Below are 72,089 nucleotides of genomic sequence, written 5' to 3' on the forward strand. Positions count from 1 at the left end.
TAAATAAAGGTAAACATTTCAGAAATGGGGGTATAGCTCAGTGGTAGAGCATTTGACTGCAGATCAAGAGGTCCTTAGTTCTAATCCGGGGGCCCCCTTGTTCAACTGTTGTACCTGTAGAAATGTTTCTTTAATTAAATAAATTGAAGAAAACATTTACAATTTTAGCATTTTATGTAATGAGCAACACATTTCTACATTTGAAATACTCCTGATCATCTCCTGAAACATAGGGTAAACACCATTAAGCTGTTTAGGATTTCTTCATATGATACAAGCTGTGTTTTACATTCACCCAAGTTCTACTGGTGATATGATCAGTTTGAAATAGTCCATTGGAAAATCTTATGAATGTTATAAAATGGTGGTGGAAACCAATAATATGCCCTTAATGAAATGTATTAATTTGTACAGCTGACCAGAAGTGCACTGATGTCATTAGTTCTACAAGTTCCATACAGTCACCCACTCTATCACCTTTTTAAAAAAGGTCAGTTTTCAACATTCAAGGGTTTATGTCAGTGGTAGAGCGTAGGAGTGTAGTTCAAGAAGTCCCTGTTTCATAACCATATACCCTCTTCAATAGATCCTGTTAAAATGTTTTTCAACCCAATGCACTGGAAGAAACAATAGGATATATCATCATTTCATATACAAAACAATGAACAATTGGGTTTAACTATGCTCTTAGCACAAAATCAACAAAATGCAGTAGAGAAACAGTTACGTTTTGCAGAATTTGTGCATTTGACAAAAGTTTTTTTTCCATGTTCCAAGATCTACATGTGATACGAAATGTATGAATTCTTGCAATGGAAACCTCACTGTATTTTACCAAGGCAGATAAAGGACATCCTTCGCACCCCATATACTTATAAGGAGGGTTTGGTGGCTGAAAATGCATTGCTTTGATGGTGATTGCATGTTGCTTGCACTTTGTACATATTACTGAATTAATAAAGATGAACATTTAAGAACTGGGGGTATAGCTCAGTGGTAGAGCATTTGACTGCAGATCAAGAGGTCCCTAGTTCAAATCTGGGTGCCCCCTTGTCCAACTGTTTTACCTGTAGAAATATTTTTAATTAAATAAATTGAAGAAAACATTTACAATCTTAGCATTTTATGTAATGAGCAACACATTTCTACATTTCAAATACTCCTGATCACCTCCTGAAACATAGGGTAAACACCATGAAACTTTTTAGGATTTCTTCATATGATACAAGCTGTGTTTTACATTCACCCAAGTTCTACTGGTGATATTATCAGTTTGAAATAGTCCATTGGAAGCTCATATGAATGTTATAAAACTGTGGTGGAAACCAATAACATGCCCTTAATGAACTGTATTAATTTGTACAGCTGACCAGAAGTGCACTGATGTCATTAGTTCTACAAGTTCCATACAGTCACCCACTCTATCACCTTTTTAAACAAGGGCAGTTTTCAGCATTTAAGGGTTTAACTCAGTGGTAGAGCGTAGGAATGCAGTTCAAGAAGTCCCTGTTTCATAACCATATACCCTCTTCAATAGATCCTGTTAAAATGTTTGTCAACCCAATGCATGGTAAGAAACAATAAGATATATCATCATTTCATATACAAAAGAATGAACAATTGGGTTTAACTATGCTCTTAGCACAAAATCAACAAACTGCAGTAGAGAAGCAGTTACATTTTGCAGAATTTGTGCATTTGACAAAAGATTTTTTTTCCATGTTCCAAGATCTACATGTGATACGAAATGTATGAATTCTTGCAATGGAAACCTCACTGTATTTTACCAAGGCAGATAAAGAACATCCTTCGCACCCCATATACCTATAAGGAGGGTTTGGTGGCTGAAAATGCTTTGCTTTGATGGTGATTGCATGTTGCTTCCACTTTGTACATATTACTGAATAAATAAAAGTGAACATTTCAGAAATGGGGGTACAGCTCATGGGTAGAGCATTTCACTGCAGATCAAAAGGTTCCTAGTTCATATCTGGGTGCCCCCTTGTCCAACTGTTTTACCTCTAGAAATATGTTTTTAATTAAATAAATTGAAGTAAACATTTACAATCTTAGCATTTTATGTAATGAGCAACACATTTCTACATTTGAAATACTCCTGATCATCACCTGGAACATAGGGTAAACACCATTACGCTGTTTAGGATTTCTTCATATGATACAAGCTGTGTTTTACATTCACCCAAGTTCTACTGGTGATGTGATCAGTTTGAAATAGTCCATTGGAAGCTCTTATGAATGTTATAAAACTGTGGTGGAAACCAATAATATGCCCTTAATGAAATGTATTAATTTGTACAGCTGACCAGAAGTGCACTGATGTCATTAGTTGTACAAGTTCCATAGAGTCACCCACTCTATCATCTTTTTTAAAAAGGGCAGTTTTCAACATTCACAGGTTTATGTCAGTGGTAGAGCGTAGGAGTGTAGTTCAAGAAGTCCCAGTTTGATACCATATACCCTCTTCAATAGATCCTGTTAAAATGTTTTTCAACCCAATGCACTGTAAGAAACAATAGGATATATCATCATTTCATATACAAAACAATGAACATTGGGTTTAACTATGCTCTTAGCCCAAAATCAACAAACTGCAGTAGAGAAGCAGTTACGTTTTGCAGAATTTGTGCATTTGACAAAAGTTTTTTTCCATGTTCCAAGATCTACAAGTGATACGAAATGTATGAATTCTTGCAATGGAAACCTCACTGTATTTTACCAAGGCAGATAAAGGACATCTTTTGCACCTCATATACTTATAAGGAGGGTTTGGTGGCTGCAAATGCATTGCTTTGATGGTGATTGCATGTTGCTTGCACTTTGTACATATTACTGAATTAATAAAGGGGAACTTTTCAGAACTGGAGGTATAGCTTAGTGGTAGAGCATTTTACTCCAGATCTAGAGGTCCCTAGTTCAAATCTGGGTGACCCCTTGTTCAACTGTTTTACCTGTAGAAATATGTTTTTAATTAAATAAATTGAAGAAAACATTTACAATCTCAGCATTGTATGTAATGAGCAACACATTTCTACATTTGAAATACTCCTGATCATCTCTGGAAACATAGGGTAAACACCATGAAACTGTTTAGGATTTCTTCATATGATATAAGCTGTGTTTTACATTCACCCAAGTTCTACTGGTGATATTATCAGTTTGAAATAGTCCATTGGAAGCTCATATGAATGTTATAAAACTGTGGTGGAAACCAATAAAATGCCCTTAATGAAATGTATTAATTTATACAGCTGACCAGAAGTGCTCTGATGTCATTAGTTCTACAAGTTCCATACAGTCACCCACCCTATCACTTTTTTTAAAAAAGGGCAGTTTTCAGCATTCAAGGGTTTATGTCAGTGGTAGAGGGTAGGGGTGCAGTTCAATAAGTCCCTGTTTCATAACCATATACCCTCTTCAATAGATCCTGTTAAAATGTTTTTCAACCCAGTGCACTGTAAGAAACTATAAGATATATCATCATTTCTTATACAAAACAATGAACAATTGGGTTTAACTATGCTCTTAGCACAAAATCAACAAACTTCAGTACAGAAGCAGCTACGTTTTGCCGAATTTGTGCATTTGACAAAAGCTTTTTTTTTCCATGTTCCAAGATCTACATGTGACACGAAATGTATGAATTCTTGCACTGGAAACCTCACTGTATTTTACGAAGGCAGATAAAGGACATCTTTTGTACCCCTTATACTTATAAGGAGGGTTTGGTGGCTGAAAATGCATTGCTTTGATGGTGATTGCATGTTGCTTCCACTTTGTACATATTACTGAATAAATAAAGGTGAACATTTCAGAAATGGGGGTATAGCTCAGGGGTAGAGCATTTCACTGCAGATTAAAAGGTCTCTAGTTCAAATCTGGGTGCCCCCTTGTCCAACTGTTTTACCTGTAGAAATATGTTTTTAATTAAATAAATTGAAGTAAACATTTACAATCTTAGCATTTTATGTAATGAGCAACACATTTCTACATTTGAAATACTCCTGATCATCTCCTGAAACATGGGGTAAACACCATGAAACTGTTTAGGATATCTTCGTATGATACAAGCTGTGTTTTACATTCACCCAAGTTCTACTGGTGATATTATCAGTTTGAAATAGTCCATTGGAAGCTCATATGAATGTTATAAAACTGTGGTGGAAACCAATAATATGCCCTTAATGAAATGTATTAATTTGTACAGTTGACCAGAAGTGCACTGATGTCATTAGTTCTACAAGTTCCATACAGTCACCCACTCTATCACCTTTTTAAAAAAGGGCAGTTTTCAGCATTCAAGGGTTTAACTCAGTGGTAGAGCGTAGGAATGCAGTTCAAGAAGTCCCCGTTTAATAACCATATACCCTCTTCAATAGATCCTGTTAAAATGTTTTTCAACCCAATGCACTGTAAGAAACAATAAGATATATCATCATTTCATATACAAAAGAATGAACAATTGGGTTTAACTATGCTCTTAGCACAAAATCAACAAACTGCAGTAGAGAAGCAGTTGCATTTTGCAGAATTTGTGCATTTGACAAAAGATTTTTTTTCCATGTTCCAAGATCTACATGTGATACGAACTGTATGAATTCTTGCAATGGAAACCTCACTGTATTTTACCAAGGCACATAAAGGACATCCTTCGCACCCCATATACTTCTAAGGAGGGTTTGGTGGCTGAAGATGCTTTGCTTTGATGGTGATTGCATGTTGCTTCCACTTTGTACGTATTACTGAATAAATAAAGGTGAACATTTCAGAAATGGGGTATAGCTCCGGGGTAGAGCATTTCACTGCAGATCAAAAGGTCCCTAGTTCAAATCTTGGTGCCCCCTTGTCCAACTGTTTTACCGGTAGAAATATGTTTTTAATTAAATACATTGAAGTAAACATTTACAATCTTAGCATTTTATGTAATGAGCAACACATTTCTACATTTGAAATACACCTGATCATCACCTGAAACATAGGGTAAACACCATTAAGCTGTTTAGGATTTCTTCATATGATACAAGCTGTGTTTTACATTCACCCAAGTTCTACTGGTGATACGATCAGTTTGAAATAGTCCATTGGAAGCTCATATGAATGTTATAAAACTGTGGTGGTTACCAATAATATGCCCTTAATGAAATGTATTAATTTGTACAGCTGACCAGAATTGCACTGATGTCATTAGTTCTACAAGTTCCATACAGTCAACCACTCTATCACCTTTTTAAAAAAGGGCAGTTTTCAGCATTCAAGGGTTTAACTCAGTGGTAGAGCGTAGGAATGCAGTTCAAGAAGTCCCTGTTTCATAACCATCTACCCTCTTCAATAGATCCTGTTAAAATGTTTTTCAACCCAATGCACTGTAAGAAACAATAGGATATATCATCATTTCATATAAAAACAATGAACAATTGGGTTTAACTATGCTCTTAGCACAAAATCAACAAACTGCAGTAGAGAAGCAGTTACGTTTTGCAGAATTTGTGCATTTGACAAACGTTTTTTTTCCATGTTCCAAGATCTACATGTGATACGAAATGTATGAATTCTTGAAATGGAGACCTCACTGTATTTTACCAAGGCAGATAAAGGACATCCTTCGCACCCCTTATACTTATAAGGAGGGTTTGGTGGCTGAAAATGCATTGCTTTGATAGTGATTGCATGTTGCTTCCACTTTGTACATATTACTGAATAAATAAAGGTGATCATTATCAAATTGGGGGTGTAGCTCAGTGGTAGAGCATTTGACTGCAGATAAAGGGGTCGCTAATTCAAATCTGGGTGCCCCCTGGTCCAACTGTTGTACCTGTAGAAATATTGTTTTAAATAAATTGAAGAAAACATTTACAATCTTAGCATTTTATGTAATGAGCAACACATTTCTACATTTGAAATACTCCTGATCATCTCCTGAAACATAGGGTAAACACCATTAAGCTGTTTCAGATTTCTTCATATGATACAAGCTGTGTATTACATTCACCCAAGTTCTACTGGTGATATTATCAGTTTGAAATAGTCCACTGGAAGCTCATATGAATGTTATAAAACTGTGGTGGAAACCAATAATATGCCCTTAATGAAATGTATTAATTTGTACAGCTGACCAGAAGTGCACTGATGTCATTAGTTCTACAAGTTCCATACAGTCACGCACTCTATCACTTTTTTTTAAAAAAGGGCAGTTTTCAACATTAAAGGGTGTATGTCAGTGGTAGAGCGTAGGAGTGTAGTTCAAGAAGTCCCTGTTTCATAACCATATACCCTCTTCAATAGATCCTGTTAAAATGTTTGTTAACCCAATGCACTGTAAGAAACAATAGGATATATCATCATTTCATATATAAAACAATGAACAATTGGGTTTAACTATGATCTTAGCACAAAATCAACAAACTGCAGTAGAGAAGCAGTTACATTTTGCAGAATTTGTGCATTTGACAAAAGTTTTTTTTTCCATGTTCCAAGATCTACATGTGATACGAAATGTATGAATTCTTGCAATGGAAACCTCACTGTATTTTACCAAGGCAGATAAAGGACATCCTTCGCACCCCATATACTTATATGGAGGGTTTGGTGGCTGAAAATGCATTGCTTTAATGGTGATTGCATGTTGCTTGCACTTTGTACATATTACTGAATTAATAAAGGTGAACATTTTAGAACTGCAGGTATAGCTCAGTGGTAGAGCATTTGACTGCAGATGAAGAGGTCCCTAATTCAAATCTGGGTGCCCCCTTGTCCAACTGTTTTATCTGTAGAAATATTTGCTTAATTAAATAAATTGAAGAAAACATTTACAATCTTAGAATTTTATGTAATGAGCAACACATTTCTCCATTTGAAATACTCCTGATCATCTCCGGAAACATAGGGTAAACACCATTAAGCTGTTTCGGATTTCTTCATATGATACAAGCTGTGTATTTCATTCACCCAAGTTCTACTGGTGATATTATCAGTTTGAAATAGTCCATTGGAAGCGCATATGAATGCTATAAAACTGTGGAGGAAACCAATAATATGCCCTTAATGAAATGTATTAATTTGTACAGCTGACCAGAAGTGCACTGATGTCATTAGTTCTACAAGTTCCATACAGTCACCCACTCTATCACTTTTTTAAAAAAGGGCGGTTTTCAGCATTCAAGGGTTTATGTCAGTGGTAGAGGGTAGGAGTGCAGTTCAAGAAGTCCCTGTTTCATAACCATATGCCCTCTTCAATAGATCCTGTTAAAATGTTTTTCAACCCAATGCACTGTAAGAAACAATAAAATATATCATCATTTCTTATACAAAACAATGAACAATTGGGTTTAACTATGCTCTTAGCACAAAATCAACAAACTTCAGTACAGAACCAGTTACGTTTTGCAGATTTTGTGCATTTGACAAAAAGTTTTTTTTCCATGTTCCAAGATCTACATGTGACAAGAAATGTATGAATTCTTGCACTGGAAACCTCACTGTATTTTACCAAGGCAGATAAAGGACATCTTTTGTACCCCTTATACTTATAAGGAGGGTTTGGTGGCTGCAAATGCATTGCTTTGACGGTGATTGCATGTTGCTTCCACTTTGTACATATTACTGAATAAATACAGGTGAACATTTCAGAATTGGGGTTATAGCTCAGGGGTAGAGCATTTGACTGCAGATCAAAAGGTCCCTAGTTCAAATCTGGGTGCCCCCTTGTCCAACTGTTTTACCTGTAGAAATATGTTTTTAATTAAATAAATTGAAGTAAACATTTACAATCTTAGCATTTTATGTAATAAGCAACACATTTCTATATTTGAAATACTCCTGATCATCACGTGAAACATAGGGTAAACACCATTAAGCTGTTTAGGATTTCTTCATATGATACAAGCTGTGTTTTACATTCACCCAAGTTCTACTGGTGATATGATCAGTTTGAAATAGTCCATTGGAAGCTCATATGAATGTTATAAAACTGTGGTGGAAACCAATAACATGCCTTTAATGAAATTTATTAATTTTTACAGCTGACCAGAAGTGCACTGATGTCATTCGTTCTACAAGTTCCATAGAGTCATCCACTCTATCACCTTTTTTAAAAAGGGCAGTTTTCAACATTCAAGGGTTTATGTCAGTGGTAGAGCGTAGGAGTGTAGTTCAAGAAGTCCCTGTTTCATAACCATATACCCTCTTCAATAGATCCTGTTAAATGTTTTTCAACCCAATGCACTGTAAGAAACAATAAGATATATCATCATTTCATATACAAAACAATGAACAATTGGGTTTAACTATGCTCTTAGCACGAAATCAACAAACTGCAGTAGAGAAGCAGTTACATTTTTCAGAATTTGTGCATTTGACAAAAGATTTTCTTTCCATGATCCAAGATCTACATGTGATACGAAATGTATGAATTCTTGCAATGGAAACCTTACTGTATTTTACCAAGGCAGATAAAGGACATCCTTCGCACCCCATACACTTATAAGGAGGGTTTGGTGGCTGAAAATGCATTGCTTTGATGGTGATTGCATGTTGCTTGCACTTTGTACATATTACTGAATTATTAAAGGTGAACTTTTCAGAACTGGGGGTGTAGATCATTGGTAGAGCATTTGACTGCAGATCAAGAGGTCCCTAGTTCAAATCTGGGTGCCCCCTTGTTCAACTGTTTCACCTGTAGAAATATTTTTTTAATTGAAGAAAACATTTACAATCTTAGCATTTTATGTAATGAGCAACACATTTCTACATTTGAAATACTCCTGATCATCACCTGAAACATAGGGTAAACACCATTAAGCTGTTTAGGATTTCTTCATATGATACAAGCTGTGTTTTACATTCACCCAAGTTCTACTGGTGATATGATCAGTTTGAAATAGTCCATTGAAAGCTCTTATGAATGTTATAAAACTGTGGTGGAAACCAATAATATGCCCTTAATGAAATGTATTAATTTATACAGCTGACCAGAAGTGCTCTGATGTCATTAGTTCTACAAGTTCCATACAGTCACCCACTCTATCACCTTTTTAAAAAAGGGCAGTTTTCAGCATTCAAGGGTTTAACTCAGTGGTAGATCTAGGAATGCAGTTCAAGAAGTCCCTGTTTCATAACCATATACCCTCTTCAATAGATCCTGTTCAAATGTTTTTCAACCCAATGCACTGTAAGAAACAATAAGATATATCATCATTTCATATACAAAAGAATGAACAATTGGGTTTAACTATGCTCTTAGCACAAAATCAACAAACTGCAGTAGAGAAGCAGTTACATTTTGCAGAATATGTGCATTTGACAAAAGATTTTTTTTCCATGTTCCAAGATCTACATTTTCCATGAAATGTATGAATTCTTGCAATGGAAACCTCACTGTATTTTACCAAGGCAGATAAAGGATATCCTTTGCACCCCATATACTTATAAGGAGGGTTTGGTGGCTGAAAATGCATTGCTTTGATGGTGATTGCATGTTGCTTCCACTTTGTACATATTACTGAATAAATAAAGGTGAACATTTCAGAAATGGGGGTATAGCTCAGGGGTAGAGCATTTCATTGCCGATCAAAAGGTCCCTAGTTCAAATGTGGGTGCCCCATTGTCTAACTATTTTACCTGTAGAAATATGTTTTTAATTAAATAAATTGAAGTAAACATTTACAATCTTAGCATTTTATGTAATGAGCAACACATTTCAACATTTGAAATACTCCTGATCATCACCTGAAACATAAGGTAAACACCATTAAGCTGTTTAGGATTTCTTCATATGATACAAGCTGTGTTTTACATTCACCCAAGTTCTACTGGTGATATGATCAGTTTGAAATAGTCCATTGGAAGCTCTTATGAATGTTATAAAACTGTGGTGGAAACCAATAATATGCCCTTAATGAAATGTATTAATTTATACAGCTGACCAGAAGTGCTCTGATGTCATTAGTTCTACAAGTTCCATACAGTCACCCACTCTATCACCTTTTTAAAAAAGGGCAGTTTTCAGCATTCAAGGGTTTAACTCAGTGGTAGATCTAGGAATGCAGTTCAAGAAGTCCCTGTTTCATAACCATATACCCTCTTCAATAGATCCTGTTCAAATGTTTTTCAACCCAATGCACTGTAAGAAACAATAAGATATATCATCATTTCATATACAAAAGAATGAACAATTGGGTTTAACTATGCTCTTAGCACAAAATCAACAAACTGCAGTAGAGAAGCAGTTACATTTTGCAGAATATGTGCATTTGACAAAAGATTTTTTTTCCATGTTCCAAGATCTACATGTTCTACGAAATGTATGAATTCTTGCAATGGAAACCTCACTGTATTTTACCAAGGCAGATAAAGGATATCCTTTGCACCCCATATACTTATAAGGAGGGTTTGGTGGCTGAAAATGCATTGCTTTGATGGTGATTGCATGTTGCTTCCACTTTGTACATATTACTGAATAAATAAAGGTGAACATTTCAGAAATGGGGGTATAGCTCAGGGGTAGAGCATTTCATTGCCGATCAAAAGGTCCCTAGTTCAAATGTGGGTGCCCCATTGTCTAACTATTTTACCTGTAGAAATATGTTTTTAATTAAATAAATTGAAGTAAACATTTACAATCTTAGCATTTTATGTAATGAGCAACACATTTCAACATTTGAAATACTCCTGATCATCACCTGAAACATAAGGTAAACACCATTAAGCTGTTTAGGATTTCTTCATATGATACAAGCTGTGTTTTACATTCACCCAAGTTCTACTGGTGATATGATCAGTTTGAAATAGTCCATTGGAAGCTCTTATGAATGTTATAAAACTGTGGTGGAAACCAATAATATGCCCTTAATGAAATGTATTAATTTATACAGCTGACCAGAAGTGCTCTGATGTCATTAGTTCTACAAGTTCCATACAGTCACCCACTCTATCACCTTTTTAAAAAAGGGCAGTTTTCAGCATTCAAGGGTTTAACTCAGTGGTAGAGCGTAGGAATGCAGTTCAAGAAGTCCCTGTTTCATAACCATATACCCTCTTCAATAGATCCTGTTAAAATGTTTTTCAACCCAATGCACTGTAAGAAACAATAAGATATATCATCATTTCATATACAAAAGAATGAACAATTGGGTTTAACTATGCTCTTAGCACAAAATCAACAAACTGCAGTAGAGAAGCAGTTACATTTTGCAGAATTTGTGCATTTGACAAAATATTTTTTTCCATGTTCCAAGATCTACATGTGATACGAAATGTATGAATTCTTGCAATGGAAACCTCACTGTATTTTACCAAGGCAGATAAAGGACATCCTTCGCACCCCATATACTTATAAGGAGGGTTTGGTGGCTGAAAATGCTTTGCTTTGATGGTGATTGCATGTTGCTTCCACTTTGTACATATTACTGAATAAATAAAGGTGAACATTTCAGAAATGGGGGTATAGCTCAGAGGTAGAGCATTTCACTGCAGATCAAAATGTCCCTAGTTCAAATCTGGGTGCCCCCTTGTCCAACTGTTTTACCTGTAGAAATGTGTTTTTAATTAAATAAATTGAAGTAAACATTTACAATCTTAGCATTTTATGTAATGAGCAGCACATTTCTACATTTGAAATACTCCTGATCATCACCTGAAACATAGGGTAAACACCATTAAGCTGTTTAGGATTTCTTCATATGATACAAGCTGTGTTTTACATTCACCCAAGTTCTACTGGTGATATGATCAGTTTGAAATAGTCCATTGGAAGCTCTTATGAATGTTATAAAACTGTGGTGGAAACCAATAATATGCCCTTAATGAAATCTATTAATTTGTACAGCTGACCAGAAGTGCACTGATGTCATTAGTTCTACAAGTTCCATAGAGTCACCCACTCTATCACCTTTTTAAAAAAAGGCAGTATTCAACATTCAAGGGTTTATGTCAGTGGTAGAGCGTAGGAGTGTAGTTCAAGACGTCCCTGTTCCATAACCATATACCCTCTTCAATAGATCCTGTTAAATATTTTTCAACCCAATGCACTGTAAGAAACAATAAGATATATTATCATTTCATATACAAAACAATGAACAATTGGGTTTAACTATGCTCTTAGCACAAAATCAAAAAAATGCAGTAGAGAAACAGTTACTTTTTGCAGAATTTGTGCATTTGACAAAGTTTTTTTTCCATGTTCCAAGATCTACATGTGATACGAAATGTATGAATTCTTGCAATGAAAACCTCACTGTATTTTACCAAGGCAGATAAAGGACATCTTTTGTACCCCTTATACTTATAAGGAGGGTTTGGTGGCTGAAAATGCATTGATTTGATGGTGATTGCATGTTGCTTCCACTTTGTACATATTACTGAATAAATAAAGGTAAACATTTCAGAAATGGGGGTATAGCTCAGTGGTAGAGCATTTGACTGCAGATCAAGAGGTCCTTAGTTCTAATCCGGGGGCCCCCTTGTTCAACTGTTGTACCTGTAGAAATGTTTCATTAAATAAATTGAAGAAAACATTTACAATTTTAGCATTTTATGTAATGAGCAACACATTTCTACATTTGAAATACACCTGATCATCTCCTGAAACATAGGGTAAACACCATTAAGCTGTTTAGGATTTCTTCATATGATACAAGCTGTGTTTTACATTCACCCAAGTTCTACTGGTGATATGATCAGTTTGAAATAGTCCATTGGAAAATCTTATGAATGTTATAAAATGGTGGTGGAAACCAATAATATGCCCTTAATGAAATGTATTAATTTGTACAGCTGACCAGAAGTGCACTGATGTCATTAGTTCTACAAGTTCCATACAGTCACCCACTCTATCACCTTTTTAAAAAAGGTCAGTTTTCAACATTCAAGGGTTTATGTCAGTGGTAGAGCGTAGGAGTGTAGTTCAAGAAGTCCCTGTTTCATAACCATATACCCTCTTCAATAGATCCTGTTAAAATGTTTTTCAACCCAATGCACTGGAAGAAACAATAGGATATATCATCATTTCATATACAAAACAATGAACAATTGGGTTTAACTATGCTCTTAGCACAAAATCAACAAAATGCAGTAGAGAAACAGTTACGTTTTGCAGAATTTGTGCATTTGACAAAAGTTTTTTTTCCATGTTCCAAGATCTACATGTGATACGAAATGTATGAATTCTTGCAATGGAAACCTCACTGTATTTTACCAAGGCAGATAAAGGACATCCTTCGCACCCCATATACTTATAAGGAGGGTTTGGTGGCTGAAAATGCATTGCTTTGATGGTGATTGCATGTTGCTTGCACTTTGTACATATTACTGAATTAATAAAGATGAACATTTAAGAACTGGGGGTATAGCTCAGTGGTAGAGCATTTGACTGCAGATCAAGAGGTCCCTAGTTCAAATCTGGGTGCCCCCTTGTCCAACTGTTTTACCTGTAGAAATATTTTTAATTAAATAAATTGAAGAAAACATTTACAATCTTAGCATTTTATGTAATGAGCAACACATTTCTACATTTCAAATACTCCTGATCACCTCCTGAAACATAGGGTAAACACCATGAAACTTTTTAGGATTTCTTCATATGATACAAGCTGTGTTTTACATTCACCCAAGTTCTACTGGTGATATTATCAGTTTGAAATAGTCCATTGGAAGCTCATATGAATGTTATAAAACTGTGGTGGAAACCAATAACATGCCCTTAATGAACTGTATTAATTTGTACAGCTGACCAGACGTGCACTGATGTCATTAGTTCTACAAGTTCCATACAGTCACCCACTCTATCACCTTTTTAAACAAGGGCAGTTTTCAGCATTTAAGGGTTTAACTCAGTGGTAGAGCGTAGGAATGCAGTTCAAGAAGTCCCTGTTTCATAACCATATACCCTCTTCAATAGATCCTGTTAAAATGTTTGTCAACCCAATGCATGGTAAGAAACAATAAGATATATCATCATTTCATATACAAAAGAATGAACAATTGGGTTTAACTATGCTCTTAGCACAAAATCAACAAACTGCAGTAGAGAAGCAGTTACATTTTGCAGAATTTGTGCATTTGACAAAAGATTTTTTTTCCATGTTCCAAGATCTCCATGTGATACGAAATGTATGAATTCTTGCAATGGAAACCTCACTGTATTTTACCAAGGCAGATAAAGAACATCCTTCGCACCCCATATACCTATAAGGAGGGTTTGGTGGCTGAAAATGCTTTGCTTTGATGGTGATTGCATGTTGCTTCCACTTTGTACATATTACTGAATAAATAAAAGTGAACATTTCAGAAATGGGGGTACAGCTCATGGGTAGAGCATTTCACTGCAGATCAAAAGGTTCCTAGTTCATATCTGGGTGCCCCCTTGTCCAACTGTTTTACCTCTAGAAATATGTTTTTAATTAAATAAATTGAAGTAAACATTTACAATCTTAGCATTTTATGTAATGAGCAACACATTTCTACATTTGAAATACTCCTGATCATCACCTGGAACATAGGGTAAACACCATTACGCTGTTTAGGATTTCTTCATATGATACAAGCTGTGTTTTACATTCACCCAAGTTCTACTGGTGATATGATCAGTTTGAAATAGTCCATTGGAAGCTCTTATGAATGTTATAAAACTGTGGTGGAAACCAATAATATGCCCTTAATGAAATGTATTAATTTGTACAGCTGACCAGAAGTGCACTGATGTCATTAGTTCTACAAGTTCCATACAGTCACCCACTCTATCACCTTTTTAAAAAAGGGCAGTTTTCAGCATTCAAGGGTTTATGTCAGTGGTAGAGGGTAGGAGTGCACTTCAAGAAGTCCCTGTTTCATAACCATATACCCTCTTCAATAGATCCTGTTAAAATGTTTTTCAACCCAATGCACTGTAAGAAACAATAAGATATCTCATCATTTCATATACAAAACAATGAACAATTGGGTTTAACTATGCTCTTAGCACAAAATCAACAAATTGCAGTAGAGAAGCAGTTACGTTTTGCAGAATTTGTGCATTTGACAAAAGTTTTTTTTTCCATGTTCCAAGATCTACATGTGATACGAAATGTATGAATTCTTGCACTGGAAAGCTCACTGTATTTTACAAAGGCAGATAAAGGACATCTTTTGTACCCCTTATGCTTATAAGGAGGGTTTGGTGGCTGAAAATGCATTGTTTTGATGGTGATTGCATGTTGCTTCCACTTTGTACATATTACTGAATAAATAAAGGTGAACGTTTCGGAACTGGGGGTATAGCTCAGTGGTAGAGCATTTGACTGCATATCAAGAGGTCCCTAGTTCAAATCTGGGTACCCCCTTGTCCAACTGTTTTACCTGTAGAAATATTTTTTTAATTAAATAAATTGAAGAAAACATTTACAATCTTAGCATTTTATGTAATGAGCAACACATTTCTACATTTGAAATACTCCTGATCATCTCCGGAAACATAGGGTAAACACCATTAAGCTGTTTCGGATTTCTTCATATGATACAAGCTGTGTATTTCATTCACCCAAGTTCTACTGGTGATATTATCAGTTTGAAATAGTCCATTGGAAGCGCATATGAATGCTATAAAACTGTGGAGGAAACCAATAATATGCCCTTTATTGAAATGTATTAATTTGTACAGCTGACCAGAAGTGCACTGATGTCATTAGTTCTACAAGTTCCATACGGTCACCCACTCTATCACCTTTTTAAAAAAGAGCAGTTTTCAGCATTCAAGGGTTTATGTCAGTGGTAGAGGTTAGGAGTGCACTTCAAAAAGTCCCTGTTTCATAACCATATACCCTCTTCAATAGATCCTGTTAAAATGTTTTTCAACCCAATGCACTGTAAGAAACAATAGGATATATCATCATTTCATATAAAACACAATGAATAATTGGGTTTAACTATGCTCTTAGCACAAAATCAACAAACTGCAGTAGAGAAGCAGTTATGTTTTGCAGAATTTGTGCATTTGACAAAAGATTTTTTTTCCATGTTCCAAGATCTACATGTGATACGAAATGTATGAATTCTTGCAATGGAAACCTCACTGTATTTTACCAAGGCAGATAAAGGACATCCTTCGCACCCCATATACTTATAAGGAGGGTTTGGTGGCTGAAAATGCATTGCTTTGATGGTGATTGCATGTTGCTTGCACTTTGTACATATTACTGAATGAATAAAGGTGAGCATTTTAGAACTGGGGGTATAGCTCAGTGGTAGAGCATTTGACTGCAGATCAAGAGGTCCCTAGTTCAAATCTGGGTGCCCCCTTGTCCAACTGTTTTACCTGTAGAAATATTTTTTTAATTAAGTAAATTGAAGAAAACATTTACAATCTTAGCATTGTATGTAATGAGCAACACATTTCTACATTTGAAATACTCCTGATCATCTCTGGAAACATAGGGTAAACACCATTAAGCTGTTTCAGATTTCTTCGTATGATACACGCTGTGTATTACATTCACCCAAGTTCTACTGGTGATATTATCAGTTTGAAATAGTCCATTGGAAGCACATATGAATGTTATAAAACTGTGGTGGAAACCAATAATATGCCTTTAATGAAATGTATTAATTTGTACAGCTGACCAGAAGTGAACTGATGTCATTAGTTCTACAAGTTCCATATAGTCACCCACTCTATCACCTTTTTAAAAAAGAGCAGTTTTCAGCATTCAAGGGTTTATGTCAGTGGTAGAGGGTAGGAGTGCACTTCAAGAAGTCCCTGTTTAATAACCATATACCCTCTTCAATAGATCCTGTTAAAATGTTTTTCAACCCAATGCACTGTAAGAAACAATAGGATATAATATCATTTCATATAAAAAACAATGAAAAATTGGGTTTAACTATGCTCTTAGCACAAAATCAACAAACTACAATAGAGAAGCAGTTACGTTTTGCAGAATTTGTGCATTTGACAAACGTTTTTTTCCCATGTTCCAATATCTACATGTGATACGAAATGTATGAATTCTTGCACTGGAAACCTCACTGTATTTTACCAAGGCAGATAAAGTACATATTTTGTACCCCTTATACTTATAAGGAGGGTTTGGTGGCTGCAAATGCATTGCTTTGATGGTGATTGCATGTTGCTTCCACTTTGTACATATTACTGAATAAATAAAGGTGCACATTTCGGAATTGGGGTTATAGCTCAGGGGTAGAGCATTTGACTGCAGATCAAGAGGTCCCTAGTTCAAATCTGGGTACCCCCTTGTCCAACTGTTTTACCTGTAGAAATATTTTCTTAATTAAATAAATTGAAGAAAACATTTACAATCTTAGCATTTTATGTAATGAGCAACACATTTCTACATTTGAAATACTCCTGATCATCTCCTGAAACATAGGGTAAACACCATGAAACTGTTTAGGATTTCTTCATATGATACAAGCTGTGTTTTACATTCACCCAAGTTCTACTTGTGATATTATCAGTTTGAAAAAGTCCATTGGAAGATCATTTGAATGTTATAAAACTGTGGTGGAAACCAATAATATGCCCTTAATGAAATGTATTAGTTTGTAGAGCTGACCAGAAGTGCACTGATGTCATTAGTTCTACAAGTTCCATACGGTCACCCACTCTATCACCTTTTTAAAAAAGAGCAGTTTTCAGCATTCAAGGGTTTATGTCAGTGGTAGAGGGTAGGAGTGCACTTCAAGAAGTCCCTGTTTCATAACCATATACCCTCTTCAATAGATCCTGTTAAAATGTTTTTCAACCCAATGCACTGTAAGAAACAATAGGATATATCATCATTTCATATAAAAAACAATGAATAATTGGGTTTAACTATGCTCTTAGCACAAAATCAACAAACTGCAGTAGAGAAGCAGTTACGTTTTGCAGAATTTGTGCATTTGACAAAAGTTTTTTTTCCATGTTCCAAGATCTACATGTGATACGAAATGTATGAATTCTTGCAATGGAAACCTCACTGTATTTTACCAAGGCAGATAAAGGACATCCTTCGCACCCCATATACTTATAAGGAGGGTTTGGTGGCTGAAAATGCATTGCTTTGATGGTGATTGCATGTTGCTTGCACTTTGTACATATTACTGAATGAATAAAGGTGAACATTTTAGAACTGGGGGTATAGCTCAGTGGTAGAGCATTTGACTGCAGATCAAGAGGTCCCTAGTTCAAATCTGGGTGCCCCGTTGTCCAACTGTTTTACCTGTAGAAATATTTTTTTAATTAAATAAATTGAAGAAAACATTTACAATCTTAGCATTTTATGTAATGAGCAACACATTTCTACATTTGAAATACTCCTGATCATCTCTGGAAACTTAGGGTAAACACCATTAAGCTGTTTCAGATTTCTTCGTATGATACAAGCTGTGTATTACATTCACCCAAGTTCTACTGGTGATATTATCAGTTTGAAATAGTCCATTGGAAGCACATATGAATGTTATAAAACTGTGGTGGAAACCAATAATATGCCCTTAATGAAATGTATTAATTTGTACAGCTGACCAGAAGTGCACTGATGTCATTAGTTCTACAAGTTCCATACAGTCACCCACTCTATCACCTTTTTAAAAAAGAGCAGTTTTCAGCATTCAAGGGTTTATGTCAGTGGTAGAGGGTAGGAGTGCAGTTCAAGAAGTCCCTGTTTCATAACCATATACCCACTTCAATAGATCCTGTTAAAATGTTTTTCAACCCAATGCACTGTAAGAAACAATAGGATATATAATCATTTCATATAAAAAACAATGAACAATTGGGTTTAACTATGCTCTTAGCACAAAATCAACAAACTGCAGTAGAGAAGCAGTTACGTTTTTCAGAATTTGTGCATTTGACAAAAGTTTTTTTTCCATGTTCCAAGATCTACATGTGATAAGAAATGTATGAAGTCTTGCTATGGAAACCTCACTGTATTTTACCAAGGCAGATAAAGGACATCCTTCGCACCCCATACACTTATAAGGAGGGTTTTGTGGCTGAAAATGCATTGCTTTGATGGTGATTGCATGTTGCTTGTACTTTGTACATATTACTGAATTAATAAAGGCAAACTTTTCAGAACTGGGGTATAGCTCAGTGGTAGAGCATTTGACTGCAGATCAAGATTTCCCTAGTTCAAAACTGGGTGCCCCCTTGTTCAACTGTTTTACCTGTAGAAATATTTTTCTAATTAAATAAATTGAAGAAAACATTTACAATCTTAGCATTTTATGTAATGAGCAACACATTTCTACATTAGAAATACTCCTGATTATCTCCTGAAACATAGGGTAAACACCATGAAACTGTTTAGGATTTCTTCATATGATACAAGCTGTGTTTTACATTCACCCAAGTTCTACTGGTGATATGATCAGTTTGAAATAGTCCATTGGAAGCTCATATGAATGTTATAAAACTGTGGTGGAAACCAATAATATGCCCTTAATGAAATGTATTAATTTGTACAGCTGACCAGAAGTGCACTGATGTCATTAGTTCTACAAGTTCCATACAGTCACCCACTCTATCACCTTTTTAAAAAAGGGCAGTTTTCAGCATTCAAGGGTTTATGTCAGTGGTAGAGCGTAGGAGCGCTTTTCAAGAAGTCCCTGGTTCATAACCATATACCCTCTTCAATAGATCCTGTTAAAATGTTTTTCAACCCAATGCACTGTAAGAAACAATAGGATATATCATCATTTCATATAAAAAACAATGAACAATTGGGTTTAACTATGCTCTTAGCACAAAATCAACAAAATGCAGTAGAGAAGCAGTTACGTTTTGCAGAATTTGTGCATTTGACAAACGTTTTTTTTTCCATGTTCCAAGATCTACATGTGATACAAAATGTATAAATTCTTGCAATGGAAACCTCACTGCATTTTACCAAGGCAGATAAAGGACATCTTTTGTACCCCTTATACTTATAAGGAGGGTTTGGTGGCTGAAAATGCATTGCTTTGATGGTGATTGCATGTTGCTTCCACTTTGTACATATTACTGAATAAATAAAAGAGAACATTTCAGAAATGGGGGTATAGCTCAGGGGTAAAGCATTTCACTGCAGATCTAAAGGTCCCTAGTTCAAATCTGGGTGCCCCCTTGTCCAACTGTTTTACCTGTAGAAAAATGTTTTTAATTGAAGAAAACATTTACAATCTTAGCATTTTATGTAATGAGCAACACATTTCTACATTAGAAATACTCCTGATCATCTCCTGAAACATAGGGTAAACACCATGAAACTGTTTAGGATTTCTTCATATGATACAAGCTGTGTTTGACATTCACCCAAGTTCTACTGGTGATATTACCAGTTTGAAATAGTCCATTAGAAGCTCATATGAATGTTATAAAACTGTGGTGGAAACCAATAATATGCCCTTAATGAAATGTATTAATTTGTACAGCTGACCAGAAGTGCACTGATGCCATTAGTTCTACAAGTTCCATAGAGTCACCCACTCTATCACCTTTTTAAAAAAGGGCAGTTTTCAACATTCAAGGGTTTATGTCAGTGGTAGAGCGTAGGAGTGTAGTTCAAGAAGTCCCTGTTTCATAACCATATACCCTCTTCAATAGATCCTGTTAAATGTTTTTCAACCCAATGCACTGTAAGAAACAATAAGATATATAATCATTTCATATACAAAACAATGAACAATTGGGTTTAACTATGCTCTTAGCACAAAATCAACAAACTGCAGTAGAGAAGCAGTTACATTTTTCAGAATTTGTGCATTTGACAAAAGATTTTTTTTCCATGTTCCAAGATCTACATGTGATACGAAATGTATGAATTCTTGCAATGGAAACCTTACTGTATTTTACCAAGGCAGATAAAGGACATCCTTCGCACCCCATATACTTATAAGGAGGGTTTGGTGGCTGAAAATGCATTGCTTTGATGGTGATTGCATGTTGCTTGCACTTTGTACATATTACTGAATTAATAAAGATGAACATTTAAGAACTGGGGGTATAGCTCAGTGGTAGAGCATTTGACTGCAGATCAAGAGGTCCCTAGTTCAAATCTGGGTGCCCCCTTGTCCAACTGTTTTACCTGTAGAAATATTTTTAATTAAATAAATTGAAGAAAACATTTACAATCTTAGCATTTTATGTAATGAGCAACACATTTCTACATTTCAAATACTCCTGATCACCTCCTGAAACATAGGGTAAACACCATGAAACTTTTTAGGATTTCTTCATATGATACAAGCTGTGTTTTACATTCACCCAAGTTCTACTGGTGATATTATCAGTTTGAAATAGTCCATTGGAAGCTCATATGAATGTTATAAAACTGTGGTGGAAACCAATAACATGCCCTTAATGAACTGTATTAATTTGTACAGCTGACCAGAAGTGCACTGATGTCATTAGTTCTACAAGTTCCATACAGTCACCCACTCTATCACCTTTTTAAACAAGGGCAGTTTTCAGCATTTAAGGGTTTAACTCAGTGGTAGAGCGTAGGAATGCAGTTCAAGAAGTCCCTGTTTCATAACCATATACCCTCTTCAATAGATCCTGTTAAAATGTTTGTCAACCCAATGCATGGTAAGAAACAATAAGATATATCATCATTTCATATACAAAAGAATGAACAATTGGGTTTAACTATGCTCTTAGCACAAAATCAACAAACTGCAGTAGAGAAGCAGTTACATTTTGCAGAATTTGTGCATTTGACAAAAGATTTTTTTTCCATGTTCCAAGATCTACATGTGATACGAAATGTATGAATTCTTGCAATGGAAACCTCACTGTATTTTACCAAGGCAGATAAAGAACATCCTTCGCACCCCATATACCTATAAGGAGGGTTTGGTGGCTGAAAATGCTTTGCTTTGATGGTGATTGCATGTTGCTTCCACTTTGTACATATTACTGAATAAATAAAAGTGAACATTTCAGAAATGGGGGTACAGCTCATGGGTAGAGCATTTCACTGCAGATCAAAAGGTTCCTAGTTCATGTCTGGGTGCCCCCTTGTCCAACTGTTTTACCTCTAGAAATATGTTTTTAATTAAATAAATTGAAGTAAACATTTACAATCTTAGCATTTTATGTAATGATCAACACATTTCTACATTTTAAATACTCCTGATCATCACCTGGAACATAGGGTAAACACCATTACGCTGTTTAGGATTTCTTCATATGATACAAGCTGTGTTTTACATTCACCCAAGTTCTACTGGTGATGTGATCAGTTTGAAATAGTCCATTGGAAGCTCTTATGAATGTTATAAAACTGTGGTGGAAACCAATAATATGCCCTTAATGAAATGTATTAATTTGTACAGCTGACCAGAAGTGCACTGATGTCATTAGTTGTACAAGTTCCATAGAGTCACCCACTCTATCATCTTTTTTAAAAAGGGCAGTTTTCAACATTCACAGGTTTATGTCAGTGGTAGAGCGTAGGAGTGTAGTTCAAGAAGTCCCAGTTTGATACCATATACCCTCTTCAATAGATCCTGTTAAAATGTTTTTCAACCCAATGCACTGTAAGAAACAATAGGATATATCATCATTTCATATACAAAACAATGAACATTGGGTTTAACTATGCTCTTAGCCCAAAATCAACAAACTGCAGTAGAGAAGCAGTTACGTTTTGCAGAATTTGTGCATTTGACAAAAGTTTTTTTCCATGTTCCAAGATCTACAAGTGATACGAAATGTATGAATTCTTGCAATGGAAACCTCACTGTATTTTACCAAGGCAGATAAAGGACATCTTTTGCACCTCATATACTTATAAGGAGGGTTTGGTGGCTGCAAATGCATTGCTTTGATGGTGATTGCATGTTGCTTGCACTTTGTACATATTACTGAATTAATAAAGGGGAACTTTTCAGAACTGGAGGTATAGCTTAGTGGTAGAGCATTTTACTCCAGATCTAGAGGTCCCTAGTTCAAATCTGGGTGACCCCTTGTTCAACTGTTTTACCTGTAGAAATATGTTTTTAAATAAATTGAAGAAAACATTTACAATCTCAGCATTGTATGTAATGAGCAACACATTTCTACATTTGAAATACTCCTGATCATCTCTGGAAACATAGGGTAAACACCATGAAACTGTTTAGGATTTCTTCATATGATATAAGCTGTGTTTTACATTCACCCAAGTTCTACTGGTGATATTATCAGTTTGAAATAGTCCATTGGAAGCTCATATGAATGTTATAAAACTGTGGTGGAAACCAATAATATGCCCTTAATGAAATGTATTAATTTATACAGCTGACCAGAAGTGCTCTGATGTCATTAGTTCTACAAGTTCCATACAGTCACCCACCCTATCACTTTTTTTTAAAAAAGGGCAGTTTTCAGCATTCAAGGGTTTATGTCAGTGGTAGAGGGTAGGGGTGCAGTTCAAGAAGTCCCTGTTTCATAACCATATACCCTCTTCAATAGATCCTGTTAAAATGTTTTTCAACCCAGTGCACTGTAAGAAACTATAAGATATATCATCATTTCTTATACAAAACAATGAACAATTGGGTTTAACTATGCTCTTAGCACAAAATCAACAAACTTCAGTACAGAAGCAGCTACGTTTTGCCGAATTTGTGCATTTGACAAAAGCTTTTTTTTTCCATGTTCCAAGATCTACATGTGACACGAAATGTATGAATTCTTGCACTGGAAACCTCACTGTATTTTACGAAGGCAGATAAAGGACATCTTTTGTACCCCTTATACTTATAAGGAGGGTTTGGTGGCTGAAAATGCATTGCTTTGATGGTGATTGCATGTTGCTTCCACTTTGTACATATTACTGAATAAATAAAGGTGAACATTTCAGAAATGGGGGTATAGCTCAGGGGTAGAGCATTTCACTGCAGATTAAAAGGTCTCTAGTTCAAATCTGGGTGCCCCCTTGTCCAACTGTTTTACCTGTAGAAATATGTTTTTAATTAAATAAATTGAAGTAAACATTTACAATCTTAGCATTTTATGTAATGAGCAACACATTTCTACATTTGAAATACTCCTGATCATCTCCTGAAACATGGGGTAAACACCATGAAACTGTTTAGGATATCTTCGTATGATACAAGCTGTGTTTTACATTCACCCAAGTTCTACTGGTGATATTATCAGTTTGAAATAGTCCATTGGAAGCTCATATGAATGTTATAAAACTGTGGTGGAAACCAATAATATGCCCTTAATGAAATGTATTAATTTGTACAGTTGACCAGAAGTGCACTGATGTCATTAGTTCTACAAGTTCCATACAGTCACCCACTCTATCACCTTTTTAAAAAAGGGCAGTTTTCAGCATTCAAGGGTTTAACTCAGTGGTAGAGCGTAGGAATGCAGTTCAAGAAGTCCCCGTTTAATAACCATATACCCTCTTCAATAGATCCTGTTAAAATGTTTTTCAACCCAATGCACTGTAAGAAACAATAAGATATATCATCATTTCATATACAAAAGAATGAACAATTGGGTTTAACTATGCTCTTAGCACAAAATCAACAAACTGCAGTAGAGAAGCAGTTGCATTTTGCAGAATTTGTGCATTTGACAAAAGATTTTTTTTCCATGTTCCAAGATCTACATGTGATACGAACTGTATGAATTCTTGCAATGGAAACCTCACTGTATTTTACCAAGGCACATAAAGGACATCCTTCGCACCCCATATACTTCTAAGGAGGGTTTGGTGGCTGAAGATGCTTTGCTTTGATGGTGATTGCATGTTGCTTCCACTTTGTACGTATTACTGAATAAATAAAGGTGAACATTTCAGAAATGGGGTATAGCTCCGGGGTAGAGCATTTCACTGCAGATCAAAAGGTCCCTAGTTCAAATCTTGGTGCCCCCTTGTCCAACTGTTTTACCGGTAGAAATATGTTTTTAATTAAATACATTGAAGTAAACATTTACAATCTTAGCATTTTATGTAATGAGCAACACATTTCTACATTTGAAATACACCTGATCATCACCTGAAACATAGGGTAAACACCATTAAGCTGTTTAGGATTTCTTCATATGATACAAGCTGTGTTTTACATTCACCCAAGTTCTACTGGTGATACGATCAGTTTGAAATAGTCCATTGGAAGCTCATATGAATGTTATAAAACTGTGGTGGTTACCAATAATATGCCCTTAATGAAATGTATTAATTTGTACAGCTGACCAGAATTGCACTGATGTCATTAGTTCTACAAGTTCCATACAGTCAACCACTCTATCACCTTTTTAAAAAAGGGCAGTTTTCAGCATTCAAGGGTTTAACTCAGTGGTAGAGCGTAGGAATGCAGTTCAAGAAGTCCCTGTTTCATAACCATCTACCCTCTTCAATAGATCCTGTTAAAATGTTTTTCAACCCAATGCACTGTAAGAAACAATAGGATATATCATCATTTCATATAAAAACAATGAACAATTGGGTTTAACTATGCTCTTAGCACAAAATCAACAAACTGCAGTAGAGAAGCAGTTACGTTTTGCAGAATTTGTGCATTTGACAAACGTTTTTTTTCCATGTTCCAAGATCTACATGTGATACGAAATGTATGAATTCTTGAAATGGAGACCTCACTGTATTTTACCAAGGCAGATAAAGGACATCCTTCGCACCCCTTATACTTATAAGGAGGGTTTGGTGGCTGAAAATGCATTGCTTTGATAGTGATTGCATGTTGCTTCCACTTTGTACATATTACTGAATAAATAAAGGTGATCATTATCAAATTGGGGGTATAGCTCAGTGGTAGAGCATTTGACTGCAGATAAAGGGGTCGCTAATTCAAATCTGGGTGCCCCCTGGTCCAACTGTTGTACCTGTAGAAATATTGTTTTAAATAAATTGAAGAAAACATTTACAATCTTAGCATTTTATGTAATGAGCAACACATTTCTACATTTGAAATACTCCTGATCATCTCCTGAAACATAGGGTAAACACCATTAAGCTGTTTCAGATTTCTTCATATGATACAAGCTGTGTATTACATTTACCCAAGTTCTACTGGTGATATTATCAGTTTGAAATAGTCCACTGGAAGCTCATATGAATGTTATAAAACTGTGGTGGAAACCAATAATATGCCCTTAATGAAATGTATTAATTTGTACAGCTGACCAGAAGTGCACTGATGTCATTAGTTCTACAAGTTCCATACAGTCACGCACTCTATCACTTTTTTTTAAAAAAGGGCAGTTTTCAACATTAAAGGGTGTATGTCAGTGGTAGAGCGTAGGAGTGTAGTTCAAGAAGTCCCTGTTTCATAACCATATACCCTCTTCAATAGATCCTGTTAAAATGTTTGTTAACCCAATGCACTGTAAGAAACAATAGGATATATCATCATTTCATATATAAAACAATGAACAATTGGGTTTAACTATGATCTTAGCACAAAATCAACAAACTGCAGTAGAGAAGCAGTTACATTTTGCAGAATTTGTGCATTTGACAAAAGTTTTTTTTTCCATGTTCCAAGATCTACATGTGATACGAAATGTATGAATTCTTGCAATGGAAACCTCACTGTATTTTACCAAGGCAGATAAAGGACATCCTTCGCACCCCATATACTTATATGGAGGGTTTGGTGGCTGAAAATGCATTGCTTTAATGGTGATTGCATGTTGCTTGCACTTTGTACATATTACTGAATTAATAAAGGTGAACATTTTAGAACTGCAGGTATAGCTCAGTGGTAGAGCATTTGACTGCAGATGAAGAGGTCCCTAATTCAAATCTGGGTGCCCCCTTGTCCAACTGTTTTATCTGTAGAAATATTTGCTTAATTAAATAAATTGAAGAAAACATTTACAATCTTAGAATTTTATGTAATGAGCAACACATTTCTCCATTTGAAATACTCCTGATCATCTCCGGAAACATAGGGTAAACACCATTAAGCTGTTTCGGATTTCTTCATATGATACAAGCTGTGTATTTCATTCACCCAAGTTCTACTGGTGATATTATCAGTTTGAAATAGTCCATTGGAAGCGCATATGAATGCTATAAAACTGTGGAGGAAACCAATAATATGCCCTTAATGAAATGTATTAATTTGTACAGCTGACCAGAAGTGCACTGATGTCATTAGTTCTACAAGTTCCATACAGTCACCCACTCTATCACTTTTTTAAAAAAGGGCGGTTTTCAGCATTCAAGGGTTTATGTCAGTGGTAGAGGGTAGGAGTGCAGTTCAAGAAGTCCCTGTTTCATAACCATATACCCTCTTCAATAGATCCTGTTAAAATGTTTTTCAACCCAATGCACTGTAAGAAACAATAAAATATATCATCATTTCTTATACAAAACAATGAACAATTGGGTTTAACTATGCTCTTAGCACAAAATCAACAAACTTCAGTACAGAACCAGTTACGTTTTGCAGATTTTGTGCATTTGACAAAAAGTTTTTTTTCCATGTTCCAAGATCTACATGTGACAAGAAATGTATGAATTCTTGCACTGGAAACCTCACTGTATTTTACCAAGGCAGATAAAGGACATCTTTTGTACCCCTTATACTTATAAGGAGGGTTTGGTGGCTGCAAATGCATTGCTTTGACGGTGATTGCATGTTGCTTCCACTTTGTACATATTACTGAATAAATACAGGTGAACATTTCAGAATTGGGGTTATAGCTCAGGGGTAGAGCATTTGACTGCAGATCAAGAGGTCCCTAGTTCAAATCTGGGTGCCCCCTTGTCCAACTGTTTTACCTGTAGAAATATGTTTTTAATTAAATAAATTGAAGTAAACATTTACAATCTTAGCATTTTATGTAATAAGCAACACATTTCTATATTTGAAATACTCCTGATCATCACGTGAAACATAGGGTAAACACCATTAAGCTGTTTAGGATTTCTTCATATGATACAAGCTGTGTTTTACATTCACCCAAGTTCTACTGGTGATATGATCAGTTTGAAATAGTCCATTGGAAGCTCATATGAATGTTATAAAACTGTGGTGGAAACCAATAACATGCCTTTAATGAAATTTATTAATTTTTACAGCTGACCAGAAGTGCACTGATGTCATTCGTCCTACAAGTTCCATAGAGTCATCCACTCTATCACCTTTTTTAAAAAGGGCAGTTTTCAACATTCAAGGGTTTATGTCAGTGGTAGAGCGTAGGAGTGTAGTTCAAGAAGTCCCTGTTTCATAACCATATACCCTCTTCAATAGATCCTGTTCAAATGTTTTTCAACCCAATGCACTGTAAGAAACAATAAGATATATCATCATTTCATATACAAAAGAATGAACAATTGGGTTTAACTATGCTCTTAGCACAAAATCAACAAACTGCAGTAGAGAAGCAGTTACATTTTGCAGAATATGTGCATTTGACAAAAGATTTTTTTTCCATGTTCCAAGATCTACATGTTCTACGAAATGTATGAATTCTTGCAATGGAAACCTCACTGTATTTTACCAAGGCAGATAAAGGATATCCTTTGCACCCCATATACTTATAAGGAGGGTTTGGTGGCTGAAAATGCATTGCTTTGATGGTGATTGCATGTTGCTTCCACTTTGTACATATTACTGAATAAATAAAGGTGAACATTTCAGAAATGGGGGTATAGCTCAGGGGTAGAGCATTTCATTGCCGATCAAAAGGTCCCTAGTTCAAATGTGGGTGCCCCATTGTCTAACTATTTTACCTGTAGAAATATGTTTTTAATTAAATAAATTGAAGTAAACATTTACAATCTTAGCATTTTATGTAATGAGCAACACATTTCAACATTTGAAATACTCCTGATCATCACCTGAAACATAAGGTAAACACCATTAAGCTGTTTAGGATTTCTTCATATGATACAAGCTGTGTTTTACATTCACCCAAGTTCTACTGGTGATATGATCAGTTTGAAATAGTCCATTGGAAGCTCTTATGAATGTTATAAAACTGTGGTGGAAACCAATAATATGCCCTTAATGAAATGTATTAATTTATACAGCTGACCAGAAGTGCTCTGATGTCATTAGTTCTACAAGTTCCATACAGTCACCCACTCTATCACCTTTTTAAAAAAGGGCAGTTTTCAGCATTCAAGGGTTTAACTCAGTGGTAGAGCGTAGGAATGCAGTTCAAGAAGTCCCTGTTTCATAACCATATACCCTCTTCAATAGATCCTGTTAAAATGTTTTTCAACCCAATGCACTGTAAGAAACAATAAGATATATCATCATTTCATATACAAAAGAATGAACAATTGGGTTTAACTATGCTCTTAGCACAAAATCAACAAACTGCAGTAGAGAAGCAGTTACATTTTGCAGAATTTGTGCATTTGACAAAAGATTTTTTTCCATGTTCCAAGATCTACATGTGATACGAAATGTATGAATTCTTGCAATGGAAACCTCACTGTATTTTACCAAGGCAGATAAAGGACATCCTTCGCACCCCATATACTTATAAGGAGGGTTTGGTGGCTGAAAATGCTTTGCTTTGATGGTGATTGCATGTTGCTTCCACTTTGTACATATTACTGAATAAATAAAGGTGAACATTTCAGAAATGGGGGTATAGCTCAGAGGTAGAGCATTTCACTGCAGATCAAAATGTCCCTAGTTCAAATCTGGGTGCCCCCTTGTCCAACTGTTTTACCTGTAGAAATGTGTTTTTAATTAAATAAATTGAAGTAAACATTTACAATCTTAGCATTTTATGTAATGAGCAGCACATTTCTACATTTGAAATACTCCTGATCATCACCTGAAACATAGGGTAAACACCATTAAGCTGTTTAGGATTTCTTCATATGATACAAGCTGTGTTTTACATTCACCCAAGTTCTACTGGTGATATGATCAGTTTGAAATAGTCCATTGGAAGCTCTTATGAATGTTATAAAACTGTGGTGGAAACCAATAATATGCCCTTAATGAAATCTATTAATTTGTACAGCTGACCAGAAGTGCACTGATGTCATTAGTTCTACAAGTTCCATAGAGTCACCCACTCTATCACCTTTTTAAAAAAAGGCAGTATTCAACATTCAAGGGTTTATGTCAGTGGTAGAGCGTAGGAGTGTAGTTCAAGACGTCCCTGTTCCATAACCATATACCCTCTTCAATAGATCCTGTTAAATATTTTTCAACCCAATGCACTGTAAGAAACAATAAGATATATTATCATTTCATATACAAAACAATGAACAATTGGGTTTAACTATGCTCTTAGCACAAAATCAAAAAAATGCAGTAGAGAAACAGTTACTTTTTGCAGAATTTGTGCATTTGACAAAGTTTTTTTTCCATGTTCCAAGATCTACATGTGATACGAAATGTATGAATTCTTGCAATGAAAACCTCACTGTATTTTACCAAGGCAGATAAAGGACATCTTTTGTACCCCTTATACTTATAAGGAGGGTTTGGTGGCTGAAAATGCATTGATTTGATGGTGATTGCATGTTGCTTCCACTTTGTACATATTACTGAATAAATAAAGGTAAACATTTCAGAAATGGGGGTATAGCTCAGTGGTAGAGCATTTGACTGCAGATCAAGAGGTCCTTAGTTCTAATCCGGGGGCCCCCTTGTTCAACTGTTGTACCTGTAGAAATGTTTCATTAAATAAATTGAAGAAAACATTTACAATTTTAGCATTTTATGTAATGAGCAACACATTTCTACATTTGAAATACTCCTGATCATCTCCTGAAACATAGGGTAAACACCATTAAGCTGTTTAGGATTTCTTCATATGATACAAGCTGTGTTTTACATTCACCCAAGTTCTACTGGTGATATGATCAGTTTGAAATAGTCCATTGGAAAATCTTATGAATGTTATAAAATGGTGGTGGAAACCAATAATATGCCCTTAATGAAATGTATTAATTTGTACAGCTGACCAGAAGTGCACTGATGTCATTAGTTCTACAAGTTCCATACAGTCACCCACTCTATCACCTTTTTAAAAAAGGTCAGTTTTCAACATTCAAGGGTTTATGTCAGTGGTAGAGCGTAGGAGTGTAGTTCAAGAAGTCCCTGTTTCATAACCATATACCCTCTTCAATAGATCCTGTTAAAATGTTTTTCAACCCAATGCACTGGAAGAAACAATAGGATATATCATCATTTCATATACAAAACAATGAACAATTGGGTTTAACTATGCTCTTAGCACAAAATCAACAAAATGCAGTAGAGAAACAGTTACGTTTTGCAGAATTTGTGCATTTGACAAAAGTTTTTTTTCCATGTTCCAAGATCTCCATGTGATACGAAATGTATGAATTCTTGCAATGGAAACCTCACTGTATTTTACCAAGGCAGATAAAGAACATCCTTCGCACCCCATATACCTATAAGGAGGGTTTGGTGGCTGCAAATGCATTGCTTTGATGGTGATTGCATGTTGCTTCCACTTTGTACATATTACTGAATAAATAAAGGTGCACATTTCGGAATTGGGGTTATAGCTCAGGGGTAGAGCATTTGACTGCAGATCAAGAGGTCCCTAGTTCAAATCTGGGTACCCCCTTGTCCAACTGTTTTACCTGTAGAAATATTTTCTTAATTAAATAAATTGAAGAAAACATTTACAATCTTAGCATTTTATGTAATGAGCAACACATTTCTACATTTGAAATACTCCTGATCATCTCCTGAAACATAGGGTAAACACCATGAAACTGTTTAGGATTTCTTCATATGATACAAGCTGTGTTTTACATTCACCCAAGTTCTACTTGTGATATTATCAGTTTGAAAAAGTCCATTGGAAGATCATTTGAATGTTATAAAACTGTGGTGGAAACCAATAATATGCCCTTAATGAAATGTATTAGTTTGTAGAGCTGACCAGAAGTGCACTGATGTCATTAGTTCTACAAGTTCCATACGGTCACCCACTCTATCACCTTTTTAAAAAAGAGCAGTTTTCAGCATTCAAGGGTTTATGTCAGTGGTAGAGGGTAGGAGTGCACTTCAAGAAGTCCCTGTTTCATAACCATATACCCTCTTCAATAGATCCTGTTAAAATGTTTTTCAACCCAATGCACTGTAAGAAACAATAGGATATATCATCATTTCATATAAAAAACAATGAATAATTGGGTTTAACTATGCTCTTAGCACAAAATCAACAAACTGCAGTAGAGAAGCAGTTACGTTTTGCAGAATTTGTGCATTTGACAAAAGTTTTTTTTCCATGTTCCAAGATCTACATGTGATACGAAATGTATGAATTCTTGCAATGGAAACCTCACTGTATTTTACCAAGGCAGATAAAGGACATCCTTCGCACCCCATATACTTATAAGGAGGGTTTGGTGGCTGAAAATGCATTGCTTTGATGGTGATTGCATGTTGCTTGCACTTTGTACATATTACTGAATGAATAAAGGTGAACATTTTAGAACTGGGGGTATAGCTCAGTGGTAGAGCATTTGACTGCAGATCAAGAGGTCCCTAGTTCAAATCTGGGTGCCCCCTTGTCCAACTGTTTTACCTGTAGAAATATTTTTTTAATTAAATAAATTGAAGAAAACATTTACAATCTTAGCATTTTATGTAATGAGCAACACATTTCTACATTTGAAATACTCCTGATCATCTCTGGAAACTTAGGGTAAACACCATTAAGCTGTTTCAGATTTCTTCGTATGATACAAGCTGTGTATTACATTCACCCAAGTTCTACTGGTGATATTATCAGTTTGAAATAGTCCATTGGAAGCACATATGAATGTTATAAAACTGTGGTGGAAACCAATAATATGCCCTTAATGAAATGTATTAATTTGTACAGCTGACCAGAAGTGCACTGATGTCATTAGTTCTACAAGTTCCATACAGTCACCCACTCTATCACCTTTTTAAAAAAGAGCAGTTTTCAGCATTCAAGGGTTTATGTCAGTGGTAGAGGGTAGGAGTGCAGTTCAAGAAGTCCCTGTTTCATAACCATATACCCACTTCAATAGATCCTGTTAAAATGTTTTTCAACCCAATGCACTGTAAGAAACAATAGGATATATAATCATTTCATATAAAAAACAATGAACAATTGGGTTTAACTATGCTCTTAGCACAAAATCAACAAACTGCAGTAGAGAAGCAGTTACGTTTTTCAGAATTTGTGCATTTGACAAAAGTTTTTTTTCCATGTTCCAAGATCTACATGTGATAAGAAATGTATGAAGTCTTGCTATGGAAACCTCACTGTATTTTACCAAGGCAGATAAAGGACATCCTTCGCACCCCATACACTTATAAGGAGGGTTTTGTGGCTGAAAATGCATTGCTTTGATGGTGATTGCATGTTGCTTGTACTTTGTACATATTACTGAATTAATAAAGGCAAACTTTTCAGAACTGGGGTATAGCTCAGTGGTAGAGCATTTGACTGCAGATCAAGATTTCCCTAGTTCAAAACTGGGTGCCCCCTTGTTCAACTGTTTTACCTGTAGAAATATTTTTCTAATTAAATAAATTGAAGAAAACATTTACAATCTTAGCATTTTATGTAATGAGCAACACATTTCTACATTAGAAATACTCCTGATTATCTCCTGAAACATAGGGTAAACACCATGAAACTGTTTAGGATTTCTTCATATGATACAAGCTGTGTTTTACATTCACCCAAGTTCTACTGGTGATATGATCAGTTTGAAATAGTCCATTGGAAGCTCATATGAATGTTATAAAACTGTGGTGGAAACCAATAATATGCCCTTAATGAAATGTATTAATTTGTACAGCTGACCAGAAGTGCACTGATGTCATTAGTTCTACAAGTTCCATACAGTCACCCACTCTATCACCTTTTTAAAAAAGGGCAGTTTTCAGCATTCAAGGGTTTATGTCAGTGGTAGAGCGTAGGAGCGCTTTTCAAGAAGTCCCTGGTTCATAACCATATACCCTCTTCAATAGATCCTGTTAAAATGTTTTTCAACCCAATGCACTGTAAGAAACAATAGGATATATCATCATTTCATATAAAAAACAATGAACAATTGGGTTTAACTATGCTCTTAGCACAAAATCAACAAAATGCAGTAGAGAAGCAGTTACGTTTTGCAGAATTTGTGCATTTGACAAACGTTTTTTTTTCCATGTTCCAAGATCTACATGTGATACAAAATGTATAAATTCTTGCAATGGAAACCTCACTGCATTTTACCAAGGCAGATAAAGGACATCTTTTGTACCCCTTATACTTATAAGGAGGGTTTGGTGGCTGAAAATGCATTGCTTTGATGGTGATTGCATGTTGCTTCCACTTTGTACATATTACTGAATAAATAAAAGAGAACATTTCAGAAATGGGGGTATAGCTCAGGGGTAAAGCATTTCACTGCAGATCAAAAGGTCCCTAGTTCAAATCTGGGTGCCCCCTTGTCCAACTGTTTTACCTGTAGAAATATGTTTTTAATTGAAGAAAACATTTACAATCTTAGCATTTTATGTAATGAGCAACACATTTCTACATTAGAAATACTCCTGATCATCTCCTGAAACATAGGGTAAACACCATGAAACTGTTTAGGATTTCTTCATATGATACAAGCTGTGTTTGACATTCACCCAAGTTCTACTGGTGATATTACCAGTTTGAAATAGTCCATTAGAAGCTCATATGAATGTTATAAAACTGTGGTGGAAACCAATAATATGCCCTTAATGAAATGTATTAATTTGTACAGCTGACCAGAAGTGCACTGATGCCATTAGTTCTACAAGTTCCATAGAGTCACCCACTCTATCACCTTTTTAAAAAAGGGCAGTTTTCAACATTCAAGGGTTTATGTCAGTGGTAGAGCGTAGGAGTGTAGTTCAAGAAGTCCCTGTTTCATAACCATATACCCTCTTCAATAGATCCTGTTAAATGTTTTTCAACCCAATGCACTGTAAGAAACAATAAGATATATAATCATTTCATATACAAAACAATGAACAATTGGGTTTAACTATGCTCTTAGCACAAAATCAACAAACTGCAGTAGAGAAGCAGTTACATTTTTCAGAATTTGTGCATTTGACAAAAGATTTTTTTTCCATGTTCCAAGATCTACATGTGATACGAAATGTATGAATTCTTGCAATGGAAACCTTACTGTATTTTACCAAGGCAGATAAAGGACATCCTTCGCACCCCATATACTTATAAGGAGGGTTTGGTGGCTGAAAATGCATTGCTTTGATGGTGATTGCATGTTGCTTGCACTTTGTACATATTACTGAATTAATAAAGGTGAACTTTTCAGAACTGGGGGTATCGCTCAGTGGTAGAGCATTTGACTACAGATCAAAAAGTTCCTAGTTCAAATCTGGGTGCCCCCTTGTCCAACTGTTTTACCTGTAGAAATATGTTTTTAATTAAATAAATTGAAGTAAACATTTACAATCTTAGCATTTTATGTAATGAGCATCACATTTCTACATTTGAAATACTCCTGATCATCACCTGAAACATAGGGTAAACACCATTAAGCTGTTTAGGATTTCTTCATATGATACAAGCTGTGTTTTACATTCACCCAAGTTCTACTGGTGATATGATCAGTTTGAAATAGTCCATTGGAAGCTCTTATGAATGTTATAAAACTGTGGTGGAAACCAATAATATGCCCTTAATGAAATGTATTAATTTGTACAGCTGACCAGAATTGCACTGATGTCATTAGTTCTACAAGTTCCATAGAGTCACCCACTCTATCACCTTTTTAAAAAAGGGCAGTTTTCAACATTCAAGGATTTATGTCAGTGGTAGAGCGTAGGAGTGTAGTTCAAGAAGTCCCTGTTTCATAACCATTTACCCTCTTCAATAGATCCTGTTAAAATGTTTTTCAACCCAATGCACTGTAAGAAAAAATCTGATATATCATCATTTCATATACAAAACAATGAACAATTGGGATTAACTATGCTCTTAGCACAAAATCAACAAACTGCAGTAGAGAAGCAGTTACATTTTGCAGAATTTGTGCATTTGACAAAAGATTTTTTTTCCATGTTCCAAGATCTACAAGTGATACGAAATGTATGAATTCCTGCAATGGAAACCTCACTGCATTTTACCAAGGCAGATAAAGGACATCTTTTGTACCACTTATACTTATAAGGAGGGTTTGGTGGCTGAAAATGCATTGTTTTGATGGTGATTGCATGTTGCTTGCACTTTGTACATATTACTGAATTAATAAAGGTGAACTTTTCAGAAATGGGGGAATAGCTCAGTGGTAGAGCATTTGACTGCAGATCAAGAGGTCCCTAGTTCAAAACTGGGTGCCCCCTTGTTCAACTGTTTTACCTATAGAAATATGTTTTTAATTGAAGAAAACATTTACAATCTTAGCATTTTATGTAATGAGCAACACATTTCTACATTAGAAATACTCCTGATCATCTCCTGAAACATAGGGTAAACACCATGAAACTGTTTAGGATTTCTTCATATGATACAAGCTGTGTTTGACATTCACCCAAGTTCTACTGGTGATATTACCAGTTTGAAATAGTCCATTGGAAGCTCATATGAATGTTATAAAACTGTGGTGGAAACCAATAATATGCCCTTAATGAAATGTATTAATTTGTACAGCTGACCAGAAGTGCACTGATGCCATTAGTTCTACAAGTTCCATAGAGTCACCCACTCTATCACCTTTTTGAAAAAGGGCAGTTTTCAACATTGAAGGGTTTATGTCAGTGGTAGAGCGTAGGAGTGTAGTTCAAGAAGTCCCTGTTTCATAACCATATACCCTCTTCAATAGATCCTGTTAAATGTTTTTCAACCCAATGCACTGTAAGAAACAATAAGATATATAACCATTTCATATACAAAACAATGAACAATTGGGTTTAACTATGCTCTTAGCACAAAATCAACAAACTGCAGTAGAGAAGCAGTTACATTTTTCAGAATTTGTGCATTTGACAAAAGATTTTTTTCCATGTTCCAAGATCTACATGTGATACGAAATGTATGAAATCTTGCAATGGAAACCTCACTGTATTTTACCAAGGCAGATAAAGGACATCTTTTGTACCACTTATACTTATAAGGAGGGTTTGGTGGCTGAAAATGCATTGTTTTGATGGTGATTGCATGTTGCTTGCACTTTGTACATATTACTGAATTAATAAAGGTGAACTTTTCAGAAATGGGGGAATAGCTCAGTGGTAGAGCATTTGACTGCAGATCAAGAGGTCCCTAGTTCAAAACTGGGTGCCCCCTTGTCCAACTGTTTTACCTGTAGAAATATGTTTTTAATTGAAGAAAACATTTACAATCTTAGCATTTTATGTAATGAGCAACACATTTCTACATTAGAAATACTCCTGATCATCTCCTGAAACATAGGGTAAAGACCATGAAACTGTTTAGGATTTCTTCATATGATACAAGCTGTGTTTGACATTCACCCAAGTTCTACTGGTGATATTACCAGTTTGAAATAGTCCATTGGAAGCTCATATGAATGTTATAAAACTGTGGTGGAAACCAATAATATGCCCTTAATGAAATGTATTAATTTGTACAGCTGACCAGAAGTGCACTGATGCCATTAGTTCTACAAGTTCCATAGAGTCACCCACTCTATCACCTTTTTAAAAAAGGGCAGTTTTCAACATTGAAGGGTTTATGTCAGTGGTAGAGCGTAGGAGTGTAGTTCAAGAAGTCCCTGTTTCATAACCATATACCCTCTTCAATAGATCCTGTTAAATGTTTTTCAACCCAATGCACTGTAAGAAACAATAAGATATATAACCATTTCATATACAAAACAATGAACAATTGGGTTTAACTATGCTCTTAGCACAAAATCAACAAACTGCAGTAGAGAAGCAGTTACATTTTTCAGAATTTGTGCATTTGACAAAAGATTTTTTTCCATGTTCCAAGATCTACATGTGATACGAAATGTATGAATTCTTGCAATGGAAACCTTACTGTATTTTACCAAGGCAGATAAAGGACATCCTTCGCACCCCATATACTTATAAGGAGGGTTTGGTGGCTGAAAATGCATTGCTTTGATGGTGATTGCATGTTGCTTGCACTTTGTACATATTACTGAATTAATAAAGGTGAACTTTTCAGAACTGGGGGTATCGCTCAGTGGTAGAGCATTTGACTGCAGATCAAAAGGTTCCTAGTTCAAATCTGGGTGCCCCCTTGTCCAACTGTTTTACCTGTAGAAATATGTTTTTAATTAAATAAATTGAAGTAAACATTTACAATCTTAGCATTTTATGTAATGAGCATCACATTTCTACATTTGAAATACTCCTGATCATCACCTGAAACATAGGGTAAATACCATTAAGCTGTTTAGGATTTCTTCATATGATACAAGCTATGTTTTACATTCACCCAAGTTCTACTGGTGATATGATCAGTTTGAAATAGTCCATTGGAAGCTCTTATGAATGTTATAAAACATTGGTGGAAACCAATAATATGCCCTTAATGAAATGTATTAATTTGTACAGCTGACCAGAATTGCACTGATGTCATTAGTTCTACAAGTTCCATAGAGTCACCCACTCTATCACCTTTTTAAAAAAGGGCAGTTTTCAACATTCAAGGATTTATGTCAGTGGTAGAGCGTAGGAGTGTAGTTCAAGAAGTCCCTGTTTCATAACCATATACCCTCTTCAATAGATCCTGTTAAAATGTTTTTCAACCCAATGCACTGTAAGAAACAATCTGATATATCATCATTTCATATACAAAACAATGAACAATTGGGTTTAACTATGCTCTTAGCACAAAATCAACAAACTGCAGTAGAGAAGCAGTTACATTTTGCAGAATTTGTGCATTTGACAAAAGATTTTTTTTCCATGTTCCAAGATCTACATGTGATACGAAATGTATGAATTCCTGCAATGGAAACCTCACTGTATTTTACCAAGGCAGATAAAGGACATCTTTTGTACCACTTATACTTATAAGGAGGGTTTGGTGGCTGAAAATGCATTGTTTTGATGGTGATTGCATGTTGCTTGCACTTTGTACATATTACTGAATTAATAAAGGTGAACTTTTCAGAAATGGGGGTATAGCTCAGTGGTAGAGCATTTGACTGCAGATCAAGAGGTCCCTAGTTCAAAACTGGGTGCCCCCTTGTTCAACTGTTTTACCTGTAGAAATATGTTTTTAATTGAAGAAAACATTTACAATCTTAGCATTTTATGTAATGAGCAACACATTTCTACATTAGAAATACTCCTGATCATCTCCTGAAACATAGGGTAAACACCATTAAGCTGTTTAGGATTTCTTCATATGATACAAGCTGTGTTTGACATACACCCAAGTTCTACTGGTGATATTACCAGTTTGAAATAGTCCATTGGAAGCTCATATGAATGTTATAAAACTGTGGTGGAAACCAATAATATGCCCTTAATGAATTGTATTAATTTGTACAGCTGACCAGAAGTGCACTGATGCCATTAGTTCTACAAGTTCCATAGAGTCACCCACTCTATCACTTTTTTAAAAAAGGGCAGTTTTCAGCATTCAAGGGTTTATGTCAGTGGTAGAGGGTAGGAGTGCAGTTCAAGAAGTCCCTGTTTCATAACCATATACCCTCTTCAATAGATCCTGTTAAAATGTTTTTCAACCCAATGCACTGTAAGAAACAATAAGATATATCATCATTTCTTATACAAAACAATGAACAATTGGGTTTAACTATGCTCTTAGCACAAAATCAACAAACTTCAGTACAGAAGCAGTTATGTTTTGCAGATTTTGTGCATTTGACAAAAAGTTTTTTTCCATGATCCAAGATCTACATGTGACAAGAAATGTATGAATTCTTGCACTGGAAACCTCACTGTATTTTACGAAGGCAGATAAAGGACATCTTTTGTACCCCTTATACTTATAAGGAGGGTTTGGTGGCTGCAAATGCATTGCTTTGACGGTGAATGCATGTTGCTTCCACTTTGCACATATTACTGAATAAATAGGTGAACGTTTCAGAATTGGGGGTATAGCTCAGTGGTAGAGCATTTGACTGCAGATCAAGAGGTCCCTAGTTCAAATCTGGGTGCCCCCTTGTACAACTGTTTTACCTGTAGAAATATGTTTTTAATTAAATAAATTGAAGTAAACATTTACAATCTTAGCATTTTATGTAATGAGCATCACATTTCTAAATTTGAAATACTCCTGATCATCACCTGAAACATAGGGTAAACACCATTAAGCTGTTTAGGATTTCTTCATATGATACAAGCTGTGTTTTACATTCACCCAAGTTCTACTGGTGATATGATCAGTTTGAACTAGTCCATTGGAAGCTCTTATGAATGTTATAAAACTGTGGTGGAAACCAATAATATGCCCTTAATGAAATGTATTAATTTGTACAGCTGACCAGAATTGCACTGATGTCATTAGTTCTACAAGTTCCATAGAGTCACCCACTCTATCACCTTTTTAAAAAAGGGCAGTTTTCAACATTCAAGGATTTATGTCAGTGGTAAAGCGTAGGAGTGTAGTTCAAGAAGTCCCTGTTTCATAACCATATACCCTCTTCAATAGATAATGTTAAAATGTTTTTCAACCCAATGCACTGTAAGAAACAATCTGATATATCATCATTTCATGTACAAAACAATGAACAATTGGGATTAACTATGCTCTTAGCACAAAATCAACAAACTGCAGTAGAGAAGCAGTTACATTTTGGAGAATTTGTGCATTTGACAAAAGATTTTTTTTCCATGTTCCAAGATCTACATGTGATACGAAATGTATGAATTCTTGCAATGGAAACCTCACTGTATTTTACCAAGGCAGATAAAGGACATCTTTTGTACCACTTATACTTATAAGGAGGGTTTGGTGGCTGAAAATGCATTGTTTTGATGGTGATTGCATGTTGCTTGCACTTTGTACATATTACTGAATTAATAAAGGTGAACTTTTCAGAAATGGGGGTATAGCTCAGTGGAGAGCATTTTACTGCAGATCAAGAGGTCCCTAGTTCAAAACTGGGTGCCCCCTTGTTAAACTGTTTTACCTGTAGAAATATGTTTTTAATTGAAGAAAACATTTACAATCTTAGCATTTTATGTAATGAGCAACACATTTCTACATTAGAAATACTCCTGATCATCTCCTGAAACATAGGGTAAACACCATGAAACTGTTTAGGATTTCTTCATATGATACAAGCTGTGTTTGACATTCACCCAAGTTCTACTGGTGATATTACCAGTTTGAAATAGTCCATTGGAAGCTCATATGAATGTTATAAAACTGTGTTGGAAACCAATAATATGCCCTTAGTGAAATTTATTAATTTGTACAGCTGACCAGAAGTGCACTGATGCCATTAGTTCTAAAAGTGCCATAGAGTCACCCACTCTATCACCTTTTTAAAAAAGGGCAGTTTTCAACATTCAAGGGTTTATGTCAGTGGTAGAGCGTAGGAGTGTAGTTCAAGAAGTCCCTGTTTCATAACCATATACCCTCTTCAATAGATCCTGTTAAATGTTTTGCAACCCAATGCACTGTAAGAAACAATAAGATATATAATCATTTCATATACAAAACAATGAACAATTGGGTTTAACTATGCTCTTAGCACAAAATCAACAAACTGCAGTAGAGAAGCAGTTACATTTTTCAGAATTTGTGCATTTGACAAAAGATTTTTTTTCCATGTTCCAAGATCTACATGTGATACGAAATGTATGAATTCTTGCAATGGAAACCTTACTGTATTTTACCAAGGCAGATAAAGGACATCCTTCACACCCCATATACTTATAAGGAGGGTTTGGTGGCTGAAAATGCATTGCTTTGATGGTGATTGCATGTTGCTTGCACTTTGTACATATTACTGAATTAATAAAGGTGAACTTTTCAGAACTGGGGGTATAGCTCAGTGGTAGAGCATTTGACTGCAGATCAAGAGGTCCTAGTTCAAATCTGGGTGCCCCCTTGTTCATCTGTTTTACCTGTAGAAATATTTTTTTAATTAAATAAATTGAAGACAACATTTACAATCTTAGCATTTTATGTAATGAGTAACACATTTCTACATCTGAAATACTCCTGATCATCTCCTGAAACATAGGGTAAACACCATGAAACTGTTTAGGATTTCTTCGTATGATACAAGCTGTGTTTTACATTCACCCAAGTTCTACTGGTGATATTATCAGTTTGAAATAGTCCATTGGAAGCTCATATGAATGTTATAAAACTGTGGTGGAAACCAATAATATGCCCTTAATGAAATGTATTAATTTGTACAGCTTCCCAGAAGTGCACTGATGTCATTAGTTCTACACATTCCATACAGTCACCCACTCTATCACTTTTTTTAAAAAGGGCAGTTTTCAGCATTCAAGGGTTTAACTCAGTGGTAGAGCGTAGGAATGCAGTTCAAGAAGTCCCTGTTTCATAACCATCTACCCTCTTCAATAGATCCTGTTAAAATGTTTTTCAACCCAATGCACTGTAAGAAACAATAGGATATATCATCATTTCATATAAAAACAATGAACAATTGGGTTTAACTATGCTCTTAGCACAAAATCAACAAACTGCAGTAGAGAAGCAGTTACGTTTTGCAGAATTTGTGCATTTGACAAAAGTATTTTTTCCATGTTCCAAGATCTACATGTGATATGAAATGTATGAATTCTTGAAATGGAGACCTCACTGTATTTTACCAAGGCAGATAAAGGACATCCTTCGCACCCCTTATACTTATAAGGAGGGTTTGGTGGCTGAAAATGCATTGCTTTGATGGTGATTGCATGTTGCTTGCACTTTGTACATATTACTGAATTAGTAAAGGTGAACATTTTAGAACTGCAGGTATAGCTCAGTGGTAGAGCATTTGACTGCAGATCAAGAGGTCCCTCGTTCAAATCTGAGGGCCCCCTGGTCCAACTGTTGCACCTGTAGAAATATTTTTTTAATTGAAGAAAATATTTACAATCTTAGCATTTTATGTAATGAGCAACACGTTTCTATATTTGAAATACTCCTGATCATCTCCTGAAACATAGGGTAAACACCATTAAGCTGTTTCGGATTTCTTCGTATGATACAAGCTGTGTATTACATTCACCCAAGTTCTACTGGTGATATTATCAGTTTGAAATAGTCCATTGGAAGCTCATATGAATGTTATAAACCTGTGGTGGAAACCAATAATATGCCCTTAATGAAATGTATTCATTTGTACAGCTGACCAGAAGTGCACTGATGTCATTAGTTCTACAAGTTCCATACAGTCACCCACTCTATCACCTTTTTAAAAAAGGGCAGTTTTCAGCATTCAAGGGTTTAACTCAGTGGTAGAGCGTAGGAATGCAGTTCAAGAAGTTCCTGATTCATAACCATATATCCTCTTCAATAGATCCTGTTAAAATGTTTTTCAACCCAATGCACTGTAAGAAACAATAGGATATATAATCATTTCATATAAAAAACAATGAACAATTGGTTTAAATATGCTCTTAGCACAAAATCAACAATCTGCAGTAGAGAAGCAGTTACATTTTGCAGAATTTGTGCATTTGACAAAAGTTTTTTTTCCATGTTCCAAGATCTACATGTGATACGAAATGTATGAATTCTTGCAATAGAAACCTCACTGTATTTTACCAAGGCAGATAAAGGACATCCTTCGCACCCCATATACCTATAAGGAGGGTTTGGTGGCTGAAAATGCTTTGCTTTGATGGTGATTGCATGTTGCTTGCACTTTGTACATATTACTGAATTAGTAAAGGTGAACATTTCAGAACTGGGGGTATAGCTCAGTGGTAGAGCATTTGACTTCAGATCAAGAGGTCCCTCGTTCAAATCTGAGTGCCCCTTGGTCCAACTGTTGCACCTGTAGAAATATTTTTTTAATTGAAGAAAATATTTACAATCTTAGCATTTTATGTAATGAGCAACACGTTTCTATATTTGAAATACTCCTGATCATCTCCTGAAACATAGGGTAAACACCATTAAGCTGTTTCGGATTTCTTCGTATGATACAAGCTGTGTATTACATTCACCCAAGTTCCACTGGTGATATTATCAGTTTGAAATAGTCCATTGGAAGCTCATATGAATGTTATAAACCTGTGGTGGAAACCAATAATATGCCCTTAATGAAATGTATTAATTTATACAGCTGACCAGAAGTGCACTGATGTCATTAGTTCTACAAGTTCCATACAGTCACCCACTCTATCACCTTTTTTATAAAAGGGCAGTTTTCAGCATTCAAGGGTTTAACTCAGTGGTAGAGCGTAGGAATGCAGTTCAAGAAGTCCCTGTTTAATAACCATATACCCTCTTCAATAGATCCTGTTAAAATGTTTTTCAACCCAATGCACTGTAAGAAACAATAAGATATATCATCATTTCATATACAAAACAATGAACAATTGGGTTTAACTATGCTCTTAGCACAAAATCAACAAACTGCAGTAGAGAAGCAGTTGCATTTTGCAGAATTTGTGCATTTGACAAAAGATTTTTTTTCCATGTTCCAAGATCTACATGTGATACGAAATGTATGAATTCTTGCAATGGAAACCTCACTGTATTTTACCAAGGCAGATAAAGGACATCTTTTGTACCACTTATACTTATAAGGAGGGTTTGGTGGCTGAAAATGCATTGTTTTGATGGTGATTGCATGTTGCTTGCACTTTGTACATATTACTGAATTAATAAAGGTGAACTTTTCAGAATTGGGGGTATAGCTCAGTGGTAGAGCATTTGACTGCAGATCAAGAGGTCCTAGTTCAAATCTGGGTGCCCCCTCGTTCAACTGTTTTACCTGTAGAAATATTTTTTTAATTAAATAAATTGAAGAAAACATTTACAATCTTAGCATTTTATGTAATGAGCAACACATTTCTACATCTGAAATACTCCTGATCATCTCCTGAAACATAGGGTAAACACCATGAAACTGTTTAGGATTTCTTCGTATGATACAAGCTGTGTTTTACATTCACCCAAGTTCTACTGGTGATATTATCAGTTTGAAATAGTCCATTGGAAGCTCATATGAATGTTATAAAACTGTGGTGGAAACCAATAATATGCCCTTAATGAAATGTATTAATTTGTACAGCTTCCCAGAAGTGCACTGATGTCATTAGTTCTACACGTTCCATACAGTCACCCACTCTATCACTTTTTTTAAAAAGGGCAGTTTTCAGCATTCAAGGGTTTAACTCAGTGGTAGAGCGTAGGAATGCAGTTCAAGAAGTCCCTGTTTCATAACCATCTACCCTCTTCAATAGATCCTGTTAAAATGTTTTTCAACCCAATGCACTGTAAGAAACAATAGGATATATCATCATTTCATATAAAAACAATGAACAATTGGGTTTAACTATGCTCTTAGCACAAAATCAACAAACTGCAGTAGAGAAGCAGTTACGTTTTGCAGAATTTGTGCATTTGACAAAAGTTTTTTTTCCATGTTCCAAGATCTACATGTGATATGAAATGTATGAATTCTTGAAATGGAGACCTCACTGTATTTTACCAAGGCAGATAAAGGACATCCTTCGCACCCCTTATACTTATAAGGAGGGTTTGGTGGCTGAAAATGCATTGCTTTGATGGTGATTGCATGTTGCTTGCACTTTGTACATATTACTGAATTAGTAAAGGTGAACATTTTAGAACTGCAGGTATAGCTCAGTGGTAGAGCATTTGACTGCAGATCAAGAGGTCCCTCGTTCAAATCTGAGGGCCCCCTGGTCCAACTGTTGCACCTGTAGAAATATTTTTTTAATTGAAGAAAATATTTACAATCTTAGCATTTTATGTAATGAGCAACACGTTTCTATATTTGAAATACTCCTGATCATCTCCTGAAACATAGGGTAAACACCATTAAGCTGTTTTGGATTTCTTCGTATGATACAAGCTGTGTATTACATTCACCCAAGTTCTACTGGTGATATTATCAGTTTGAAATAGTCCATTGGAAGCTCATATGAATGTTATAAACCTGTGGTGGAAACCAATAATATGCCCTTAATGAAATGTATTCATTTGTACAGCTGACCAGAAGTGCACTGATGTCATTAGTTCTACAAGTTCCATACAGTCACCCATTCTATCACCTTTTTAAAAAAGGGCAGTTTTCAGCATTCAAGGGTTTAACTCAGTGGTAGAGCGTAGGAATGCAGTTCAAGAAGTCCCTGATTCATAACCATATATCCTCTTCAATAGATCCTGTTAAAATGTTTTTCAACCCAATGCACTGTAAGAAACAATAGGATATATAATCATTTCATATAAAAAACAATGAACAATTGGTTTAACTATGCTCTTAGCACAAAATCAACAAACTGCAGTAGAGAAGCAGTTACATTTTGCAGAATTTGTGCATTTGACAAAAGTTTTTTTTCCATGTTCCAAGATCTACATGTGATACGAAATGTATGAATTCTTGCAATAGAAACCTCACTGTATTTTACCAAGGCAGATAAAGGACATCCTTCGCACCCCATATACCTATAAGGAGGGTTTGGTGGCTGAAAATGCTTTGCTTTGATGGTGATTGCATGTTGCTTGCACTTTGTACATATTAATGAATTAGTAAAGGTGAACATTTCAGAACTGGGGGTATAGCTCAGTGGTAGAGCATTTGACTTCAGATCAAGAGGTCCCTCGTTCAAATCTGAGTGCCCCTTGGTCCAACTGTTGCACCTGTAGAAATATTTTTTTAATTGAAGAAAATATTTACAATCTTAGCATTTTATGTAATGAGCAACACGTTTCTATATTTGAAATACTCCTGATCATCTCCTGAAACATAGGGTAAACACCATTAAGCTGTTTCGGATTTCTTCGTATGATACAAGCTGTGTATTACATTCACCCAAGTTCCACTGGTGATATTATCAGTTTGAAATAGTCCATTGGAAGCTCATATGAATGTTATAAACCTGTGGTGGAAACCAATAATATGCCCTTAATGAAATGTATTAATTTATACAGCTGACCAGAAGTGCACTGATGTCATTAGTTCTACAAGTTCCATACAGTCACCCACTCTATCACCTTTTTTATAAAAGGGCAGTTTTCAGCATTCAAGGGTTTAACTCAGTGGTAGAGCGTAGGAATGCAGTTCAAGAAGTCCCTGTTTAATAACCATATACCCTCTTCAATAGATCCTGTTAAAATGTTTTTCAACCCAATGCACTGTAAGAAACAATAAGATATATCATCATTTCATATACAAAACAATGAACAATTGGGTTTAACTATGCTCTTAGCACAAAATCAACAAACTGCAGTAGAGAAGCAGTTACATTTTGCAGAATTTGTGCATTTTACAAAAGATTTTTGTTCCATGTTCCAAGATCTACATGTGATACGAAATGTATGAATTCTTGCAATGGAAACCTCATTGTATTTTACCAAGGCAGATAAAGGAAATCTTTTGTACCCCTTATACTTATAAGGAGGGTTTGGTGGCTGAAAATGCATTGCTTTGATGGTGATTGCATGTTGCTTCCACTTTGTACATATTACTGAATAAATAAAGGTGAACATTTCAGAAATGGGGGTATAGCTCAGGGGTAGAGCATTTCACTGCAAATCAAAAGGTCTCTTGTTCAAATCTGGGTGCCCCCTTGTCCAACTGTTTTACCTGTAGAAATATGTTTTTAATTAAATAAATTGAAGTAAACATTTACAATCTTAGCATTTTATGTAATGAGCAACACATTTCTACATTTGAAATACTCCTGATCATCTCCAGAAACATGGGGTAAACACCTTGAAACTGTTTAGGATTTCTTCGTATGATACAAGCTGTGTTTTACATTCACCCAAGTTCTGCTGGTGATATTATCAGTTTGAAATAGTCCATTGGAAGCTCATATGAATGTTATAAAACTGTGGTGGAAACCAATAATATGCCCTTAATGAAATGTATTAATTTGTACAGCTGACCAGAATTGCACTGATGTCATTAGTTCTACAAGTTCCATACAGTCAACCACTCTATCACCTTTTTAAAAAACGGCAGTTTTCAGAATTCAAGGGTTTAACTCAGTGGTAGGGCGTAGGAATGCAGATCAAGAAGTCACTGTTTCATAACCATATACCCTCTTCAATAGATCCTGTTAAAATGTTTTTCAACCCAATGCACTGTAAGAAACAATAAGATATATCATCATTTCATATACAAAAGAATGAACATTTGGGTTTAACTATGCTCTTAGCACAAAATCAACAAACTGCAGTAGAGAAGCAGTTGCATTTTGCAGAATTTGTGCATTTGACAAAAGATTTTTTTTCCATGTTCCAAGATCTACATGTGATACGAAATTTATGAATTCTTGCAATGGAAACCTCACTGTATTTTACCAAGGCAGATAAAGGACATCCTTTGCACCCCTTATACTTATAAGGAGGGTTTGGTGGCTGAAAATGCATTGCTTTGATGGTGATTGCATGTTGCTTGCACTTTGTACATATTACTGAATTAGTAAAGGTGAACATTTTAGAACTGCAAGTATAGCTCAGTGGTAGAGCATTTGACTGCAAATCAAGAGGTCCCTCGTTCAAATCTGAGGGCCCCCTGGTCCAACTGTTGCACCTGTAGAAATATTTTTTTAATTGAAGAAAATATTTACAATCTTAGCATTTTATGTAATGAGCAACACGTTTCTATATTTGAAATACATCTGATCATCTCCTGAAACATAGGGTAAACACCATTAAGCTGTTTCGGATTTCTTCGTATGATACAAGCTGTGTATTACATTCACCCAAGTTCTACTGGTGATATTATCAGTTTGAAATAGTCCATTGGAAGCTCATATGAATGTTATAAACCTGTGGTGGAAACCAATAATATGCCCTTAATGAAATGTATTCATTTGTACAGCTGACCAGAAGTGCACTGATGTCATTAGTTCTACAAGTTCCATACAGTCACCCACTCTATCACCTTTTTAAAAAAGGGCAGTTTTCAGCATTCAAGGGTTTAACTCAGTGGTAGAGCGTAGGAATGCAGTTCAAGAAGTCCCTGATTCATAACCATATATCCTCTTCACTAGATCCTGTTAAAATGTTTTTCAACCCAATGCACTGTAAGAAACAATAGGATATATAATCATTTCATATAAAAAACAATGAACAATTGGGTTTAACTATGCTCTTAGCACAAAATCAACAAACTGCAGTAGAGAAGCAGTTACGTTTTGCAGAATTTGTGCATTTGACAAAAGTTTTTTTTCCATGTTCCAAGATCTACATGTGATACGAAATGTATGAATTCTTGCAATAGAAACCTCACTGTATTTTACCAAGGCAGATAAAGGACATCCTTCGCACCCCATATACCTATAAGGAGGTTTTGGTGGCTGAAAATGCTTTGCTTTGATGGTGATTGCATGTTGCTTGCACTTTGTACATATTACTGAATTAGTAAAGGTGAACATTTCAGAACTGGGGGTATAGCTCAGTGGTAGAGCATTTGACTGCAGTTCAAGAGGTCCCTTGTTCGAATCTGGGTGCCCCCTGGTCCAACTGTTGTACCTGTATAAATATTGTTTTAAATAAATTGAAGAAAACATTTACAATCTTAGCATTTTATGTAATGAGCAACACATTTCTACATTTGAAATACTCCTGATCATCTTCTGAAACATAGTGTAAACACCATTAAGCTGTTTCAGATTTCTTCGTATGATACAAGCTGTGTATTACCTTCACCCAAGTTCTACTGGTAATATTATCAGTTTTAAATAGTTCATTGGAAGCTCATATGAAAGTTATAAAACTGTGGTAGAAACCAATAATATGCCCTTAATGAAATGTATTAATTTGTACAGCTGCCCAGAAGTGCACTGATGTCATTAGTTCTACAAGTTCCGTATAGTCACCCACTCTATCACTTTTTTTAAAAAGGGCAATTTTCAGCATTCAAGGGTTTATGTCAGTGGTAGAGCGTAGGAGTGCAGTTCAAGAAGTCCCTGTTTCATAACCATATACCCTCTTCAATAGATCCTGTAAAATGTTTTTGAACCCAATGCACTGTAAGAAACAATAGGATATATCATCATTTTGTGTAAAAAACAATGAACAATTGGGTTTAACTATGCTCTTAGCACAAAATCAACAAACTGCAGTAGAGAAGCAGTTACGTACGTTTTGCAGAATTTGTGCATTTGACAAAAGTTTTTTTTCCATGTTCCAAGATCTACATGTGATACGAAATGTATGAATTCTTGCAATGGAAACCTCACTGTATTTTACCAAGGCAGATAAAGGACATCCTTCGCACCCCATATACTTAAATGGAGGGTTTGGTGGCTGAAAATGCATTGCTTTGATGGTGATTGCATGTTGCTTGCACTTTGTACATATTACTGAATTAATAAAGATTAACATTTTAGAACTGCAGGTATAGCTCAGTGGTAGAGCATTTGACTTCAGATCAAGAGGTCCCTCGTTCAAATCTGAGTGCCCCTTGGTCCAACTGTTGCACCTGTAGAAATATTTTTTTAATTGAAGAAAATATTTACAATCTTAGCATTTTATGTAATGAGCAACACATTTCTATATTTGAAATACTCCTGATCATCTCCTGAAACATAGGGTAAACACCATTATGCTGTTTCGGATTTCTTCGTATGATACAAGCTGTGTATTACATTCACCCAAGTTCCACTGGTGATATTATCAGTTTGAAATAGTCCATTGGAAGCTCATATGAATGTTATAAACCTGTGGTGGAAACCAATAATATGCCCTTAATGAAATGTATTCATTTGTACAGCTGACCAGAAGTGCACTGATGTCATTAGTTCTACAAGTTCCATACAGTCACCCACTCTATCAACTTTTTAAAAAAGAGCCGTTTTCAGCATTCAAGGGTTTATGTCAATGGTAGAGGGTAGGAGTGCAGTTCAAGAAGTCCCTGTTTCATAACCATATACCCTCTTCAATAGATCCTGTTAAAATATTTTTCAACCCAATGCACTGTAAGAAACAATAGGATATATCATCATTTCATATAAAAAGCAATGAACAATTGGGTTTAACTATGCGCTTAGCACAAAATAAACAAACTGCAGTAGAGAAGCATTTACATTTTGCAGAATTTGTGCATTTGACAAAAGTTTTTTTTTCCATGTTCCAAGATCTACATGTAATACGAAATGTATGAATTCTTGCACTGGAAACCTCACTGTATTTTACGAAGGCAGATAAAGTACATCTTTTGTACCCCTTATACTTATAAGGAGGGTTTGATGGCTGAAAATGCATTGCTTTGATGGTGATTGCATGTTGCTTTAACTTTGTACATATTACTGAATTAATAAAGGTGAAAATTTCAGAAATGGGCGTATAGTTCAGTGGTAGAGCATTTGACTGCAGATCAAAAGGTCCCTAGTTGAAATCTGGGTGCCCCCTTGTCCAACTGTTTTACCTGTAGAAATATTTTTTTAATTAAATAAATTGAAGAAAACATTTACAATCTTAGCATTTTATGTAATGAGCAACACATTTCTACATTTGAAATACTCCTGATCATCTCCTGAAACATAGGGTAAACACCATTAAGCTGTTTAGGATTTCTTCATATGATACAAGCTGTGTTTTACATTCACCTAAGTTCTACTGGTGATATTATCAGTTTGAAATAGTCCATTGGAAGCTCATATGAACGTTATAAAACTGTGGTGGAAACCAATAATATGCCCTTAATGAAATGTATTAATTTCTCCAGCTGACCAGAAGTGCACTGATGTCATTAGTTCTACAAGTTCCATACAGTCACCCACTCTATCACCTTTTTAAAAAAGGGCAGTTTTCAGCATTCAAGTGTTTAACTCAGTGGTAGAGCGTAGGAATGCAGTTCAAGAAGTCCCTGATTCATAACCATATATCCTCTTCAATAGATCCTGTTAAAATGTTTTTCAACCCAATGCACTGTAAGAAACAATAGGATATATAATCATTTCATATAAAAAACAATGAACAATTGGGTTTAACTATGCTCTTAGCACAAAATCAACAAACTGCAGTAGAGAAGTAGTTACGTTTTGCAGAATTTGTGCATTTGACAAAACTTTTTTTTCCATGTTCCAAGATCTACATGTGATACGAAATGTATGAATTATTGAAATGGAAACCTCACTGTATTTTACCAAGGCAGATAAAGGACATCCTTCGCACCCCATATACCTATAAGGAGGGTTTGGTGGCTGAAAATGCTTTGCTTTCATGGTGATTGCATGTTGCTTGCACTTTGTACATATTACTGAATTAGTAAAGGTGAACATTGTAGAACTGGGGGTATAGCTCAGTGGTAGAGCATTTGACTGCAGTTCAAGAGGTCCTTAGTTCGAATCTGGGTGCCCCCTGGTCCAACTGTTGTACCTGTAGAAATTTTGTTTTAAATAAATTGAAGAAAACATTTACAATCTTAGCATTTTATGTAATGAGCAACACATTTCTACATTTGAAATACTCCTGATCATCCTCTGAAACATAGTGTAAACACCATTAAGCTGTTTCAGATTTCTTCGTATGATACACGCTGTGTATTACCTTCACCCAAGTTCTACTGGTAATATTATCAGTTTGAAATAGTCCATTGGAAGCTCATATGAAAGTTATAAAACTGTGGTAGAAACCAATAATATGCCCTTAATGAAATGTATTAATTTGTACAGCTGCCCAGAAGTGCACTGATGTCATTAGTTCTACAAGTTCCATACAGTCACCCACTCTATCACTTTTTTTTAAAAAGGGCAATTTTCAGCATTCAAGGGTTTATGTAAGTGGTAGAGCGTAGGAGTGCAGTTCAAGAAGTCCCTGTTTCATAACAATATACCCTCTTCAATAGATCCTGTAAAATGTTTTTGAACCCAATGCACTGTAAGAAACAATAGGATATATCATCATTTTGTGTAAAAAACAATGAACAATTGGGTTTAACTATGCTCTTAGCACAAAATCAACAAACTGCAGTAGAGAAGCAGTTACGTTTTGCAGAATTTGTGCATTTGACAACAGTTTTCTTTCCATGTTCCAAGATCTACATGTGATACAAAATGTATGAATTCTTGCAATGGAAACCTCACTGTATTTTACCAAGGCAGATAAAGGACATCCTTCGCACCCCATATACTTATAAGGAGGGTTTGGTGGCTGAAAATGCATTGCTTTGATGGTGATTTCATGTTGCTTGCACTTTGTACATATTACTGAATTAATAAAGGTGAACATTTTTGAACCTCAGGTATAGCTCAGTGGTAGAGCATTTGACTGCAGATCAAGAGGTCCCTCGTTCAAATCTGAGTGCCCCCTGGTCCAACTGTTGGACCTGTAGAAATATTTTTTTAATTAAATAAATTGAAGAAAATATTTACAATCTTAGCATTTTATGTAATGAGCAACACGTTTCTATATTTGAAATACTCCTGATCATCTCCTGAAACATAGGGTAAACACCATTAAGCTGTTTCGGATTTCTTCGTATGATACAAGCTGTGTATTACATTCACCCAAGTTCTACTGGTGATATTATCAGTTTGAAATAGTCAATTGGAAGCTCATATGAATGTTATAAACCTGTGGTGGAAACCAATAATATGCCCTTAATGAAATGTATTCATTTGTACAGCTGACCAGAAGTGCACTGATGTCATTAGTTCTACAAGTTCCATACAGTCACCCACTCTATCAACTTTTTAAAAAAGAGCCGTTTTTAGCATTCAAGGGTTTATGTCAGTGGTAGAGGGTAGGAGTGCAGTTCAAGAAGTCCCTGTTTCATAACCATATACCCTCTTCAATAGATCCTGTAAAATGTTTTTGAACCCAATGCACTGTAAGAAACAATAGGATATATCATAATTTCGTGTAAAACACAATGAACAATTCGGTTTAACTATGCTCTTAGCACAAAATCAACAAACTGCAGTAGAGAAGCAGTTACGTTTTGCAGAATTTGTGCATTTGACAAAAGTTTTTTTTCCATGTTCCAAGATCTACATGTAATACGAAATGTATGAATTCTTGCAATGGAAACCTCACTGTATTTTACCAAGGCAGATAAAGGACATCCTTCGCACCCCATATACTTATAAGGAGGGTTTGGTGGCTGAAAATGCATTGCTTTGATGGTGATTGCATGTTGCTTGCACTTTGTACATATTACTGAATTAATAAAGGTGAACATTTTACAACTGCAGGCATAGCTCAGTGGTAGAGCATTTGACTACAGCTCAAGAGGTCCCTCGTTCAAATCTGAGTGCCCCCTGGTCCAACTGTTGCACCTGTAGAAATATTTTTTTAATTGAAGAAAGTATTTACAATCTTAGCATTTTATGTAATGAGCAACACGTTTCTATATTTGAAATACTCCTGATCATCTCCTGAAACATAGGGTAAACACCATTAAGCTGTTTCGGATTTCTTCGTATGATACAAGCTGTGTATTACATTCACCTAAGTTCTACTGGTGATATTATCAGTTTGAAATAGTCCATTGGAAGCTCATATGAATGTTATAAACCTATGGTGGAAACCAATAATATGCCCTTAATGAAATGTATTCATTTGTACAGCAGACCAGAAGTGCACTGATGTCATTAGTTCTACAAGTTTCATACAGTCACCCACTCTATCACTTTTTTTAAAAAGGGCAATTTTCAGCATTCAAGGGTTTATGTCAGTGGTAGAGCGTAGGAGTGCAGTTCAAGAAGTCCCTGTTTCATAACCATATACCCTCTTCAATAGATCCTGTAAAATGTTTTTGAACCCAATGCACTGTAAGAAACAATAGGATATATCATCATTTCGTGTAAAACACAATGAACAATTCGGTTTAACTATGCTCTTAGCACAAAATCAACAAACTGCAGTAGAGAAGCAGTTACGTTTTGCAGAATTTGTGCATTTGACAAAAGTTTTTTTTTCCATGTTCCAAGATCTACATGTGATACGAAATGTATGAATTCTTGCAATGGAAACCTCACTGTATTTTACCAAGGCAGATAAAGGACATCCTTCGCACCCCATATACTTATAAGGAGGGTTTGGTGGCTGAAAATGCATTGCTTTGATGGTGATTGCATGTTGCTTGCACTTTGTACATATTACTGAATTAATAAAGGTGAACATTTTAGAACTGCAGGTATAGCTCAGTAGTAAAGCATTTGACTACAGCTCAAGAGGTCCCTCGTTCAAATCTGAGTGCCCCCTGGTCCAACTGTTGCACCTGTAGAAATATTTTTTTAATTGAAGAAAGTATTTACAATCTTAGCATTTTATGTAATGAGCAACACATTTCTACATTTGAAATACTCCTGATCATCTCCTGAAACATAGGGTAAACACCATTAAGCTGTTTCGGATTTCTTCGTATGATACAAGCTGTGTATTACATTTACCCAAGTTCTACTGGTGATATTATCAGTTTGAAATAGTCCACTGGAAGCTCATATGAATGTTATAAAACTGTGGTGGAAACCAATAATATGCCCTTAATGAAATGTATTAATTTGTACAGCTTACCAGAAGTGCACTGATGTCATTAGTTCTACAAGTTCCATACAGTCACGCACTCTATCACTTTTTTTAAAAAAGGGCAGTTTTCAACATTCAAGGGTCTATGTCAGTGGTAGAGCGTAGGAGTGTAGTTCAAGAAGTCCCTGTTTAATAACCATATACCCTCTTCAATAGATCCTGTTAAAATGTTTGTTAACCCAATGCACTGTAAGAAACAATAAGATATATCATCATTTCTTATACAAAACAATGAACAATTGGGTTTAACTATGCTCTTAGCACAAAATCAACAAACTTCAGTACAGAAGCAGTTACGTTTTGCAGATTTTGTGCTTTTGACAAAAAGTTTTTTTTTCCATGTTCCAAGATCTACATGTGACAAGAAATGTATGAATTCTTGCACTGGAAACCTCACTGTATTTTACGAAGGCAGATAAAGGATATCTTTTGTACCCCCTATACTTATAAGGAGGGTTTGGTGGCTGCAAATGCATTGCTTTGACGGTGAATGCATGTTGCTTCCACTTTGCACATATTACTGAATAAATAGGAGAACGTTTCAGAATTGGGGGTATAGCTCAGTGGTAGAGCATTTGACTGCAGATCAAGAGGTCCCTAGTTCAAATCTGGGTGCCCCCTTGTCCAACTGTTTTACCTGTAGAAATATTTTCTTAATTAAATAAATTGAAGAAAACATTTACAATCTTAGCATTTTATGTAATACGCAACACATTTCTACATTTGAAATACTCCTGATCATCTCCTGAAACATAGTGTAAACACCATTAAGCTGTTTCGGATTTCTTCGTATGATACAAGCTGTGTATTACATTCACCCAAGTTCTACTGGTGATATTATCAGTTTGAAATAGTCCATTGGAAGCTCATATGAATGTTATAAAACTGTGGTGGAAACCAATAATATGCCCTTAATGAAATGTATTAATTTGTACAGCTGACCAGAAGTGCACTGATGTCATTAGTTCTACAAGTTCCATACAGCCACCCACTCTATCACTTTTTTAAAAAAGGGCAGTTTTCAGCATTCAAGGGTTTATGTCAGTGGTAGAAGGTAGGAGTGAAGTTCAAGAAGTCCATGTTTCATAACCATATACCCTCTTCAATAGATACTGTTAAAATGTTTTTCAACCCAATGCAGTGTAAGAAACAATAAGATATATCATCATTTCATATACAAAACAATGAACAATTGGGTTTAACTATGCTCTTAGCACAAAAACAACAACTGCAGTAGAGAAGCAGTTACGTTTTGCAGAATTTGTGCATTTGACAAAAGTTTTTTTTTCCATGTTCCAAGATCTACATGTCATACGAAATGTATGAATTCTTGCACTGGAAACCTCACTGTATTTTATGAAGGCAGATAAAGGACATCTTTTGTACCCCTTATACTTATAAGGAGGGTTTGGTGGCTGAAAATGCATTGCTTTGATGGTGATTGCATGTTGCTTCCACTTTGTACATATTACTGAATAAATAAAGGTAAATATTTCAGAATATGGTTTATAGCTCAGTGGTAGAGAATTCGATTGCAGATCAAGAGTTTTCTAGTTCAAATCTGGGTGACCCCTTGTCCAACTGCTTTACCTGTAGAAATATTTTTTTAAATAAATTGAAGAAAACATTTACAATTTTAGCATTTTATGTAATGAGCAACACATTTCTACATTTGAAATACTCCTGATCATCCCCGGAAACATAGGGTAAACACCATTAAGCTGTTTCGGAATTCTTCGTATGATACAAGCTGTGTATTACATTCACCCAAGTTCTACTGGTGATATTATCACTTTGAAATAGTCCATTGGAAGCGCATATGAATGTTATAAAACTGTGGTGGAAACCAATAATATGCGCTTAATGAAATGTATTAATTTGTACAGCTGACCAGAAGTGCACTGATTTCATTAGTTCTACAAGTTCCATACAGTCACCCACTCTATCACCTTTTTAAAAAAGAGCAGTTTTCAGCATTCAAGGGTTTAGGTCAGTGGTAGAGGGTAGGAGTGCAGTTCAAGGAGTCCCTGTTTCATAACCATATACCCTCTTCAATAGATCCTGTTAAAATATTTTTCAACCCAATGCACTGTAAGAAATAATAGGATATATCATCATTTCATATAAAAAACAATGAACAATTGGGTTTAACTATGCTCTTAGTACAAAATCAACAAACTGCAGTAGAGAAGCAGTTATGTTTTGCAGAATTTGTGATTTGACAAAAGTTTTTTTTCCATGTTCCAAGATCTACATATGATACGAAATGTATGAATTCTTGAAATGGAAACCTCACTGTATTTTACCAAGGCAGATAAAGGACATCTTGTGTATATCTTATAGTTATAAGGAGGGTTTGGTGGCTGAAAATGCATTGCTTTGATGGCGATTGCATGTTGCTTCCACTTTGTACATATTACTGAATTAATAAAGAGTAACGTTTCAAAACTGCGGGTATAGTTCAGTGGTAGAGCATTTGACTGCAGATCAAGAGGTCCCTAGTTCAAATCTGAGTGCCCCCTTGTCCAACTGTTTTACCTGTAGAAATATTTTTTTAATTAAATAAATTGAAGAAAACATTTACAATCTCAGCATTTTATGTAATGAGCAACACATTTCTACATTTGAAATACTCCTGATCATCTCCTGAAACATATGGTAAACACCATTAAGCTGTTTAGGATTTATTCATATGATACAAGCTGTGTTTTAAATTCACCCAAGTTCTACTGGTGATATTATCAGTTTGAAATAGTCCATTGGAAGCTCATATGAACGTTATAAAACTGTGGTGGAAACCAATAATATGCCCTTAATGAAATGTATTAATTTGTCCAGCTGACCAGAAGTGTACTGATGTCATTAGTTCTACAAGTTCCATACAGTCACCCACTCTATCACCTTTTTAGAAAAGGGCAGTTTTCAGCATTCAAGGGTTTTACTCAGTGGTAGAGTGTAGGAATGCAGTTCAAGAAGTCCCTGTTTCATAACCATCTACCCTCTTCAATAGATCCTGTTAAACTGTTTTTCAACCCAATGCACTGTAAGAAACAATAGGATATATCATCATATCATATAAAAAACAATGAACAATTAGGTTTAACTATGCTCTTAGCACAAAATCAACAAATTGCAGTAGAGAAGCAGTTACGTTTTGCAGAATTTGTGCATTTGACAAAAGTTTTTTTTCCATGTTCCAAGATCTACATGTGATACGAAATGTATGAATTCTTGAAATGGAAACCTCACTGTATTTTACCAAGGCAGATAAAGGATATCCTTCACACCCCTTATACTTATAAGGAGGTTTTGGTGGCTGAAAATGAATTGCTTTGATGGTGATTGCATGTTGCTTCCACTTTGTACATATTACTGAATAAATAAAGGTGAACATTATCGAATTGGGGGTATAGCTCATGGTAGAGCATTTGACTGCAGATCAAGAGATCCCTAATTCAAATCTGGGTGCCCCCTGGTCCAACGGTTGTACCTGTAGAAATATTGTTTTAAATAAATTGAATAAAACATTTACAATCTTAGAATTTTATGTAATGAGCAACACATTTCTACATTTGAAATACTCCTGATCATCTCCTGAAACATAGTGTAAACACCATTAAGCTGTTTCGGATTTCTTCGTATGATACAAGCTGTGTATTACACTCACCCAAGTTCTACTGGTGATATTATCAGTTTGAAATAGTCCATTGGAAGCGCATATGAATGTTATAAAACTGTGGCGGAAACCAATAATATGCCCTTAATGAAATGTATTCATTTGTACAGCTGACCAGAAGTGCACTGATGTCATTAGTTCTACAAGTTCCATACAGTCACCCACTCTATCAACTTTTTAAAAAAGAGCCGTTTTTAGCATTCAAGGGTTCATGTCAGTGATAGAGGGTAGGAGTGCAGTTCAAGAAGTCCCTGTTTCATAACCATATACCCTCTTCAATAGATCCTGTTAAACTGTTTTTCAACCCAATGCACCGTAAGAAACAATAAGATATATCATCTTTTCATATACAAAACAATGAACAATTGGGTTTAACTATGCTCTTAGCACAAAATCAACAAACTGCAGTAGAGAAGCAGTTAAGTTTTGCAGAATTTGTGCATTTGACAAAAGTTTTTTTTTCCATTTTCCAAGATCTACATGTGATACGAAATGTATGAATTCTTGCACTGGAAACCTCACTGTATTTTACAAAGGCAGATAAAGGACATCTTTTGTACCCCTTATACTTATAAGGAGGGTTTGGTGGCTGAAAATGCATTGCTTTGATGGTGATTGCATGTTGCTTGCACTTTGTACATATTACTGAATTAATAAAGGTGAAGATTTCAGACCTGGGGGTGTGGCTCAGTGGTAGAGCATTTGACTACAGCTCAAGAAGACCCTAGTTCAAATCTGGGTGCCCCCTTGTCCAACAGTTTTACCTATAGAAATATTTTTTTAATTAAATAAATTGAAGAACACATTTACAATTTTAGCATTTTATGAAATGAGCAACACATTTCTACATTTGAAATACTCCTGATCATCTCCTGAAACATAGGGTAAACACCATGAAACTGTTTAGGATTTCTTCGTATGATACATGCTGTGTAGTACCTTCACCCAAGTTCTACTGGTGATATCATCAGTTTGAAATAGTCCATTGGAAGCTCATATGAATGTTATAAAACTGTGGCTGAAACCAATAATATGCCCTTAATGAAATGTATTAATTTGTACAGCTGCCCAGAAGTGCACTGATGTCATTAGTTCTACAAGTTCCATACAGTCACCCACTCTATCAATTTTTTTAAAAAAGGGCAGTTTTCAGCATTCAAGGGTTTAGGTCAGTGGTAGAGGGTAGGAGGGCAGTTCAAGAAGTCCCTGTTTCATAATCATATACCCTCTTCAATAGATCCTGTTAAAATGTTTTTCAACCCAATGCACTGTAAGAAACAATAGGATATATCATCATTTCGTATAAAAAACAATGAACAATTGGGTTTAACTATGCTCTTAGCACAAAATCAACAAACTGCAGTAGAGAAGCAGTTACGTTTTGCAGAATTTGTGCATTTGACAAAAGTTTTTTTTTCCATGTTCCAAGATCTACATGTCATACGAAATGTATGAATTCTGTGCACTGGAAACCTCACTGTATTTTACGAAGGCAGATAAAGGACATCTTTTGTACCCCTTATACTTATAAGGAGGGTTTGGTGGCTGAAAATGCATTGCTTTGATGGTGATTGCATGTTGCTTCCAAATTGTACATATTACTGAATAAATAAAGGTAAACATTTCAGAATATGGGGTATAGCTCAATGGTAGAGCATTTGTTTGCAGATCAAGAGGTCCCTAGTTTAAATCTGGCTGCCACCTTGTCCAACTGTTTTACCTGTAGAAATATTTTTTTAATTAAACAAATTGAAGAAAACATTTACAATCTTAGCATGTTATGTAATGAGCAACACATTTCTACATTTGAAATACTCCTGATCATCTCCGGAAACATAGGGTGAACACCATTAAGCTGTTTCGGAATTCTTTGTATGATACAAGCTGTGTATTACATTCACCCAAGTTCTACTGGTGATATTATCAGTTTGAAATAGTCCATTGGAAGCGCATATGAATGTTATAAAACTGTGGTGGAAACCAATAATATGCCCTTAATGAAATGTATTAATTTGTACAGCTGACCAGAAGTGCACTGATGTCATTAGTTCTACAAGTTCCATACAGTCAACCACTCTATCACCTTTTTAAAAAAGTGCAGTTTTCAGCATTCAAGGGTTTATGTCAGTGGTAGAGGGTAGGAGTGCAGTTCAAGAAGTCCCTGTTTCATAACCATATACCCTCTTCAATAGATCCTGTTAAAATATTTTTCAACCCAATGCACTGTAAGAAACAATAGGATATATCATCATTTCATATAAAAAAAACAATGAACAATTGGGTTTAACTATGCTCTTAGCACAAAATCAACAAACTGCAGTAGAGAAGCAGTTACGTTTTGCAGAATTTGTGCATTTGACAAAAGTTTTTTTTCCATTTTCTAAGATCTACATGTGATACGAAATGTATGAATTCTTGCAATGGAAACCTCACTGTATTTTACCAAGGCAGATAAAGGACATCTTGTGTATCCCTTATAGTTATAAGGAGGGTTTGGTGGCTGAAAATGCATTGCTTTGATGGCGATTGCATGTTGCTTCCACTTTGTACATATTACTGAATTTATAAAGGGTAACGTTTCAAAACTGCGGGTATAGTTCAGTGGTAGAGCATTTGACTGCAGATCAAGAGGTCCCTAGTTCAAATCTGGGTGCCCCCTTGTCCAATTGTTTTACCTGTAGAAATATTTTTTTAATTAAATAAATTGAAGAAAACATTTACAATCTCAGCATTTTATGTAATGAGCAACACATTTCTACATTTGAAATACTCCTGATCATCTCCTGAAACATATGGTAAACACCATTAAGCTGTTTAGGATTTATTCATATGATACAAGCTGTGTTTTAAATTCACCCAAGTTCTACTGGTGATATTATCAGTTTGAAATAGTCCATTGGAAGCTCATATGAACGTTATAAAACTGTGGTGGAAACCAATAATATGCCCTTAATGAAATGTATTAATTTGTCCAGCTGACCAGAAGTGTACTGATGTCATTAGTTCTACAAGTTCCATACAGTCACCCACTCTATCACCTTTTTAGAAAAGGGCAGTTTTCAGCATTCAAGGGTTTTACTCAGTGGTAGAGTGTAGGAATGCAGTTCAAGAAGTCCCTGTTTCATAACCATCTACCCTCTTCAATAGATCCTGTTAAAATGTTTTTCAACCCAATGCACTGTAAGAAACAATAGGATATATCATCATATCATATACAAAACAATGAACAATTAGGTTTAACTATGCTCTTAGCACAAAATCAACAAACTGCAGTAGAGAAGCAGTTACGTTTTGCAGAATTTGTGCATTTGACAAAAGTTTTTTTTCCATGTTCCAAGATCTACATGTGATACGAAATGTATGAATTCTTGAAATGGAAACCTCACTGTATTTTACCAAGGCAGATAAAGGACATCCTTCGCACCCCTTATACTTATAAGGAGGTTTTGGTGGCTGAAAATGAATTGCTTTGATGGTGATTGCATGTTGCTTCCACTTTGTACATATTACTGAATAAATAAAGGTGAACATTATCGAATTGGGGGTATAGCTCAGTGGTAGAGCATTTGACTGCAGATCAAGAGGTCCCTAATTCAAATCTGGGTGCCCCCTGGTCCAACGGTTGTACCTGTAGAAATATTGTTTTAAATAAATTGAATAAAACATTTACAATCTTAGCATTTTATGTAATGAGCAACACATTTCTACATTTGAAATACTCCTGATCATCTCCTGAAACATAGTGTAAACACCATTAAGCTGTTTCGGATTTCTTCGTATGATACAAGCTGTGTATTACACTCACCCAAGTTCTACTGGTGATATTATCAGTTTGAAATAGTCCATTGGAAGCGCATATGAATGTTATAAAACTGTGGCGGAAACCAATAATATGCCCTTAATGAAATGTATTAATTTGTACAGCTGACCAGAAGTGCACTGATGTCATTAGTTCTACAAGTTCCATACAGCCTCCCACTCTATCACTTTTTTTAAAAAAAGGGCAGTTTTCAGCATTCAAGGGTTTATGTCAGTGGTAGAGGGTAGGAGTGCAGTTGAAGAAGTCCCTGTTTCATAACCATATACCCTCTTCAATAGATCCTGTTAAAATGTTTTTCAACCCAATGCACTGTAAGAAACAATAAGATATATCATCATTTCATATACAAAACAATGAACAATTGGGTTTAACTATGCTCTTAGCACAAAATCAACAAACTGTAGTAGAGAAGCAGTTACGTTTTGCAGAATTTGTGCATTTGACAAAAGTTTTTTTTTCCATTTTCCAAGATCTACATGTGATACAAAATGTATGAATTCTTGCACTGGAAACCTCACTGTATTTTACAAAGGCAGAAAAAGGACATCTTTTGTACCCCTTATACTTATAAGGAGGGTTTGGTGGCTGAAAATACATTGCTTTGATGGTGATTGCAGGTTGCTTGCACTTTGCACATATTACTGAATAAATAAAGGTGAACATTTCAGACCTGGGGGTTTAGCTCATTGGTAGAGCATTTGACTACAGCTCAAGAAATCCCTAGTTCAAATCTGGGTGCCCCCTTGTCCAACAGTTTCACCTGTAGAAATATTTTTTTAATTAAATAAATTGAAGAAAACATTTACAATCTTAGAATTGTATGTAATGAGCAACACATTTCTACATTTGAAATACTCCTGAACATCTCCTGAAACATAGTGTAAACACCATTAAGCTGTTTCGGATTTCTTCGTATGATACAAGCTGTGTATGACACTCACCCAAGTTCTACTGGTGATATTATCAGTTTGAAATAGTCCATTGGGAGCGCATATGAATGTTATAAAACTGTGGCGGAAACCAATAATATGCCCTTAATGAAATGTATTAATTTGTACAGCTCACCAGAAGTGCACTGATGTCATTAGTTCTACAAGTTCCATACAGCCACCCACTCTATCACCTTTTTAAAAAAGAGCAGTTTTCATCATTCAAGGGTTTATGTCAGTGGTAGAGGGTAGGAGGGCAGTTCAAGAAGTCCCTGTTTCATAATCATATACCCTCTTCAATAGATCCTGTTAAAATGTTTTTCAACCCAATGCACTGTAAGAAACAATAGGATATATCATCATTTCGTATAAAAAACAATGAACAATTAGGTTTAACTATGCTCTTAGCACAAAATCAACAAACTGCAGTAGAGAAGCAGTTACGTTTTGCAGAATTTGTGCATTTGACAAAAGTTTTTTTTCCATGTTCCAACATCTACATGTGATACGAAATGTATGAATTCTTGCACTGGAAACCTCACTGTATTTTACGAAGGCAGATAAAGGACATCTTTTGTACCCCTTATACTTATACGGAGGGTTTGGTGGCTGAAAATGCATTGCTTTGATGGTGATTGCATGTTGCTTCCAAATTGTACATATTACTGAATAAATAAAGGTGAACATTTCAGAATATGGGGTATAGCTCAGTGGTAGAGCATCTGTTTGCAAATCAAGAGGTCCCTAGTTTAAATATGAATTCTTGAAATGGAAACCTCACTGTATTTTACCAAGGCAGATAAAGGACATCCTTCGCACCCCTTATACTTATAAGGAGTTTTTGGTGGCTGAAAATGCATTGCTTTGATGGTGATTGCATGTTGCTTCCACTTTGTACATATTACTGATTAAATAAAGGTGAACATTATCGAATTGGGGGTATAGCTCAGTGGTAGAGCATTTGACTGCAGATCAAGAGGTCCCTAATTCAAATCTGGGTGCCCCCTGGTCCAACGGTTGTACCTGTAGAAATATTGTTTTAAATAAATTGAATAAAACATTTACAATCTTAGCATTTTATGTAATGAGCAACACATTTCTACATTTGAAATACTCCTGATCATCTCCTGAAACATAGTGTAAACACCATTAAGCTGTTTCGGATTTCTTCGTATGATACAAGCTGTGTATGACACTCACCCAAGTTCTACTGGTGATATTATCAGTTTGAAATAGTCCATTGGGAACGCATATGAATGTTATAAAACTGTGGCGGAAACCAATAATATGCCCTTAATGAAATGTATTAATTTGTACAGCTGACCAGAAGTGCACTGATGTCATTAGTTCTACAAGTTCCATACAGCCACCCACTCTATCACTTTTTTTAAAAAAAGGGCAGTTTTCAGCATTCAAGGGTTTATGTCAGTGGTAGAGGGTAGGAGTGCAGTTGAAGAAGTCCCTGTTTCATAACCATATACCCTCTTCAATAGATCCTGTTAAAATGTTTTTCAACCCAATGCACTGTAAGAAACAATAGGATATATCATCATTTAGTATAAAAAACAATGAACAATTGGGTTTAACTATGCTCTTAGCACGAAATCAACAAACTGCAGTAGAGAAGCATTTACGTTTTGCAGAATTTGTGCATTTGACAAAAGTTTTTTTTCCATGTTCCAAGATCTACATGTGAGACGAAATGTAGGAATTCTTGCAATGGAAACCTCACTGTATTTTACGAAGGCAAATAAAGGACATCTTTTGTACCCCTTATACTTATAAGGAGGGTTTGGTGGCTGAAAAGGTATTGCTTTGATGGTGATTGCATGTTGCTTCCTCTTTGTACATATTACTGAATAAATAAAGGTGAACAATTTCAGAACTGGGGCTATAGCTCAGTGGTAGAGCATTTAACTGCAGATCAAGAGGTCCCTAGTTCAAATCTGGGTACCCCTTGTCCAACTGTCTTACCTGTAGAAATATTTTTTTAATTGAAGAAAACATTTACAATCTTAGCATTTAATGTAATGAGCAACACATTTCTACATTTGAAATACTCCTGATCATCTCCGGAAACATAGGGTAAACACCATTAAGCTGTTTCAGATTTCTTCGTATGATACAAGCTGTGTATTACATTCACCCAAGTTCTACTGGTGATATTATCAGTTTGAAATAGTCCATTGGAAGCGCATATGAATGTTATAAAACTGTGGTGGAAACCAATAATATGCCCTTAATGAAATGAATTAATTTGTACAGCTGACCAGAAGTGCACTGATGTCATTAGTTCTACAAGTTCCATACGGTCACCCACTCTATCACCTTTTTAAAAAAGAGCAGTTTTCAGCATTCAAGGGTTTATGTCAGTGGTAGAGGGTAGGAGGGCAGTTCAAGAAGTCCCTGTTTCATAACCATATACCCTCTTCAATAGATCCTGTTAAAATGTTTTTCAACCCAATGCACTGTAAGAAACAATAGGATATATCATCATTTCGTATAAAAAACAATGAACAATTGGGTTTAACTATGCTCTTAGCACAAAATCAACAAACTGCAGTAGAGAAGCAGTTACGTTTTGCAGAATTTGTGCATTTGACAAAAGTTTTTTTTCCATGTTCCAAGATCTACATGTGATACGAAATGTATGAATTCTTGCACTGGAAACCTCACTGTATTTTACGAAGGCAGATAAAGGACATCTTTTGTACCCCTTATACTTATACGGAGGGTTTGGTGGCTGAAAATGCATTGCTTTGATGGTGATTGCATGTTGCTTCCAAATTGTACATATTACTGAATAAATAAAGGTGAACATTTCAGAATATGGGGTATAGCTCAGTGGTAGAGCATCTGTTTGCAAATCAAGAGGTCCCTAGTTTAAATCTGGGTGCCACCTTGTCCAACTGTTTTTCCTGTAGAAATATTTTTTTAATTAAATAAATTGAAGAAAACATTTACAATCTTAGCATTTTATGTAATGAGCAACACATTTCTACATTTGAAATACTCCTGATCATCTCCTGAAACATAGGGTAAACACCATTAAGCTGTTTCGGATGTCTTCGTATGATGCAAGCTGTGTATTACATTCACCCAAGTTCTACTGGTGATATTATCAGTTTGAAATAGTCCATTGGAAGCTCATATGAATGGTATAAAACTGTGGTGGAAACCAATAATATGCCCTTAATGAAATGTATTAATTTGTACAGCTGACCAGAAGTGCACTGATGTCATTAGTTCTACAAGTTCCATACAGTCACCCACTCTATCACTTTTTTAAAAAAAAGGGCAGTTTTCAGCATTCAAGGCTTTATGTCAGAGGTAGAGGGTAGGAGTGCAGTTCAAGAAGTCCCTGTTTCATAACCATATACCCTCTTCAATAGATCCTGTTAAAATGTTTTTCAACCTAATGCACTGTAAGAAACAATAGGATATATCATCATATCATATAAAAAACAATGAACAATTAGGTTTAACTATGCTCTTAGCACAAAATCAACAAACTGCAGTAGAGAAGCAGTTACGTTTTGCAGAATTTGTGCATTTGACAAAAGTTTTTTTTTCCATTTTCCAAGATCTACATGTGATACAAAATGTATGAATTCTTGCACTGGAAACCTCACTGTATTTTACAAAGGCAGATAAAGGACATCTTTTGTACCCCTTATACTTATAAGGAGGGTTTGGTGGCTGAAAATACATTGCTTTGATGGTGATTGCATGTTGCTTGCACTTTGTACATATTACTGAATAAATAAAGGTGAACATTTCAGATCTGGGGGTTTAGCTCATTGGTAGAGCATTTGACTACAGCTCAAGAAATCCCTAGTTCAAATCTGGGTGCCCCCTTGTCCATCAGTTTTACCTGTAGAAATATTTTTTAATTAAATAAATTGAAGAACACATTTACAATTTTAGCATTTTATGAAATGAGCAACACATTTCTACATTTTAAATACTCCTGATCATCTCCTGAAACATAGGGTAAACACCATTAAGCTGTTTCGGATTTCTTCGTATGATACAAGCTGTGTATTACATTCACCCAAGTTCTACTGGTGATATTATCAGTTTGAAATAGTCCATTGGAAGCGCATATGAATGTTATAGAACTGTGGTGGAAACCAATAATATGCCGTTAATGAAATGTATTAATTTGTACAGCTGCCCAGAAGTGCACTGATGTCATTAGTTCTACAAGTTCCATACAGTCACCCACTCTATCACCTTTTTAAAAATGGGCAGTTTTCCGCATTCAAGGGTTTAACTCAATGGTAGAGCGTAGGAATGCAGTTCAAGAAGTCCCTGTTTCATAACCATATACCCTCTTCAATAGATCCTCTTAAAATGTTTTTCAACCCAATGCACTGTAAGAAACAATAGGATATATCATCATTTAGTATAAAAAACAATGAACAATTGGGTTTAACTATGCTCTTAGCACGAAATCAACAAACTGCAGTAGAGAAGCATTTACGTTTTGCAGAATTTGTGCATTTGACAAAAGTTTTTTTTCCATGTTCCAAGATCTACATGTAGGCGAAATGTATGAATTCTTGCAATGGAAACCTCACTGTATTTTACCAAGGCAGATAAAGGACATCCTTTGCACCCCATATACTTATAAGGAGGGTTTGGTGGCTGAAAATGCATTGCTTTGATGGTGATTGTATGTTGCTTGCACTTTGTACATATTACTGAATTAATAAAGGAGAACATTTTAGAACTGGGGGTATAGCTCTGTGGAAGAGCATTTAACTGCAGATCAAGAGGTCCCTAGTTCAAATCTGGGGTCCAACTGTTGTACCTGTAGAAATATTTTTTTAATTAAATAAATTGAAGAAAACATACAAGCTTAGCATTTTATGTAATGAGCAACACATTGCTACATTTGAAATACTCCTGATCATCTCCTGAAACATAGGGTAAACACCATTAAGCTGTTTCGGATTTCTTCGTATGATACAAGCTGTGTATTACATTCACCCAAGTTCTACTGGTGATATTATCAGTTTGAAATAGTCCATTGGAAGCTCATATGAATGTTATAAAACTGTGGTGGAAACCAATAATATGCCCTTAATGAAAAGTATGAATTTGTACAGCTGACCAGAAGTGCACTGATGTCATTAGTTCTACAAGTTCCATACAGTCACCCACTCTATCACTTTTTTAAAAAAGGGCAGTTTTCAGCATTCAAGGGTTTATGTGAGTGGTAGAGGGTAGGAGTGCAGTTCAAGAAGTCCCTGTTTCATAACCATATACCCTCTTCAATAGATCCTGTTAAAATGTTTTTCAACCCAGTGCACTGTAAGAAACAATAGGATATATCATCATTTCATATACAAAACAATGAACAATTGGGTTTAACTATGCTCTTAGCACAAAATCAACAAACTGCACTAGAGAAGCAGTTACGTTTTACAGAATTTGTGCATTTGACAAACATTTTTTTTCCATGTTCCAAGATCTACATGTGATACGAAATGTATGAATTCTTGCACTGGAAACCTCACTGTATTTTACGAAGGCAGATAAAGGACATCTTTTGTACCCCATATACTTATAAGGAGGGTTTGGTGGCTGAAAATGCATTGCTTTGATGGTGATTGCATGTTGCTTGCATTTGTATTTGTTTATAATGCGCAGACCATCAGGCCCGGGGGCATCAGGGCGCAATTTGTAAAGGGTTGCAAGAAAAGAACATACAGGGAGATAAATTACAAACAAGTATAACAATACAGCATAATAAACAAACTTAAAAATTACATATCTTACACATGGTACAGTGACCCTAGGCTCTGCAGAGGAAGTATCCCTGAGGTAGTTGGGAAAGGTAGCAGACCGGAAATTGTGCAGGGGAACAGGTGGGTTGGGTAAGTAGGACCGATGTCTGACACAGCTATTGCTGGTCAAAGAGCCAAGATTTGGCTTTGTACATATTACTGAATTAATAAAGGTGAACATTTTAGAACTGCGGGTATAGCTTGGTGGTAGAGCATTTGACTGCAGATCAAGAGGTCCCTAGTTGAAATCTGGGTGTTCCCTGGTCCAACTGTTGTACCTGTAGACATATTTTTTTAATTAAATAAATTGAAGAAAACATACAATCTTAGCATTTTATGTAATGAGCAACACATTTCTACATTTGAAATACTCCTGATCATCTCCTGAAACATAGGGTAAACACCATTAAGCTGTTTCGGATTTCTTCGTATGATACAAGCTGTGTATTACATTAAGCCAAGTTCTACTGGTGATAATATCAGTTTGAAATAGTCCATTGGAAGCTTATATGAATGTTATGAAACTGTGGTGGAAACCAATAATATGCCCTTAATAAAATGTATTAATTTGTACAGCTGACCAGAAGTGCACTGATGTCATTAGTTCTACAAGTTCCATACAGTCACCCACTCTATCACTTTTTTAAAAAAGGGCAGTTTTCAGCATTCAAGGGTTTATGTGAGTGGTAGAGGGTAGGAGTGCAGTTCAAGAAGTCCCTGTTTCATAACCATATACCCTCTTCAATAGATCCTGTTAAAATGCTTTTCAACCCAATGCACTGTAAGAAACAATAAGATATATCATCATTTCTTATACAAAACAATGAACCATTGGGTTTAACTATGCTCTTAACAAGAAATCAACAAACTGCAGTAGAGAAGCAGTTACGTTTTGCAGAATTTGTACATTTGACAAACGTTTTTGTTTTCCATGTTCCAAGATCCACATGTGATACGAAATGTATGAATTCTTGCACTGGAAACCTCACTGTATTTTACGAAGGCAGATAAAGGACATCTTTTGTACCCCTTATACTTATAAGGAGGGTTTGGTGGCTGAAAATGCATTGCTTTGATGGTGATTGCATGTTGCTTCCACTTTGTACATATTTCTGAGTAAATAAAGGTGAACATTTCAGAACTGGGGATATAGCTCAGTGGTAGAGCATTTGACTGCAGATTAAGAGGTCCCCAGTTCAAATCTGGGTGCCCTGTTGTACTTGTAGAAATATTTTTTTAATTAAATAAATTGAAGAAAACATACAATCTTAGCATTTTATGTAATGAGCAACACATTTCTACATTTGAAATACTCCTGATCATCTCCGGAAACATAGGGTAAACACCATTAAGCTGTTTCGGATTTCTTCATATGATACAAGCTGTGTATCACATTCACCCAAGTTCTACTGGTGATATTATCAGTTTGAAATAGTCCATTGGAAGCGCATATGAATGTTATAAAACTGTGGTGGAAACCAATAATATGCCCTTAATGAAATGTATTAATTTGTACAGCTGACCAGAACTGCACTGATGTCATTAGTTCTACAAGTTCCATACAGTCACCCACTCTATCACCTTTTTAAAAAGAGCAGTTTTCAGCATTCAAGGGTTTATGTCAGTGGTAGAGGGTAGGAGTGCAGTTCAAGGAGTCCCTGTTTCATAACCACATACCCTCTTCAATAGATCCTGTTAAAATGTTTTTCAACCCAATGCACTGTAAGAAACAATAGGATATATCATCATTTCATATAAAAAACAATGAACAATTGGGTTTAACTATGCTCTTAGCACAAAATCAACAAACTGCACTAGAGAAGCAGTTACGTTTTGCAGAATTTGTGCATTTGACAAAAGTTTTTTTTTCCATGTTCCAAGATCTACGTGTGATACGAAATATATGAATTCTTGCAAAGGAAACCTCACTGTATTTTACCAAGACAGATAAAGGACATCTTTTGTACCCCTTATAGTTATAAGGAGGGTTTGGTGGCTGAAAATGCATTGCTTTGATGGTGATTGCATGTTGCTTCCACTTTGTACATATTACTGAATTAATATAGGGGGTCATTTCAGAATTGGGAGTATAGCTCCGTGGTAGAGCATTTGACTGCAGATCAAGAGGTCCCTAGTTCAAATCTGGGTGCCCCCTTGTCCAACTGTTTTACCTGTAGAAATATTTTTTAAATTGAAGAAAACATTTACAATCTTAGCATTTTATGTAATGAGCAACACATTTGTACATTTGAAATACTCCTGATCATCTCCTGAAACATAGGGTAAACACCATTAAGCTGTTTAGGATTTTTTCGTATGGTAC

The 72,089-nt window shown here is 35.5% G+C and overlaps 18 non-coding genes across 18 annotated transcripts; all 18 read left to right on the top strand.

Moving 5' to 3' along the window:
- Nucleotides 1–979: 979 nt before the first annotated feature.
- On the top strand, nt 980–1,051 carry TRNAC-GCA (transfer RNA cysteine (anticodon GCA)). The gene has a single exon. It is a non-coding gene; the product is annotated as a tRNA-Cys (tRNA).
- A 12,300-nt stretch (nt 1,052–13,351) lies between these two features.
- TRNAC-GCA (transfer RNA cysteine (anticodon GCA)) lies at nt 13,352–13,423 on the top strand. Its single transcript has one exon. It is a non-coding gene; the product is annotated as a tRNA-Cys (tRNA).
- Nucleotides 13,424–15,257: 1,834 nt separating this feature from the next.
- TRNAC-GCA (transfer RNA cysteine (anticodon GCA)) lies at nt 15,258–15,329 on the top strand. Its single transcript has one exon. It is a non-coding gene; the product is annotated as a tRNA-Cys (tRNA).
- An 883-nt stretch (nt 15,330–16,212) lies between these two features.
- Nucleotides 16,213–16,284, top strand: TRNAC-GCA (transfer RNA cysteine (anticodon GCA)). Its single transcript has one exon. It is a non-coding gene; the product is annotated as a tRNA-Cys (tRNA).
- A 1,834-nt stretch (nt 16,285–18,118) lies between these two features.
- On the top strand, nt 18,119–18,196 carry TRNAC-GCA (transfer RNA cysteine (anticodon GCA)). The gene has a single exon. It is a non-coding gene; the product is annotated as a tRNA-Cys (tRNA).
- A 2,772-nt stretch (nt 18,197–20,968) lies between these two features.
- TRNAC-GCA (transfer RNA cysteine (anticodon GCA)) lies at nt 20,969–21,040 on the top strand. The gene has a single exon. It is a non-coding gene; the product is annotated as a tRNA-Cys (tRNA).
- Nucleotides 21,041–32,394: 11,354 nt separating this feature from the next.
- Nucleotides 32,395–32,466, top strand: TRNAC-GCA (transfer RNA cysteine (anticodon GCA)). Its single transcript has one exon. It is a non-coding gene; the product is annotated as a tRNA-Cys (tRNA).
- A 2,778-nt stretch (nt 32,467–35,244) lies between these two features.
- On the top strand, nt 35,245–35,316 carry TRNAC-ACA (transfer RNA cysteine (anticodon ACA)). Its single transcript has one exon. It is a non-coding gene; the product is annotated as a tRNA-Cys (tRNA).
- An 882-nt stretch (nt 35,317–36,198) lies between these two features.
- Nucleotides 36,199–36,270, top strand: TRNAC-GCA (transfer RNA cysteine (anticodon GCA)). The gene has a single exon. It is a non-coding gene; the product is annotated as a tRNA-Cys (tRNA).
- Nucleotides 36,271–37,141: 871 nt separating this feature from the next.
- On the top strand, nt 37,142–37,213 carry TRNAC-GCA (transfer RNA cysteine (anticodon GCA)). The gene has a single exon. It is a non-coding gene; the product is annotated as a tRNA-Cys (tRNA).
- An 871-nt stretch (nt 37,214–38,084) lies between these two features.
- On the top strand, nt 38,085–38,156 carry TRNAC-GCA (transfer RNA cysteine (anticodon GCA)). Its single transcript has one exon. It is a non-coding gene; the product is annotated as a tRNA-Cys (tRNA).
- An 882-nt stretch (nt 38,157–39,038) lies between these two features.
- Nucleotides 39,039–39,110, top strand: TRNAC-GCA (transfer RNA cysteine (anticodon GCA)). Its single transcript has one exon. It is a non-coding gene; the product is annotated as a tRNA-Cys (tRNA).
- An 870-nt stretch (nt 39,111–39,980) lies between these two features.
- On the top strand, nt 39,981–40,052 carry TRNAC-GCA (transfer RNA cysteine (anticodon GCA)). Its single transcript has one exon. It is a non-coding gene; the product is annotated as a tRNA-Cys (tRNA).
- A 1,825-nt stretch (nt 40,053–41,877) lies between these two features.
- Nucleotides 41,878–41,948, top strand: TRNAC-GCA (transfer RNA cysteine (anticodon GCA)). The gene has a single exon. It is a non-coding gene; the product is annotated as a tRNA-Cys (tRNA).
- A 2,769-nt stretch (nt 41,949–44,717) lies between these two features.
- Nucleotides 44,718–44,788, top strand: TRNAC-GCA (transfer RNA cysteine (anticodon GCA)). The gene has a single exon. It is a non-coding gene; the product is annotated as a tRNA-Cys (tRNA).
- A 7,517-nt stretch (nt 44,789–52,305) lies between these two features.
- On the top strand, nt 52,306–52,377 carry TRNAC-GCA (transfer RNA cysteine (anticodon GCA)). Its single transcript has one exon. It is a non-coding gene; the product is annotated as a tRNA-Cys (tRNA).
- Nucleotides 52,378–56,095: 3,718 nt separating this feature from the next.
- TRNAC-GCA (transfer RNA cysteine (anticodon GCA)) lies at nt 56,096–56,167 on the top strand. The gene has a single exon. It is a non-coding gene; the product is annotated as a tRNA-Cys (tRNA).
- Nucleotides 56,168–59,898: 3,731 nt separating this feature from the next.
- On the top strand, nt 59,899–59,970 carry TRNAC-ACA (transfer RNA cysteine (anticodon ACA)). The gene has a single exon. It is a non-coding gene; the product is annotated as a tRNA-Cys (tRNA).
- The last annotated feature ends 12,119 nt before the right edge of the window (nt 59,971–72,089 follow it).

This window comes from Ambystoma mexicanum, unplaced genomic scaffold (assembly GCF_040938575.1).
Source record: "Ambystoma mexicanum isolate Mex_15411 unplaced genomic scaffold, UKY_AmexF1_1 Mex_scaf118, whole genome shotgun sequence".
Classification (NCBI taxonomy): Eukaryota; Metazoa; Chordata; class Amphibia; order Caudata; family Ambystomatidae; genus Ambystoma; species Ambystoma mexicanum.